This window comes from Lagenorhynchus albirostris, chromosome 5 (assembly GCF_949774975.1).
Source record: "Lagenorhynchus albirostris chromosome 5, mLagAlb1.1, whole genome shotgun sequence".
Classification (NCBI taxonomy): domain Eukaryota; kingdom Metazoa; phylum Chordata; class Mammalia; order Artiodactyla; family Delphinidae; genus Lagenorhynchus; species Lagenorhynchus albirostris.
The window spans coordinates 64,357,677-64,429,765 of NC_083099.1; the positions used below are offsets into that span (position 1 = coordinate 64,357,677).

The 72,089-nt window shown below is 40.2% G+C and overlaps 2 protein-coding genes across 9 annotated transcripts; one reads left to right on the plus strand and one right to left on the minus strand.

The window, feature by feature from the left end:
- Positions 1–9,148: 9,148 nt before the first annotated feature.
- TRA2B (transformer 2 beta homolog) lies at positions 9,149–33,035 on the minus strand. Of its 8 annotated transcripts, none has more exons than XR_009540710.1 (10): positions 32,848–33,035; positions 21,363–21,496; positions 20,163–20,325; positions 18,377–18,565; positions 15,630–15,745; positions 15,202–15,285; positions 13,976–14,035; positions 13,356–13,403; positions 13,194–13,264; positions 9,149–9,733 (listed from the first exon to the last, which is right to left on the minus strand). XR_009540710.1 is itself a non-coding variant. In XM_060150233.1 (9 exons), exons 1-9 carry the CDS (start codon positions 32,881–32,883, stop codon positions 9,711–9,713), a joined length of 876 nt encoding a protein of 291 aa, XP_060006216.1. In that variant the 5' UTR covers positions 32,884–33,035; the 3' UTR covers positions 9,149–9,710. The 8 variants fall into 8 exon arrangements, 5 of the variants coding, with proteins under 5 accessions (XP_060006216.1, XP_060006215.1, XP_060006219.1 ...); XR_009540709.1 differs by lacking the exon at positions 9,149–9,733 and adding an exon at positions 10,829–12,735; XR_009540708.1 differs by lacking the exon at positions 9,149–9,733 and adding an exon at positions 10,829–12,735 and having other exon boundaries at positions 13,194–13,267.
- Positions 33,036–62,670: 29,635 nt separating this feature from the next.
- On the plus strand, positions 62,671–71,913 carry LOC132520234 (nmrA-like family domain-containing protein 1). Its single transcript, XM_060149025.1, has 5 exons — positions 62,671–62,688; positions 62,797–63,009; positions 66,714–66,813; positions 67,330–67,520; positions 71,650–71,913. The coding sequence occupies exons 1-5, from the start codon at positions 62,671–62,673 to the stop codon at positions 71,911–71,913; spliced, it is 786 nt and encodes a 261-aa protein (XP_060005008.1).
- The last annotated feature ends 176 nt before the right edge of the window (positions 71,914–72,089 follow it).

Below are 72,089 nucleotides of genomic sequence, written 5' to 3' on the forward strand. Positions count from 1 at the left end.
CTACCTCCTAGGGGACTCCTTAAAAGTCATGTAGGGAAAATTTTCTTTAAAGAGAGTCTTTGTATGTCTGAAAACACCTTTATTCAATCCTCATAGTTAATCAAGTTTGAATGAGTGTAGGATTCTATGTTGAAAATAATTTTCCTCAGAATTTAAAGGCATTTACCCACTATTTTCTGGCATTCAGCATTGTTTTTGAAAAGTTCCATGTCGTTCTGACTCAGTTATATGTATCTTTGAATGGTACGTGTATTCTCTCTCATGTCCTCCTTTGTTTCTCTCCTTCCTTCTCCTTCTGCCCCACTCCACCCTTTTAGGATTTTTTTCTCTTTTTAGTATTTTTAAGCTTCTACGTGGATTTCTGTGCTTCGGTACTGAGTGGGCTTTTTCAATATGAAGACTTTTCCTTTAGCTCTGGGAAATTTCTTTATACTATATCTTAGATAATTTTCTTCCCTCCATATTCTCTGGTCTCTCCTTCTGCAACTTCTGTGATTCCCAATCTTCTGGAATACTGTTCAATTTTTTTCTTATCATCAATAATTTCCACCTCTTTGGTTTTTGTATTCTGTTATACTGTTCAGAGGTCTTCCTCAACATTACCCTTCAACCTTTTATTAACTTCTATTCCACTCACCATGTTTTTAATTTTGAAGAGCTCTATCTTGTCTGATTGTTCCTGGTTTTAGATGTAATATTCTTACTTCATAGATGCAGTAATTATTACTCTGATGCTATTAGTAATAATTTTAAAGTATTTTTCTTCTGTTCCCTGTATAGTTCGTCTTTTATATAGATCCCCCCCACTTTAGCTTTTCTTCCCCAGACATTCCTAATGGCAGGTCAAAACAAGGTGAAATTTTTTTTATCACAGCTGTGTCTTAAAGACAAATCATTATTTAACAATTTATAATCATAGAATGGAAACTTTCAGGAACACATTTTGACATGACAGAAGAACCTTTGCTTTACCAAGGATCCACCAAGGGTCCCTCAAACAGGCTGTCCCATTTCCCATACTCCCCATCATGATTTTAAACCTTTATTAAATTTTAAACACTTTTACACGAATTTTAAGGGTTACGTTCCATTTATAGTTATTACAAGATATTGGCTATATTCCCTGTGCCATACAGTACGTCCTTGAGCCTATCTCACACCCAGGAGATTGTACCTCCCACTTTCCTACCCCTTCATTGCCCCCCACTCCAGTTTAGCTTTTTAATTGAGGTATAACTCACTTACTGAAATCTATAGAGAATTCAGTTATACAGCTTGACAAATTTTACATATTACATTCATATAACTGCACCAAGATGAAGATACAGAACATTCCAGTAATACAAAAGGCTCCCTCATTTACCTTCCCAGGGAATACAACCCCCTAAGAAATAATCACTTTGTTTTTTTATTAATAAATTATGTATTTGGCTGTGTTGGGTCTTCATTGCTGTGTGCGGGCTTTACTCTAGTTGCTGCGAGTGGGGGCTACTCTTCGTTGTGATGCGTGGGCCTCATTGCGGTGGCCTCTCTTGTTACAGAGCACAGGCTCTAGGTGTGCGGGCTTCAGTAGTTGCAGCACGCGGGCTCTGGAGCTCAGGCTTAGTAGTTGTGGTGCACGGGCTTAGTTGTTCCGTGGCATGTGGGATCTTCCCAGACCAGGGCTCAAACCCGTGTCCCCTGCATTGGCAGGCAGATTCTTAACCATTGTGCCACCAGGGAAGTCCCCCCTTTTCACTCTCTTAATGCTGCCTTTTGATTACTAGAAGTTCTTAACAGCTATGTTATAATTAATCCACCTAAATTGTACCTAAAAGTACAATTCAATACTTTTAGTACATTCAGAAAGTTATACAATCATCACCACAGTCAGTGCTAGAATATTTTCATCATCCTTAAAGGAAATCCCACACCTATCACTAGTCACTCCCCATTCCTTCTGCAAACTCCCAGCCCTAGGAAGCCACTGATCTACTTTCTCTGGATATAAAATTGCCTGTTCTACACATTTCATATGAATTAAATCCTATAATAAGTTCTTTTTTGACTCACCTCTTTCATTTAGCAAAATGTATTGAAGAATTATCAATGTTATAGCATGTGCTGGTATTCCATTCCTTTTAATTGATTATAAAGATTTATTTATTCATTTACCAGATGGAGGGCCATTTGGGTTGTTTATACTTTTTGGACATTATAAATAATGCTACTATGAATATTCATATATTTTGTATGAACATATGTTTTCAGTTATCTTGGATAAATATCTAAGAGTGGAATTGCCGGGCTGTATAACTCTGTTTAACTTAAAAAAAAAAAAAAGACTTCATCCTTTCAGAACAGTTTTACATTCACAGCAAAATTGACAGGAATGTACAGAGATTTCTCATATACCTCCTGCCCCCACATGTGCATAGCCTCCCCCATTATGAACATCCTCCAACAGAGTGATGCATTTGTTACAATTAATGAACCTACATTGCCACATCATAATCACCCAAGGTCCACAATTTACATTAGTTTACTCTTGGTGGTGTACATTCTATGGGTTTAAAAAAATGTATAATGACGTGTATTTACCCTCATAGTGCATACAGAGTACTTTCATTGCCCTAAAACTCCTCTGTGCTTAGCCTATTCATCCCTCTCCTTTGCCCCCAACCCCTGGCAACTACTATATTTTTACTGTCTTCATAGTTTTGCCTTTTCCAGAATGTCATATTAGTAGTAGGAATCATACAGCATATAGCCTTTTCACATTGGCTTCTTTCATTTAGCAATATGTATGTTTCCTCCATGTCTTTTCATGGCTTGATAACTCATTAGTGATAAATAATATTAAATAAAATTACATTGTCTGGATGTACCAGTTTATCCATTCACCCACTGAAGGATACCTCTGTTGCTTCCCACTGTGGGGAATTATGAACAAAACTGCCAGAAACAGGGGTGAGTGGACCTAAATTTTCAACTTCTTTAGGTAAATACCAAGGAGTGTGATTGCTGGATTATACAATCCAAGATTATGTTCAGTTTTGTAAGACGCTGGCTGCCAAACTGTCTTCCAAAATGTCTACCATTTTGCATTCCTACCAGCAGTAAGACTTCCTGTTGTATTACATCCTCACCAGCATCTGATGCTGTTGGTGTTCTGGATTTTTTTGGTCATTCTAATAGATGCGTAGTGGTATCTTGTTTTAATTTGCATTCCCTGGTGACACAGGATGTGAGCATCTTTTCATGTTTATTCACCTTGTGTATATTTTCCCTTTGGTAAAGCTCTCTTTGGCCCGTTTGTTAATCGGTTGTTCATTTTTTTATTGCTGAGTTTTAAGAGTTCTTTGTATATTTTAGATAATACTCCTTTATCAGATGTGCCTTTTGCAAACATTTTCTCCCAGGGTGTGGCTTGCCTCATTCTCTTGACATTATCTTTCACAAAGTAGAAGTTTTAAATTTTAAATGAGTCCAGGTTATTATTTCTTTCATGGATTATTCCTTTACTGTTTTCTCAAGAGTCATTACCATATCCAAGGTCATCTAAATTTTCTCCTATGCTACCTTCTAGAAGTTTTCTATTTTACATTTAGGTCTGTGATGCATTTTGAATTAATTTTTGTAAAGGTTTAAGGTCTGTGTCTATGCGTTTTTTGGTTTTTTTTGCATGTGAATATCCAGTTGTTTCAGCACTATTTGTTGAAAAGACTATCTTTTCCATTGCATTACCTTTGCTCCTTTGCTAAAGATCAGTTGACTTTATTTATATGGGTCTATTTCTGCGTTCTCTATTGTTTTATTGATATATTCTTTCTCTAATACCACATTGTATTTATTACTATTAAGTCTTGAAGCCACGTGGTATCAGTCCTTCAGTTTTCTTCTTTTCCTTCAATATTGTGTTGATCATTCTGGGTCTTTCGCCTCTCCAAATAAACTTTAGAATCATTTTGTCAATATCAATGAAATAGCTTACTGGAATTTTTATTGGGATTGCATTGCATCTACAGATCAATTTGTAAAGAACTGACATCTTGACAATATTGAGTCTTCCTCTCCATGAACATGGAACACCTATTTATTCTTGGATTTTGTTCATCAGAGTTTCATAGTTTTCCTCATATAGTTCTTACTATATGTATTTTGTTAGATTTATACCTAATTATTTCAATTTGGGGGTGGTACTGTAAATGGTACTGTAGTTTTAATTTCAAATTCCACTTGTTAATTGCTGGTATATAGGAAAGTGTTGGCCTTTGTATTATTAACCTTGTATCCTGCAACCTTGCTATAATTGCTTATTAGTTCCAGGAGGGCTTTTGGGGTCAATTCTTTTAAGATTTTCTACACAATCATGCCATCTGTGAACAAAACCAGTTTTGTTTCTTCCTTCTCAATCTGTATATTTTTATTTCCTTTTTTTGTGTTATTGCCTTAGCCAGGACTTTGAGGATGATGGTGAAAAGGAATGGTGAGACATCCTTTTCTTGTTCTTGATCTTAGTGGGAAAGCTTCTAGTTTATCTAGTACAATGTTAGCTCTAAAGGTCTTTGTAGTTTTTTTTTTAATCAAGCTGAGGAAGTTCCCCTCTATTCTTAGCTTATTGAGAGTTTTTATCATGGATAGTGTTAGATTTTATCAAATGCGTTTTCTGCATATGATCATGTGATTTTTCTCAATTACCCTGTCAATGTAATGGATTACATTAATTTTGAATTCTGAACCAGTCTTTCGTAACTGGGATAAATCCCACTTGGTCATGGTGTATAATTCTTTTATACATTGTTAGATTTGATATGCTAATATTTTGTTGAAGATTTTTGCATGTGTGTTCATGAGAGAGCTGTAATTTTCTTGTAATGTATTTGGTTTTGGTATTAGGGTAATGCTATCCTCATAGGATAGGGAGGATAGTTAGAAAGTACTTCCTTTGAAGAGAATTGGTACAATTTCTTCCTTAAATGTTTGGTACAATTCATCAGTGAATCCACCTGGATACTGTTTCGGAAGGTTATTCGTTAGTGATTCAATTTCTTTGATATAGGCCTATGCAAATTATTTTTTACTATATAAACTATTAACAATGCCCACAAATTTCTTCTTGGACACACCCATGGTGTGGCCATGGTGACCTGTGGTCTTGGTGTGCTGGCTTCAGGCACAGAGTCCCCAGAAGTGGACCAGCCATCTGTGGGCCCAAATCTTCTATTTTTCTCTTAAGAAATTGCTCCATTTCATCTAGGTTATCAAATGTGTGGGCATAAAGTCATTCATACTATTCTTTGATTATCCTTTTTAATGCCCATGGGTCTGAGATTATGTTCCTTTTTCTATTTATAATATTAGTAATTTGTGTCCCGTCTCTTTTTAAGTTAGCCTTGCTAGAAGCTCATCAATTTTATTGAACTTTTCAAAGAGCCAGCTTTTGTTTTGCTGTTCTCTATTGATTTCCTGTTTTCAATTTCATTGGTTTCTGCTCTAATTTTTATTATTTCCTTTTCTCTTACTTTGGATATAACTTGCTCTCCTTTTCCTAATTTTCTAAGGTGGAAGCTTAGGAAATTTATTTTAGACCTTTCTTCTTTTCTAATATTCACATTCAATGCTATAAATTTCCCTCTAAGCACTGTTTCCATTGCATCTCACAATTTTCGTTTCAAAATATTTTAAAATTTCTCTTGAGATTTTCACAATGACCTGTTATTTAGAAGTGTGTTGTTTAATCTCCAATTACTTGGGGATTTTTCCAGTTGTTACTGATTTCTACTTTAATTCCATTGTGGTAATGAGAGCAGGCATTGTATTTTTGTTTAAATTTGTTTAGTTTAGTTTTACAGCCCAGAATGTTATCTAGGTGAACCTGAGAAAAATGTGTATTCTGCTGTTGGTGGTGAAGCAATCTATAGCTGTCCATTATATCCAGTTGATTGTTGGTGGTGCTGAGTTCAGCTATGTTCTTACTGATCTTCTGCCTGTTGGATCTGTTCACTTCTGAGAGGGGAGTTGAAGTTTCTATCCAAGCTAGTGGATTTATCTATTTCTTCTTGCAGTTCTATCAGTTTTTGCTACACATATTTTGACGCTCTGTTGTTAGGTGCATAAGGATTCTTATATCTTCTTGAAGATCCCTTTATCATTATGCCTCTGTTTATTAACCCTGGTAATTTTCCTTGCTCTGAAGTCTACTCTGAAATTAATAAGAGTACAGTGTCCTCTACTCTGAAATTAATAAGAGTACAGTGTCCTCTACAAACAAGTTCTGTTCCGAGAGCACATCTGTAAGTCGTTTTTCATAAGTCCAACAAAGTTAACCTAGGTACCCAACTAACACAATAGGCTGCAGTGTACCAGCTGTATCACTGCTGCTTTTACGCTTGCTTCCAGACACCATGGGCTTGATATAAAGATACTGTGCTCTATACAGTAAAGTATACAGAAGCACAACCACTTGTAGAGGATGCACACACATGACGATGTACACTAGACACATGAACTAACATGACTGGACATGCGAATGCACATTTGCATCTGCATCAAGTTCATAACTTGAAAGTTCGTATGTAGGGGACTTACTGTACTCCTGCTTTCTTTTCATTAGTATTATTAGCATGGTATATCTTTCTTCATCCATTTACTTTTAGTCTGTATGTGTCTTGTCTACAATAAACCCACTTTATTTTTTTGATTCACTTTGATAATCTCCTTTGTGTATTTATACCATTGACATTCAAAGTGATTATTGATATAGTTAGATTAATATCTACCATGTTTGTTCTATCTTTGTTCTACTTGTTGTTTGTTCCTTATTTTTGTTCTTTCTCCTTTTTGTGGTTTTCAGCATATTTCCATTTTCTTAGCGTATCAGTTATACTTTTTTACTTTAAGTGGTTATCCTAGAGTTTGCAATATACAGCTAATCCAAATCCACTTTAAAATGCTACTACACTGCTTCACCAGTAGTGTCCTTTTTAATAATAGTTCCTCCCTAGCATCCCTTGTATCATTGCTATCATTTACATATAAGAATATACAAATATACACATATATGACATACGTAAGCATATGTAATCAAACACAGTTAACATTTTGTTCAAAATAATTGTTAGGTCAATTAAGAATAAAAAAGTTTACCTTCACTAATCCTTCTTTGATGCTCTTCCTTTATGTAGGTATGTTTATAATCTGTATTATTTTCCTTTTCTCTCAAGAGCTTATCTTGCAGGACAGGTGTACTAGCAATGAATTCCTTCAATTCTGATTCTGAGTCTTCACTGTGTTTTTTTTTTTTTTTTTTTTTGCTGTACCCGGGCCTCTCACTGTTGTGGCCTCTCCCATTGCAGAGCACAGGCTCCGGACGCACAGCCTCAGCGGCCATGGCTCACGGGCCTAGCTGCTTTGCGGCCTGTGGGATCTTCCCGGACCGGGGCACAAACCTGCTTCCCCTGCATCAGCAGGCAGACTCTCAACCACTGCGCCACCAAGGAAGCCCCACTGTTCACTTTTGAAGGATAATTTCGCAAGGCACAGAAATTCTAAGTTGGTGGGTTTTTTCTCTCAACATTGTTCACACACCACTCTTCCTTCATGGTTTCTGAGAAGTCAAATATAATTCTTATCTTTGCTCCTCTATAGGTAAAATGCGTTTTTCCTCTGGCTTCTTCCAGGATTTTTCATCTTCAATTATTTGTAGTTTGAAAATGACATGCCTTGTTGTGGTTTTGGGGCATTTACCCTGTTTGGTGTTCTGAGTTTTTTGGATCTGTGCTTTGGCATCCAGTCTGTTCAGGCTGCTCTAACATAGTATCATAAACTGGATTGGCTTATAAAGAGAAATTTCTTATAGTTCTGGAGGCTGAAAAATCCAAGATCAAGACACTGGCAGATTCAGCATCTGGTGAAGATCCACCTCCTGATTCACTGTTGTGCTTGCATGGTGGAAGGAGCAAGGGAGCTCTCTGGTGTCTAATCCCATTTATGAGGGCCCCATCATCATGATCTAATTACCTCCCAAAGGCCAAAGCTCCAAATAACATGACATTAGAGATGAAGTTTCAACATATTATTCTGAGGGCAACACAGTCTACAATAGACATTAACTTGGGTAAATTCTCAATCATTATTGTTTAAAATATTTCTTCTGTTCGTCTTAGTATTACCATTATATGAGCTATACCTTTTGCAGTTGTCTTAGTTCTTGGGTTTTTGGTGTTTTTCTTTCAGTTTTGGCAGTTTCTATTGAGAATTCCTTAAGCTCAGCAATTCCTTTCTTAGCTATGTCCTGTTTTGTTATCTGGTAAAGGCATTTTATTTCTGCAGTGTTTTTGATGTCTAGCATTTCTTTTTGATTTCTTCTTAGTTTGCATCTCTTTGCTTGCACTGCCCATCTGTTCCTGCATGCTATTTTATCCATTACAGCCCTTTGCATATTAAACAGTGGTTTTAATTAAGTTCCCAGTCTGTTAATTCCAACATCCCTGCCATATCTAAGTCTGGTTCTAATGCCTACTGTCTCTTCAAACTGTGGCTTTTGCCTTTTAATATGCCTTGTATTATTTTCCCCCCGTTAGCTGGACATAATGTACTGGCTATAAGGAATTGCCGTAAGCCTTTAGAAATGTGGTGGTAAGGTATGGGTAGAGGGGAAACCATCTATACTCCTGTGATTAGTGTCAGTCTTCTAGTGTGTCTGTGCCTCTGCCCTGTAAACTTCACAAGTGCTTCTGAGCCCCCTGCCCCGACACACCACCACCATTCCTGGCCTCTTATGTGGGACAAGATAGCTAGAGCAAGCTGGAGTTGGGTATTTCCCTTTTCCACGTCAGCTAGGCTCTGATAAAATCCCAGCATATTGGGCTCTGGTTAAATAGTTTCTCCTGGGGCCAGATCTTTAAGAGGTACAGAATGCTCTGGTGAATGGTTTTTGCAGAGATTTCTGCTTGTGGGTTTCAACTCCACTAAGCTGAGATTCCAATGTATTTGCCCATCTCTCCAATTTGGGGGGCAGCAGTTTGCCCTATGACCTTACCTCTCTTACAGATGGAAAAAGAGCTGTTGACTTTTTGTTGTTGTTCAGCTTTTACTTGTTAGGATGGAGTGGTGACTTCCAGTTTCCTTACATGCAGAACTAGAAATCAGAAGTAATTTGACAACCTTTAAATTCAAATAGCACCTTTAGACTGGAGAGAATTATCACGATATACAATTATCAGATAATTTGCTTTATATTGCCTAATGGGACAATCTTTTTGCCTGGGGAAAGAAGAGAGATACAGTATGTGTCTTATCAATCAGATAATTTTTAGCTTTAAATAAACTATATAGCCATTACACTGAAAAAATAAAATCAATTTAACCTTAAGGAGACTCAGCTTTTAATAGCTTCAGGAAATTCATTTAAAAATATTTTAAAGGTCAAAAATTTTTAAGCTGCTTACATTTTAAACTATGTTTTGAAAAAACTGTAATTATAAAAGTCAAGCAGGCAATAAGCAAGAATCAGCATTAAGGAATTGGTCCCAAGCCTAAAAAGTACCATAATAGATACTCAGTTCCAAGTCTTATCTCCATCTTGCCTCCTCCTTGCTCCTCTCCTCTTCACAAGTGGCTTATTGTTGGAATTTCTACTCGTTTACTAAAGCTGAGGAAGCTCCTGCTTCTAGTATCCAAAAGGAAAGTTGCAAGATGAGGTTGGAGAGACCTGGTGGGTTGAGGGGTTAGTGAAGGTCCTTGCAGGTCACTAAAAAAGAAAATTTGGATTTATATCTAAATGCAAGAGGAAACCATTGAAGGATTTTAAAACAAAGGGATGATGTGATCTGATATACCTCTTAAGACACTGACCGCTCAATGAAGAATGGATTAGAGGGAATACAAATTGAGACTAGAGATGGCTACCAATTAAGCATCACAAAATGACAAGGAGTTACTTATCAGTCAAGATTCTTGATTATAAATAAAAAATGCCAGCTGACTTAAGCAGATACAGGAAATTTTTGGTGTCTTTTTAAGTTTGCAGACTGCAAGAGGAAAGGAGAGTCAGGCTTGGAAGGAAGTTTTAGCCACACCATGAAGTCAGTCCAGTGAGGTCATCACCACTGCCAAACTGTGGACACCAGCCTGTCCCACTGCTGCCACTGACACCAGATAAGGAATCTGCTGGCTAGAGATATAACCACCTCCCTATCCCCTAGTTCCACTCCCTCTCACATATTGCTGACATCTTTAAGGCACTTACTATCCACTCTACTCACTATCCCTACTTCTTGGGTTTAAGGTTTAAAGTTTGCATACACCTGACTGACCATGCCTAGTTCACAGGCATATGCTATAGATGCAAAGAATGGGTAAACAAGCATCGGGGATTTGGGGCATCTATGGTGTTAGGTGGGCTCTGCCTCTCAGCAGGACTCAGCTTGGGGAATATCCCAATGGCAGGTCTGCATGCTGGGAAGCTGAGAAAATGACACCTATCTAATACCAGCTTGGAAAACTTGCTTTTGCCTATGAGAAAAGATGTAATGTTATTACAAGCAGAGGCTTGAAAATGTACTTGGATGATTGAACGTCATGATCTTGTGTTTCCACATCACAGTGAGAAATGTGCTGGTTTGCTCACTCTTCCAAGGAGGCTGAGCCATGTGGAACAAATGCACACACCTGCAGTCTATCAGTCAACCCCAGCTGTCCTACAGATGAGAGCCTGGATGAGATCAGCACTGGAAGTACCTGTTGTGTGCCTGAGTTTTAATGACTGATTATGCAGCAACAGTTGATCAGATACACTCGGAAAGTATTCTGAGATCCCCCCAAAAGTGACAAAAAAGGTTGGCAATTAAATGTAAGAAAGCTTTAATTATGGGAACAAAATGTTCCATAGTGTGAACAGTAAGTCTTAAAGGGACCTGTTTGTACCAAATTCTACTGTGAGGAAGTGACCATTTACACCTTCCATACGCATGGTCTTCAATTCTTATGCTTATACACTGTTTTATGGCTTACAAAAACCCTTTTTGTAAACCAGGTAACTACCATCATAGCACACTAACAGATTACTACTTGCTTTCTTATCTCAGAACAGGAAAGGAGTCTCACCACTCTTCAGCCTATCTCTACCTGTCCAGTAAGTTTGGCAAATTTAGGCCTACAAATAATGCCTACACTCCATTACCAGTATTTTTAATCATCTGGTTACCCAGGTTAGAGGCAGAATGAAATCATGATTAAGAGTACAGAGTATGGATTGAGACTGGTCAAGTTCAGATCCCAGCATTGCTGTTTTAACAGCTGTTTGACCTAAGGTAAATTACTACACCATTTTGATTGACGTAGACTGAACATATTAATATATGGGAAGTGCTTTACAAAGTACCTGGGACACACTATACTGTATTTAAGTAATAATACAAAGGTCAGCAGGCTAACAAACTTTAATTACCTGCCTATAGCAATTTCGCTAGAAATGACCATGAAAAATAAACTAAGAAGAATGTGCATTTCAGGTACCTTCAGGGCAAGTGTGGAGACTAGAGTTATTTTAATATAACACCATCTGCAAGTGGAGATGATCACTCCAATACCTAGTTACTCACTTTGATTTATCTGCCAGGAATACACAATTTATCTATTTAGAACACCAATAACAACAAAAAGAATACAACTGAGTCCAAAAGAACTCTTAATTATATATGTAGCAAGGTTAAAACAAAATCTTTATAAACTGAGTTGTACCAGCCTTTTACTCTTTTCATTTGCGTTTATTTAAACACAGTTCTCAAAACATTTGAGTGAAATTGGGCCTCCTTTGGTAAGCAAAGGACCTGAAAATAATATTTAAAAAATGAACAGGCAAAGTCTTCAGTTCATCCACAACAGGTGTAGTGTTCCCTTCTCTCTTTCTCAAACCCTAAAGCACCCAGTTTTTCCATATAATCTAAAAGCTAGAAGAACAAGAGTACATTTGTGGTGGAATGTATTGTCACTTGCTGATAACTAGTTGAAATACCATTATCCCCTTGTAACAGCTTTAAGAAACAGCCTTTTAAAGGCGTTCATTGTGTAACTCTTATCTTATTCCCTGCTATATATATAACACAGATTATATAAACGCCGACAAATTCACATTTATATTAAGCATTAGCTGTATTGAAAGATCTTTAGGCCTAATACTAGCAGTATAGAGTTACAGAGCATAATTTTTATCACTTAATTGCAGGTATATTAAGTATGGTTATGTTTTATGGACTGGAGGAAAACGGGCATTTTTGTCTTGAATTTACTACTGACAGTCTATTCTGAACAGTTCTGCTAACCATTGATATGTTAGAAAGAAAAGTAAAAACCAAACTTTATTGTTGCTTTTTGCCATTTGGTAGCTCATTTTACACACAGGCTTCGATCTTCAGAATACCCTGGATTCAGTAGAAAAACCATTTTAAATGAAGTTTTGTACAATAGAAACTTCTCAGCAGTCAAAATTCAGACTGTAAAAAAATACATGCAAAACATACTTTTCTGAAAACACTTAACTTTGAACAAAGCACCGAACTACACAAATGCAGAATGAAAACAGCATTTCAACTCCACCAAAAGTAGTCATCATAAAAGGTGTAAAAGTCACCTAACTTCACTAGGCACTGTTCACTTTTTAAACAGGAGACAATAAAAAATATTGTCCACAAACAATATCCCAACTCTAGGGTAGGTTTCAGAAAGTCTTCAACTTCATGCTTTAATAGCGACCTAGGAAGAAAAGAAATAAATATTCTTCAATACTCAAGTGTGTACTTTTAATGTTGAGCATTTTAAACTACTCTGCCATCAGGAAATTCCTATGTACCAGATTCTCTCCTGTGAAAATAGAGGAAAACCTTCACATAAAGATTTCACTAAGACGACCAATGTTAAACAGAAATAGCTGGGAGTATATAGCTGAAAGCTAAGGTTTTAAGTCACTCAAATGTTTCCAAGCTGTACAAACATTAACAAGGACTCCTAAAAAGAAAAGCTACAAATGATGACAGAACATAAGCAACAAGAGTAAGATCCAAGGGTTGTTTTCCTATACTTCCTTAAACCAAAAGTTGGAGAGAAATACAGATAAAACTAATTGAATTAACCCATTATCTGCTGTTTGGTAAGTCACAGCAAGCCATGCTATTACAACATATAAACAATCATGTAAGTCAATAAAAACTTACGAGGTGAGTATGATCGAGATCTGGAACGTGATCTGTATCCTCCACGACTATAGTAGGGAGAAGGTGACCGTCTTCTGTAAACAAATGTCAACACCATCTAAGACTACCGAGATTATATATGATCCCTTTGTCGCTTTCCAAAACTAAAAGACCCTCACTGACCTTGAAAAATATTGCATTAGTCACAGGATTTCAAGGTCTGTTTTAGTCCTGAGAATGAAGCACACTATCAGGCCCAGTACCAAATAACCCCTCAAACTATCAGAGGTTGAATACTCCTTGCTATATTTGATCCACTGATCATCTGCTAATTAACATTATACTTAACAGAATTTAAAATGGCTTAGAGAAGGAGAAAAAAAAACTTTACCACTAATTATACCCTATGAGCACCCAAAACAAAATTTCATTCATAGTGCTTCAAAGTGATTTAGTTCTGTGTAAGAAAGATCAACTTGAATACTCACTTACTATTCTGAAATACTTATAAAAAGCTAATAAAACTATCAGGAATAATACTTAGTTTCTGCCATATCTCATGTTAAGGTACAAAATGGTACCACTGAGTAAATGACCTAGTGTAAGCGCAATTAATTTCTATGAACACACAAATTAAGCCATGTACACATTGTCATTTGGCTTCAGTTACAGTATATTCATAAACTTCATGCAATCCAATTCTGTGTAATGCCAACTATAATTTACCAAAATACTAATAACGAAGATGTCTTTATGTGAGCCATTCTACTCTTGTACAGATTTTAAATCTTCTCCTGGCATACCTGTATATCTGATCCCTGTCTTGAGCAGCTCTCCATCCTCCTCCTCCTCCACCTCCTCCTCTGTGAAGGCAGAAAAGCAACATATATTCATTTAAAAATTTTTTGAAAGTACACACAATTCATGCAATAAAATTAAAACTCGCAGAAGTGAAAGCTAGCTGCTTTTGCCACCTCTTTACAAACTGGCATAGAGCTCTCCCTGGTGGTTAAAATGAATATCATTCAAAGTAAATGCTCATGAATTAAAATATTAAGACCCTAATCTTTGCAGCTTCCACAAATCAATCCCTTAAGTGTCACTCAGTACAGAAATGCCACTTTTAAGAAAGTTTCTTTTTGTCAGTATTAAATGTCAGGACTGTCAACTTCTTAAAACATTACTGAATAGTGTGCAAAAGACGACATCCACACCTCAACACCACACTAAAATAAGGTGTCAAGGATTAACTGTTGTGGTCAATACTTTACACAATTTACATTTTGACAAGCAAGGAAGGGTCTGAATTACCTGCTGTTGCTAATAAAATAGAGAACTTTACTTCATTTTTGCCTTTAAAAGTATTCCCAGTGTCATGAACATTTCCCTGCCAAACCCCAAAATATATATCAATATTTTTGGTAATAAACGTCTTACCATTGTTACACTAATTATTGTCCTTAAATAATTACTTCTTTGATTCTTCCAAGAATCAATTTCCCCTGCCCTTCAGTGCACGATTCCTTAGATACGAAAAATTGCTTTATAAAGCAATGACATTCAAAACACAGCTTATGAAACTCACTTTAAAAACAAAAAAGGGGGAAAAACTGAAGTATGGTCTATAATTGTTTTCACTGTCATGTTCTGAAACCAAGGATTTCAGTTGTTTTACAACTTGGTGTTTAAAAAATATACATACAAAGATAAATTTAAAAGACACATAATCATAAAATCTAGTTTAGGGGCTTCCCTGGCAGTCGGTGGTTAAGACTCCGTGCTGCCAATGCAAGGGACTCGGGTTCGATCCCTGGTGAGGGAACTAAGATGCCGCATGGTGTGGCCAAAACAAACAACTAGTGTAAACTCTGGGCCTGGATCTTGGTATTAAAGGTAATGACTTGTATCAAAGACTAAAACTCAGGTATGTATAGTGCTGCCTTAAATTATGTTGCAACTGATTCAGGAGAAGACCTGGCGTGACCTTCAACTTTTTGGCAACTTAAACTTAGTATTATGCTTAACTTACCTGTATGACCTGCTGTAATAGTCCCGATCATCATAGCCTCGATCATATCCCCTGTCGTAGTAATCTCGACGGCGTGAGCTGCCACTATGAACAACAGTAAGTAAGATTTGTACGAACTTAAAAAATCTTACCTATAGTAACGGTTAAGTTTCCAGCGTGGGAAAAATGGTCTGGTGAAAATCAATTACCCAGCAAAGCCAAATCTATGGCATTTATTTATGATAAAAGTGGGATGTGATCTATTAAATGATACCAATCAAAGTGTGTGGTACCGACAGAATGTTTCCACTGAATATACTGTATTGACTTTGAGTTTTAGCCAGTTTGAAATGCCAGATCCCCCCCCCACCCCTAACTACGTGTAGTTCTTGGAGGAACTGAACAAACTGAACTGTCAGTATTTTTAACCACCTTGAAAATAAACTTACTAGGTAGGTCTCCCCATGTAAATTCCTGGTGTTGGGGTATGTGGTCTCTTTGTTATAGAGAAATCAACTCTGATCCTACGTCCATCAAGCTCCATTCCATTGGCACGCTCTTTCGCCTTCAAAAGATATGTAAGTTGTTATATACACCCTGGACAAAGCCCCAAATTATCCAACAGCTATAAACAGGGTCCAACTGGATGTTTCAGCTAGGCCAGAACATTATGCCTGACAGCTTATTAATAGGCTTTTCCGCCTATTAAATCTTTATTTATAAAAGCTAGCCCAGAAAAGCTTACCCAAAAAACCACAAAAGCCAATTTAACCCATGAAATATTTTATCTAACACAGTGCTTGTAGCTCTAAAGCAGTACATAGCTGTCAACCTATGACCCATGAGCTAAGAATTTAAATGGGTGAGGGGAAAGAAAATCAATAGTATTTCATCATAAATGGAATTCAAAATCAGTGACCATAAATGTTTTACCGAAAGATAGCTCCACTCATTAATTTGCATATTATATGGCTACTTTTACATTACTTTGACAGGGTTGAAAAGGTGTCATTAAGATCTTATGGTGGGCTTCCCTGGTGGCGCAGTGGTTGAGAGTCTGCCTGCCGATGCAGGGCACACGGGTTCGTGTCCCGGTCTGGGAAGATCCCACATGCCGCAGAGCGGCTGGACCCGTGAGCCACGGCCGCTGAGCCTGCGTGTCCGGAGCCTGTGCTCCGCAATGGGAGAGGCCACGACAGTGAGAGGCCCGCGTACCATCTTATGGTGCACAAAGCCCAAAATATTTACTGTCTAATCCCTTACAGAAGTTTATGGCTCCCTGCTATGGAAGCAAAAGGTTGGGATGAAGAAAGCTTGAATTACATATAGTTCTTTTATCTAGAACACAGACTAAATAAAACAGTATGTACTTAAGGAAAAAATATCCCAAAGACATAGCAGTTTGTTCACAATTTAAAGAAACACCCCTCCACCTAAATAGAATTTAAACGTCTAATTCCAAGTATGCTATTTTCTAGTTTGATCGTTTCTGCCTCAAGACAGTTTCTGGCACTACTGATTCAGATACAAAATATGCTATCTTTCAGAAAGTGAACTCTGGTCCTGTAGCAAAAAAAGAAAGAAAAAAAAAATTTAGGGAAACCAGGAAGCCTATACGGTTCAATTATTACCAAAATGAAGTGAATGAGATCTTAAAGAATCTATTAAATCTCTTAAATTATAATTACTTGCATTCAGCTTTCAATTCTTCCTTTAGTAGATCAGCTTTATTTTAAAATCTATGGTTTTTAAAAATTAGTATAATCTTGACAAAGTTATATATACATATAAAAGAAAATGTATAACCATATAATCTCATTTAGAACTCAGTTACTCATCTCAACATTGACCTCAGATGGCTTGTCATTTAAGTTTCTCAACTTTTCCTTATACTGTATGTATCTAAAGTCCAGATTTCTTAAATGTGGCCTAGATTCTCACGCTGAATTTTTACTTTAGTCTACATAATAAAAAAAATTTAATTTGGCAGTCCAGTGGTTAGGACTCAGTGCTTTCACTGCCATGGCCTGGGTTCAATCCCTGGTCGGGGAACTAAGATCCCGTAAGCCATGCAGCACAGCCCCCCCCCAAAATTACTTCCTATGTTTTGCCTCAAGTCAACTTAACTCTAAATATAATCACTTGCTAGTATACATTCAAAACCAGTTCCTTTCTCCTGAGTCAGAGTCATAGTTTTATCACTTTTTAATGTTCTTCTCCATTTTAGAAAGTAATTTGGGGGGGACTTTGCTGGTGGCGCAGTGGTTTAGAATCCCCCTGCCAATGCAGGGGACACGGGTTTGATCCCTGGTCCAGGAAGATCTCACATGCCACAGAGCAACTAGCCCATGCGCCACAACTACTGAAGCCCGTGCACCCAGAGCCCGTGCTCTGCCAACAAGAGAAGCCACTGCGATGAGAAGCCTGTACACCACAACAAAGAGTAGCCCCTGCTCGACGCAACTAGAGAAAGCCTGTGCCTAGCAACAAAGACCCAATGCAGCCAAAAATTTTTTTAAAAAAAGGAATTTGGGGGCTTCCCTTGGTGGTGCAGTGGTTAATAATCTGCCTGCCTATACAGGGGACACGGGTTTAAGCCCTGGTCCACGAAGATCCCACATGCTGCACAGTAACTAAGCCTGTGCGCCACAACTACTGAAGTCCACGTGCCTAGAGCCCATGTTCTGCAACAAGAGAAGCCACCGGGATGAGAAGCCTGCACACCACAACGAAGAGTAGCCCCCGCATGCCACAACTAGAGAAAGCCCGCACACAGCAACGAAGACCCAACGCAGCCAAAAATAAATAAAATTTAAAAAGTAATTTGATATAAACAGTGATTAAATATTCCAAATGAGTATTAATATTCTTATACTTTAGAAATATCTGTATTCTAGACACATACCACACCTGGAAACAGTTGATTATGTTGGGATTTACTTCAAATGTGGTGGAGAGAACTGAGTTGGAATATAGAACCAAACTGTCATACTTTTCTGTTACTGTACAAATATTTGAAAATGTCCACATTAGGTTTTTTAAAAAATTCAATATTGATCAGTGTATGTTCCCAGATGAATGCATTTCCTTTAGCTCAAGCTATATATAGTTACTAAAGCAAAAACTGTCCTTATCCCAGTAAAAATAGTTAAAAATAGGACTGGTATTTTTACAAAGATACAAGACTTTTACTTACTTCCTTGGCATCATCTACATTTTCAAAATATACAAAGGCAAATCCTCTTGAACGTCTAGACTGCTGGTCATATACAATAGACACATCAGCAATTGGGCCATATTTAGAGAACACTTCTCTTAGATCTCTTTCTGTAGTGTATAAGCTCAATCCAAATACTCCAAGACAACAGTTGGGATCAGGATTTGCCTAGAAATAGAAAAATGGATTTTCAACTTTAAAACGTGTCATAAATCAAAGTTAAAAAAAAAAGAAACTGTGCGTAAATTAGCCAAAAATGTCACACTAACCCTAAAAGATAATAAACAACGAAATAAAATGCTATTCTAAAATTAATATTACAGCAACACGATAAGCATGTTTAAGAACATGTAGAAAAGACCGCAAAAGGGGTAAGTTCAACTTAGTAAGTGGATGGGAAACAGCAGCTCATACTAGTGAAACGCACATGACATTTTTTTGGGGGGGAGATTGGAGGGCAATTTGCCCAAGGGATTCACCTTCTAGGGCTTTATTCTAAGAAATGGCCACATACTCAACAATATGCACACATATTGATAATCAGAATAGCACTGTCTCTATAAGCCAGAGGGGGGAAAAACAACATACTGTTAAAATGTTATGATATACCACTCACGCAATAGGAGGCTCTAAATTGCCAGAAAGATATAGAAGAGCATGTTCAGCCCGATTTTCTATAGAAACATTGTATACATTAAGTTTATATATATACACACATATACACACACACATAAATGTAACCAAAGATGAGTACCAAACTGTATTTAACAGTTATTAATAAGTAGCTTGCAATTATTACCGTAAGGAAAATAACCAAATGTCGCTGACACTCCAGTAGCCGTAATGAATTTGCCTAAAGGTTTCATTTACGTCATACATACATTTACTGCAGTCAAATTCCATCGCACTTTCAAAAACAAACACTCCCTTTACATCTACTTGCATTATATTATACAATGAAACCACAATATGAACACACTAAATGCCATCTCATTTGGAACTTCTTGTGGAAGATAAAAAAGCCTTAATATCTGAAAGAAACTTGCTTAAAAGTAAATGGGAGGGCTTCTCTGGTGGCGCAGTAGTTAAGAAGCCACCTGCCAATGCAGGGGACACGGGTTCGAGCCCTGGTCTGGGAAGATCCCACATGCCGCGGAGCAACTAGGCCCCTGAGCCACAACTACTGAGCCTGCGTGTCTGGAGCCTGTGCCCCGTAACGAGAGGCTGCAACAGTGAAAGGCCCGCGCACCGCCATGAAGAGTGGCCCCCACTTACCGCAACTAGAGAAAGCCCTCGCACAGAAACAAAGACCCAACACAGCCAAGAATTTAAAAAAAAAAAAAAAAAAGTAAATGAGAAAATCAGGACAGCATTCTGTAAACTGTATTAAAACAAACCCAGAAAACGTAAATTAACATTAGTATGAAACATACAGACCTATGATCTAGTGTACTAATAGTAATAATAATGTATAATGGAGATTTTTTTAATCTGATGTGCTGTTAATATGACAATACCTTGTTAATGTGACAATATCTTAAATGTGATCAATAGCACAAATATAGACAATTACATGCGTGGTATCTTTTAAAAAGAGACAATCTCAAAACACTAAAAAGGCACTACAGGTAACTCATGCTAAAGCTCCACTGTCAAATAATATCAGTTCTAACATCAAACAAAAGAAAAAAAGGGAACATATTATGTATTATTATAAAGCGGCTTTAAACAGTCCACTGCTTTAAAAACATTTTTTTCATCTTACCCGATTCCCAACATGACGCCTCCGAGTAGACATGGGAGAATGACTGTGGCTATGCCGTCTTCGATAATCTCTACTGTAAGATCTGCTACGGGATCTTCTATGGGAGCGGGACCGAGATCGTGACCTTGTATAATGCCTTCGAGAACTTCTTCTGGATCTAGACCTGAAAGACAAAGGCTTCAAGGTTATGACTAAATAGCTAACAGTAAGATATGGCTTTCAATACTCTATTCTAGAGTTAAACTACAAAAGTTGGAACACACAATTCAGGCATATAGCAGGATCGATACTTTTCTTCTGTATATAGTCACTTCTACTCTGCTAGGAAGAGTTCCAAAAAACCACTACCAGCTAAAGTTCCCTTCCATCATATCTTAAAATAATTTAGAGATTAAACTTAACACAATTATCTTTCGAAAACCATAAAACATGCATTTCATACTAGCTTGATTTGCACCCACCTTTACCCCTCAGAATACCACCCTCTTTTTCTGCTTCTTGCATTATGCCCACTATTCACTTAAGATAAAATCACCATCAGTTTTCTCCAGCAGTGTTTTAAAACCAGTTGCTCTTAACTACAGTGATTATATGAACTGTCATTTAAACCAAGGAGGATACATTGTAAGAGAGAAAGGGGGCGCTGTTAATTATGCCTGACAATCGGCATAAACTGGGGCTGACCTGGGCAAACCAAGATGTATAGCTTACTCTTGACGAACATTTAAAAAAAAAAAATAGCGCTGCATTAAGGTGTTTTTGTTTTATACGTACATTTGTCATACTAGACTATACCTATTTATCAAGAATTGCAGTTACTGAAAGCCAATGTTCTGCAGTCTATTTGCCATACTAATAAGCAGTTCACTTAAAACTCATAGTGAATCCTCACAATTCTGAAGAACTGGTACTATTACTAATTCGCCTTTTATAGATAAGGAAGCTAAGACTGAAAAAGGTTAAGTAATCTGCCCAAGCCAGAAAAAAATAGAGGTAAGATTTGAACCCTAACGCCAAAAACCCAGGCTCTTAACCACTTAGTCTTCTATCTCCCAGATCTTAACGACTAAGTTCATTTCTAGTACCAATATTAAATAAGCCAACAAATGAACTGACCCTCTCTATCTTCCTAGTTTACAAAAGCACACACCAATTTGAAAGCTAAGAGTAACAAGAAAATCCCAAGACAGTCTTTCTTACCTAGATTCAGATCTGGACCTGGACTTTGATCTGGAACGCCTGGAATCTTCCTTGGAGCGAGACCTTGCAGGGGTATGCCTTGCAGATTTCCCAGATCCATGAGCACTTCCACTTCTGGAAGCAGAACGGGATTCCTACACGTAGATGTCAAAAGTTTAATTTGTATACTTTCTGGGCAACTTTAAAAACAAATAAGCTGTGGTGAGATAAATGGTGAGGGAAAGCAATCCCCTTCCAAGATAAGAAAACATAGGTAAGGGCAGGAACTGAATATACCTGGTATAATAGTTACGTTGCTCCAATTGACATAAGCCAATTAACTTGAACTTCCACCTTTTTTTAGGGAGCAGGGGTAAGAGTTAACTGACCCCACTCTTCAGAAATGGGTGCCAAAGCCAAGCAGTTAAGGGAACTGCCCAAGGATTGTTTTGGGAATGTTACTCCATAAAGACTAGGGTGAGAAAGAACCTTATTAACTATGACACCTATACCTCACACCTATTTCAACCAAGTTGCCATCAACAAAAAAAAACCCTATGAAATTAATTAAAACTTACTGTATATTCAAGTTTTATTTACTGCTGAGTGGGAAAAAAGACAAGGACGGTAACTGTTTCAAGTTCCAGAGAAAGGTAGAAACCTAGTGGAAAGCAAGGACCAGCTTGAAGGACACTAGATCTGTAGAGCCTGTCCACCTAACCATGGTAGGAAGCCCTTAAAAAGCTCAAAGCAACCAGATGGAGCTATAGCAGAGAGGCAGTGAATTAACTGCAGAGGTAAGAATTAAGAGGGTACCAGAGATCTTACTCAGCTAAGTGTAGATGAGCCAGTGCCAACTGATGGGGAACTGAGAACAAGCAATTAGAAAAGTTACATAAAGGACATATTAAAACCAAAACAGTTTAGATCATGGGTTCCTTATCTAGGTTTAGGAAGGGAAGTTCAGGAAATCTAGGTATATACTGTATACCCAAGCTTTCCCCTATCATAACTGGAACTAGCTGGTAGGTAGGTAATACAAAAAAGATTTCTAAAAGAAACTAGCAAAGAAATGGGTAAACAGGATAACTAGTTCATCAGTGAACCAAAGGCATATAATTAGTGGAAAAAGCAAACATGTATAGAAAGAACTGGACCTAGGGAAAGGTTCTGCCAAGACACCAAAACAGAAATAGTGGAATGGACAAGAGAATCCACTCAGTCTGATAGCTAACCAAGGTATCATCAAACCAAGACAATCTTTATTCCAGGTTATCCACCTTCAGCAAATTAAAAGGCATTAGTCTAATGAACTTCCTGCCCAACACAGGATAAACAGCCAGACTCAAGAGGAATCAACATTACAGGTAAGTCACTGTAGGGGTAAGAATCAATGTTGAAGCTGCATAGAAGTTATCACAAGAGACCTCCCTGTGTGGTAGACCCTCAGAATAAATACACTGGCCATTCTTCAAAGGACAGAAGATACGAAATTCTTTTAAATCACAGCTCAAAACATTTTAGAATGTTCTGTGACTTAAGAACATAATGGAGAAAATCTGGAAGATCCTTCCTATGATGCAACACAGAAGAGACAAATTAAAGCTTAAAGTTTAGAACAGGGAACATAAGAGTTAACTCAGTGGGCAAAAGGAGTTCTGGTCTCTACACCCAAAACAACTCTAGAAACTTTACAGTAAGATTTCAGTCATTATGAAACATGGTGTAAAGTGACATGAAACATGACAGCCCCCTCTCCTTCCTGCCACGAGTTAGTAAAGAGATTCAAAGATGGTCCCTAATTATTAGTGAAAACAGCTGCTTTTACCATCAAGGAGTGGTTAGAAGTGGTTTGGGGACCCCAACCAACAATCCCTTGGCTTTCTCTGGCAAATATTCTGAAGAGACATTTTAAAGCACAATCCACATCCTCCTCCTCGAACAAAGTTGTTCTCAAATTGGGGATGCACTTTCTGCCATCATTTCAACAGGCAAAAGCTAATCTAGAAGAGAAGGAAGAAACAGGGACCTTTAAAAGCTATTTACTAAATACCTTTGTTTACTCCAATGCTAGAAAGATTACTTCATGGAATGATTATGACTTTTAATGGAAACCAACGAAAACAATTTGCTCTGGCAGGAAGAGAATATGGGTGCCTCACAATAAGAGTTAAAAGATTACCAATAAAGTAACTAGTTAACAGAAATCAGTTTACGGATCTGAAAAAGGAAGGAAGAGTAGAAAAAGTCAAGATCCTCTTTTAAGCCTCTCGCTTCAGTAAACAGAAAAGCCTTATTCCAACCTGAGATGCTTTACCAGTCTGTCCACCAAGAGGGAAAAGAAAGTACTTCTAGCCTCAGAATAAACCTTAATGAGGTTTTCCCATGAAATTCTAGCAGATCAAGGGTCAAAGATACAGTATTTGTGAAATTATCATAAGACTTTTCACTCAACCTCTACAACTAATTGGCTACATGCAGATGCATTTTGTGAGTAATCACTTCTCAGACCAGGAATAGGAGAAACCACCAGAATGCTAAGATTTTTTCCATTCTGTACTGACACTTGTTAGGCTAACACAGAAAACAATGCCTCTAATCTCCTACCTTTCTTGTCAGGGGTAGTCTTAAAATTAAACCTTTTTGCAGTTACATTGGCCATTAGCTGGTTTGTAACTATGTGCAAGGATATTTAGCCTGTCTAGAAGAAATGACACCTAAATTAGTCAAATCTAAAAGCATAAAGTTAGCTTTAAACCTTGGTCCATGGTCAAATCTGTAAAACCAGCTGGAAAAGCCCCTACACGCAAGGAAAATTCTAAGTCCACTTTCAGGGCTGTCAGAACAATAAATGTCAACACATTAAAATCCTACCAAAAGAAGCACTACTCTGAATATCAATATCTCAAGGAAAAGGGTCATATACTTAAAAGTTAGCATGAATAACAAAGCCAAAATTCCCTGAAAACTGCTCAGGGAATCAAGTTCTTATAGACTGGATCTTAATCATATACTAATATACAATCTATACGGAACACATCAGAGAAAAACAAACTCAGCCTTCCAACAAAATACCAACCAGTGTCTACCTATTCTGAGAATGGCAGTATCTTAGAAAAACTTTCTGAAAGAAATGAAAGAAGTGGGAAAAACCATCCAATCACTAGGTTTCTCATACATTTTAAAAACTAGATGCACTAAATTACATTTTGAACAGTGGCTCTTAGAGGTATGCAGTAAACGTACCTAGCACTTAAAAACACACCCCTAACTAGCGCTTATTTTAGTAGGTCTGGAGTTGGGCGTCTGTATTTCTTAAAAACACCATAGGTGTTTATGATGCGTAGTTAAGCCTCACTAATTTAATCAATTTCAAGCTTTATACTTCTTACCTATCTGATTTTTTTCCCCCAACAAAGTCGTTTTCCTGAAACCTTGTTTTTTGTCACCTTCTCTGCCCCCACCTGCCCCCTGGCATTAATCAGCCCTCCTGAGGACATGTACCTTACACCTACACCTGCCCCAGGATAAGAGGCCTGTCTCCCCTATAGTCTCCAGACAAGGGGTAGAGGGATGCACTCTTATACTCAAAGATGCTTTGGCCAGGGCAGGAGAGGAACCTGAATGGATGAGATGCTCCACTAGCATCAATATTTATTTTTGCTTTACATCTTTCCAGCTTGTGCCATATAATCGAATTCCAAACTGCTTCTTCCCCTTAGATGACTAACAGGTCTTTTCTCTTTTGGACCCCAAGGACCTTTCAGATCTCCTGATAAAAGAATCCATGAGCTTAAATAGAAAAACATCCATTCACATCACTTGCCTCAGCTCTCTGCCTAAACTGTAATTCAGAATGCAAAATCAACATTACCAATTTAATGTTATTAGTTTACATGTGCCAAGTTTTACAAAGCAATAATCGGGACAAATACTGGAAACTTGCCTATAAATGGAAGTTAAGTTTCTTCTGCTTGCAAGATACAGAAATATTACAAAAACCACAAATCTGACACTAACAGGCCCTAAAATCTCAGAAAATGGATTCCTCTAGAATGTCATTTAGACCACTTTTTCCAAAAGCCGTAAAGTCTGACAACTCTCAAAGTTTTTTAGACTATCTTCATTTCGGGGACAAGTGATAGCCTTGGCTTTCCCAATAGGGTAGAAGCCATCTGTTGGTTGGCTACTACTGGGCATTATTTTGACACATGCATTTGTCCCATCCAACTGAAAGTAACAAGACTGCACCATTTTTTTCTATTCAGCTAAAACACAACACACAGAAGGGAAAATGACAGAACTTTGGCGTCTATTTTCCCAGTAAGTGGAGGGAGTAGGGAACCAGAATAAAGCTACTTTATGATCTATATCTCTCACATTTTAACGGTTAAGTGTTAATAACAGAAAATGAGAAAAGGGAAAAAAGCATCTACTACTATTTTTGCCACTTTTCAGTTAGATATCCTGTTCACTTATGTGACCCACCTCATTCTAAGGGAAGTCCCCTATAACTTTTTAGCAGTAACCCTAGCAGTAACCCCAGTCATTGAGCTGGAATAAGAATTAAACAGAAAGAATTAAGAATCATCTTGTGAATTTAGCACACATGCATCTTAAAGTTAGGGCCTAAATGGTCATAGCTTTCCACTACTGCCATCTAGAAAGAAATTAATGTTTTCATAAACGCCAAAAGGAATTATCCTGTCCAATTCTTTGCTTGGATTTTCGGGGTTTGGTTCTATAACCAATCTGGTGACATTCTTTAGGAAAACTTTGACAAACTTAAGAAAACATTCTACTATATATTGCTCTGTACTGAATAGGGGTCTGTGCATTAAGAGTCCAGGGGGGTGGCAAAGACAGACCACCAACTCCAACTCTGGAGGTACTCACTCATGCCCCAGGACCAGCAAAGTCAGAGATGAAAAATCCAGGAGACAACATGAAGCTGGCTGTTACCCAAACTGAAGAGCTCATTCCTGCCTCCTATTTGACTACAAAAGGTTATTATTATTTTCTAAAGTTGCATTTCAATCATTTGACTAAGAAGTTAAAATTAGAATTACCTAATTTAAACGTTTCCCCTGGAAGGCACTTCTTTTCCCTGTATATATTTCTTCTATTAAACAAATAATGCATGCATGTTTAGCAAAATATACAGGGACACATAAACAGACTAGTAATTACTTAGCGTAGTGCTTTCTGATTCCAGATTACTTCTTATCTTAACTTCATTTTTATTTCTTTTCTTCATTCTTCCGTTTCAAATTCTGACTTCTTTCATCTTCCCCACTTCACACAAATTGCTCAATATTCTACAAGTGGGACTTCTGGTCTGATAATTAGCATGCATTCTTTCTTTTATTTTTTCAAATTTCAGCTTCACTTATTCCTGAGCTTCAAATACTCATTTATAAAACTTGTCAAATGACGACTTCCGCATTTTCCTTCTTCAACATTAACCTTAATAGAAAAAGAACAGGATGAAGAATATTTTAAAACTCCAGGATAAAATCCAGTGCCAAAACTGAAACTAGAAAAAAAAAATCCCTCTTGTTTTGGATTTTTAGAAAAGCTAGAATACGCAGCTCAAAAAACTGAAACTAGTTTCCTGCTGGCTCTAAAATATATAATCAATCTCTTTTGTCTACTCCAAGTAGATTTATCATGCTTAAGCTGAATGTGAAGTGCACGACTGAACATTTACTGTTCAACTGACATTTTAAGAACTGTAATTACATTTCACACTTCTTATCGTATTCATCAATAGAAAGTATGTTCAGTGTCAAAAGCACATCTCTAGTCAAAAAGTGACACGTAAATACAAAGTGCAAGAAAGGAAAGCACGGACAATTCATTTGCACAATGATGACAAGGCTGAGGGTTGAAGAGGTTTACAAATTGTGACTAAGGGCAAGATATGTATTTAACGTCACACATTTTTTTAACTGCAAAAGTAGCTCTGTAAAAAAACAATTAGGGAATTTGAAAATTTGGACTATAGTGTTCAACCCACCGCTAGAAAGCTGCTCTAGTGAGATTTTATAATATGAATGGCCCAACTTACTAAATTTAGAACTAAAATCATTAAAAAGATCAAGTCAACCAACTACTACATGCGAGTAGCTATGAAGAAAGCAGAACAAACTTGAATCCAACAGTGGTGTTTTCAAAGAATTTTTGGTGAAATCTCCCCCCTCAATGAACAAAGTATTAAAATCTTCTGCAGTCCAAAGGAGCAATTCTACTTTGAAAGGTAGCAATATTGGGAGAAAATTACAGCTCACCTCCTGAAATTATTAAAAAGACTCGATATCACCTAACAGATCAATAAAGTATAATAGTGTCTACTGAACACCTTAATCAAAATAACTGCCCTCATAAAACATCCTAGTTTCCCTGAACTTCACCTTATGATCTTTCACTGTTAACAATTTCCTCTCCTAGTTTTTCTGAAAATAAAACTTTCTGGGGGGGGGGAACCAGAGAGAGAGAGAGATGAGTCTTTATACCTATCTGATCAAAAAGACAACCATAACCTTCAGTCTAGTTTTTCAATGTTAATTATTGCTTATTTAATCCAGGAAAAAATTTAAATAACTTTTTATTTAAGGGAGTCACAGTAATTCGTTTTAATATCCATCACTAAAATGTAATGGGAAATGTTTACTGCCAGCACAAATGTAATCGTGGAATCAGAATGCCCAAGCAGGTTTCCTCTTAAGGCCTCCTAAAGTTTAAATACAGGGCTTAGGTGCAGAAGATGCTGGAAGAGGCCAAAGCTCTAGATACCACAAGTTTTCAATATGGACACCTTCCTGCTATTTCATTACTCCTTCCCAACATTCTCCCTTCTTTCATATTTGAAGAACAAAGCACACTGCTAGATAATACAAATACTAGGTTCATTCAAACCTCAGCTAAGTTCAAGTGGCCACTTCATAAAACCAGAAGAACTACTGGGCTAATGTTATATACATATGGTTAAGAGATCCTACTTACAAATAAGCAGAAATTTGTCCCATAACCAACACAATTTTTGTTAAAATAATTCTAGGGACTACAGCTGGAATTTATGTAACATTAAAAACGTGCAAACTCATTAGGTTGATCGACAAGGTAGTATTTTAAAAACTAGGAGGAGATAAAGAAAAACTCATCGAATCTGCTATAAAGATCAATGCTCATATCAACGTACGGACTATACTATTTCTTTCTGCAGCTAAACTCTACCGGAAGGTTGGTTGGATAGAAAAATCCTCAAAGACTGAAAATTTCTGAAAAAACTGTCATCTGACATGCCTAAATGAGCTCTAAGCCCAAGCTTTTAAAAGGATCTCTTGCAAATACATACAGACTCTGAATTTACATTCATAAAACATTCAAGCGCAAGTATGTTTTACTGTTTCAGAAGACTACTTTTTAATCTAATATCTAAGCAAAAAAAACAAACAAAAAACAACCCCAAAAGGGTCCTCATCCATGCTGTCATATTCAGCAATCTTGTTGATAAAAATCAGAATGTAACCTCCAAAACCCAATTCAAAGCAAAGATTTTGGGGGAATTTGAAGACTAATTTGCTATAATGAAGAACTCCCCAACCCCAGCTTAAAAACAAGCCTGACCCCCTCCCCCCAAAAAACTAAATTGGGTGAACACTTAAAATTCCCAATCACATCACTGTAGGTCATAGGAAAATAATACAATTATGAGTAAAACACTGATCAACATAACACGCAATGCTAAGGCTCAAAAGATATACACACTGTAGCATTGTCCTCTTGGGCAAAATGTCAACAACTATGCAAGTATTAATATTTACCAGGCTTTGGATTTTACTGGAGATAAGGAATGGGAAAAAGCTGTACAAGGCAAATTCCATTTAACACACCTCTGATCTTCTGAATTCCTGTTCAATCTTTTCACAAAACCAGTAGTACTTACCTTATAAATACTTGTAATTTCAGTATGAACATGCCACCTTCTAGTTCCAGGCCATATCCGTAACATTAAATCATTCTTAGTTAAGACCAAGAAAAATATTCTTCAACCTGGTTTCAAGAGACTTGTGCCTAACCAGACTCACACTGAAACAAAACTATTTCCTCCCACCAACATTAATTTAATCCTCTAGGAAGAAAGAGATTGATATTTTAGTTTTGAAAATTTGGATTTAGAGTTAGAAGCTAAAAACAATTCAAAAAGACAACCCAAGATTAAGCAGAAGAGGAAATAAACTGCAGAATCTGAAAGGCAGTTTGATGGGATAGTACCCAGATGCTATTCATCTCTACAAAGAATAAGACTAAAGATAATATACCTATATTGTATACACATTACTTCTACAAAAATAGGCAACACTATCAAGAGTAGTTATTGCAATCTTGATAGCAGACAAATTAAAATGATTTGGTCCATACAAATAGCGTTTCCTTAGTTTCTGGTTTCTCTAGTTAAAGACCCATTTGTACAAGCTAAAGAAACTAGTTAGGAGGGTTGAACATTAAACCAGTGCCAAGAACAAACAAACGTCACCACACCCTAAAGAGTGTGACCATAATTGGGCCTTACAAGATTTATTTACCACCCCCCTCTCACCATTACCATGCACCTCTAAACTTGGCTACATGACTCTATCATGTTCTTATTCTCCCAAATTGTGACATGACATATCTGCTAAAAGCACCTCTTTTTTCCAAAGGTGCTTTGCAAAAAACGTGACCAATTTTGGGAAATGACTGGAAGAAACTAGAACTTTGAAATGAATATCTTACTTTAACATGGATTTGGCCAGATCAGGGAAGTCAGCTCTAATTAGAAACAGGTTTCAATTTAAATCTATCAACTCTGACATGAAAAATCCCAGATACAGGTAAAAGGTAGATTCTGCCATAACTGAGTGTGAAACGAACCACAAAAATTCAGGAACGCACCCTAGCTGCACATTTAAAACAAGACAAAGGAACATAAGGAACCACAACTCTGTCAATATTCATGCAATAAAGTAAACACTATCAACAAGCAAGTCGAGGATAATTTATTGCTCGCACCCCACCCCAGTCTGTATAGGAATCGAACTTATAATAGTCTAGAGCGGCGGGGCCGGTGGCTATGGTGGGGCAGGAGGTGGTTCCAGCTGATAAGATTTTAGTGATTACATTAACATTAGCTGATTAGACTAGTATTAGTGATTTACATAAACAATTTGTAATGTCTGAAAACTCAGAGTGGAATGAAAGTTAATTTTTCAGGCTCCAGATAAGCTATTCATAGCAGGCCATGTCCAAGATGGAATGCAACGGTTTTCCCACTGTTTTCAGGCACTTCCAAAAGAAAGTTTCTAGCCAATCAGACCTGAGTGCTCTACCTCGTGTTTTTAATGGCATTATATTTAAATCATCCCACTGAGCTTTATGGTTTTGCCACGCATTCTTTGGGAGTCCCAAACGTATTTGTGTTAGGTATAGTCTAACCACTTCAGGTTCCAATAAACCGACTGGAAAGCAATCTACATACAAAACAAACGCCAAAGAAAACAATGTGTAAGTACTCCACAACGTCAGAGTTCAGAAAAACTCTTCCAAGAAGTCAAGACTCTATGTAAGACAAAATATCAATTTTTAACATGTACCTTTAAATTTTTTTATTACTTTGTCTCCTTCCATTAAGAATTTATTGAATCACCATTCTATGTAACGGGATTGTGATATACTAGGATGTATATTCTACTAACAGAAAGTACCAATTCAAAAACTTGATTAATGGGATGACAATGTCTCTTGAGATGTCTCAAACCAGGACCTAATTCTTGAAATTGTTTCCTCCCTTACGTAAAAAAATACCCTAACTTTCCTTTGGGGAATTTTTCATCTTCTCAAGCACACCATCACAAGTAACTTACTCAGGTTTATTCAACTGAGAGCTCTAGTCAGAGACCAGTCATTTTGTAGTCTCAAAACAATGCAAAAGTATCCTATAATTGTTTTGTTTAATAGCTTAAGACTAAAATTATCATTTGCTTTCCAGTCCGAACACTGACGCCTAGTTTCGACAGTATATTCAACCGGCAGAAACCATAACCCACAGCTTTAACAACTTGTGAACTTGATCCAAGCTTTCTCACCCTAAGAGCGAGCTTAAAAAATAATCACACACACACTGGTGACAGTGGCAATCAATCGTCTTACGGAAAAACATATAAAGCCAATACTCATCTGCACAGGTAAAGGCGGGGCCTGATTAGTTCAAGCCAAATTAATCAGACTTGGCTCCAAAGTTACACAGTAAATTCACTAAGACTCCAAGAGCTAAGGAGTTTCTCTATAAAAACGCCCTTCTAATGAACCAACTAAAATTTGTTTCATGAGTTTGAGAAGATATTTAAGTAGATTTACCTGACAATTACAGATAAACTGTAAAAACACCCAACTTAATCCCATCAAGTAAAAAAAAAAAAGGCAAGTTCCATGGTGCTTTTTATTACCCTTCTAACAAACCTCCAAATATGCAAGATTCTAGCAAGACTGACATTTCTGCATCTTAGTACTCACGAACCCGCAACCAAGCTTTACATCATGCTTTCTTAGCCCGGGAACTTCCTTATTTCTGCAGTTTATCCAACCCTCACCAAACTCCACATTTTGGAGTGGAAACTTTAAAAAGTGCACCAACACAACTTGTGCTTCACAGAGTAGGAATGCCTCAAAACAAAGAAAACGGCGCCGTAAATTGCTGCCCGCCAATTTCTCCTCCACCATCTCGCAGAAAAAAATCTACTCCCTCAAACAAGAAAATCTCAGCGACCCCGTGGTCTACTCTGGATACCGAAAACGATTTTGGGTTTGAAAGCCCTTTCGGTATCAAAGAAAAGCACTCCATTTAGGCCGAACACAAAGCTGGCGCGCAACCCCCTCAAACTAACGGGTCCAGAACTTAAGTCTACCTCAGACTAGTTTCCCCATTTTAAAAGAGGCCCCAAGAACACCCTAGATTCCCATTCTTTCGGGGCCCAGAATACGATCCTGTCTTAACCTAAATTCTGAGGAAAAAAATCCCAAAGAACGCTGCCTTTCTGCCCGCCCCGTCCCCCGCGGCCTGGAGGTTGTCGCGCGGCTCCTCCGCCATTTTGTGCCTCTGGCAGCGCGCCCAGTCCGCCAGCCCAAGATGGCTGCGGCGAGGCTTCACAGGAGAGCAACGGCGAAACGAGATACCGCTCCCCTCCCCCACCACGGAGGGGACGCAGCGGCCATTTTTAATTCCCCCCCACCCCCATAACCGAAAAAACCGCCGTTTCGAGTAAAGAGCCACCTAAACCCGCCGGCGGCCTGCTTCACGGATAAAGACACTATCCACTAGGGCTTTTAAACCTCTGACTCCCATCCCTCCCGGTCTCAGACTTCGGAGTCGAAATCGCCCCAGTCTCCCGGTCCGAGGCCGACGGGCCTGGAAAGAGATGCAAGAAGCTGGGACCACACAGCCGCCCCCTGCACCACCGCTACGTACCCGCTCGCCGTAGTTCTGCTCGCCGCTGTCGCTCATGACTTCTAGCTGCTCTCGCCGCCCGACGTGCTTCAATCGAAGCTGCCAACCTCTTGCGCCTTCTACCTAGAGGCTCAGCCGCAGCTCCGCAGCACGCACTGGTTCCCGAGCCGCTGAGACGAGAAACGCTCCGCACCGCCTCCGCTCGGGCTCTAAGTCTCCCGGATGTGACGCGGCGCTCTTTAACCAGGCCCCACCCCCTCCCAGAAGGCGCGCTTTCTTGGCTCCGCCCCTCCGCGCTCGGCTTTCCCTTTACAGCAGTGGCGCGTCCCTAGCTGTACGTGACGTAAACCCCGCCCCTCGCGCCGCGCTAACCCCGTCTCCGGGTCTTTTTGAGGCGGGAAAGAAAGCGCGCCAGTGGCCTCAGTGGTGGTCGCCATGGGGCGTCGTGATGTCACCGGCCACGCCTGACTCTCTTCTGGAACTTTCTGGGAAGCTGTCGCGGAGCGTGGGGGAAGGGAGGGAGGAGAGGCCCGCCGTTTCTCCCATCCTTCTCTCCGTTCTTCCGCTTTATTCGTTTCTCTTTTTGTGTGTCTTGATTTGGTTGGAGAGGGAGGATGTCCGTATATTGGGTTCCGTGCTTTCCTTTGGTTTTCTGTAGTTTCAGTTGTGGATCTTTCCAACCTGAAAACCCTTCATTGGAGCATCTGTTAAATACCAAAGCACTTTACCAGATCTTGATGTACTGAAATCAGCCACAATCTCTCATCTGAAGTTAGTGGTCTAATAAGGGAGAACTGTTAAACATACACTTGCAAACTAAGATTTTGCGTTAGAGAGATGTACAGCTATAGCCGTGTCACAAGGAGTGAAGATTAATTATGCCATCACTCAACAACATGACATAATGGAAAGAGTCCAAACTTGGAAGTTCAGACATCCCTCTGGGCCTGTTGTTTCCCTTTAGAGAAAACAAAGTATGGTACCCAGCTGATGAGGTACTTTGATACCTGTAAAGGGCCATTTGATTTTTTAAAACAGCTTTCTTGAGATATAATTCACATACCACGCAATACTCCTGTTTATAGTGTACAATTCAAGTGGTTTTTGTATTTACGGAGTTGTGCAACCATCACAATTTCAGAACCGTTTCATCACCCCCAAAAAGAAACCTGTCATTAATAGTCCTGGTACATCTTCCCCCTCACATTCCCCCCCCACACACACATACACACACACAACCCTCCCAGCTCTAAGGACTCTAAAATCTGCTTTGTCTATAGTTTTGCCTATTCTGGACATTTCCTATAAGAATGGAATCGTATATGTAATATGAAATCCTTTGTGACTGGCTTCTTTAACAGTATAAAGTTTTCAATGTTCATCTGTGCTGTAGCATGTATTACTATTTCAGTCCTTTTTATTGCTGAATAATATTTCATTGTATAAGTGTATCACATTTTATTTATCCACTCATCAGTTTGGTAGACTTTTGGGTGGTTTCCACTTTTTAGCTATTATGAATGATGCTGCTGTGAACATTCATGTACAAGTTTTTGGATGAACATATATTTTCAGTTCTTTGGGGAATATACCTAGTAATGGAACTGCTAGGTTGTATGGTAACTCTATGTTTAACTTTTAGAGGAACTGCCATTTAATTATAGGTGTGAAGTGGTATGCCATTGCGATTTTGATTTGCCTATCCCTAATAATGATGTTGAGCATATTTCACGTGTTTATTGCCCATTTGTAGATCTTGTTTAGGGAAATGTGTATTCAGATACCTTGCCCATTATTACTTTTATTATTGGGTTGTAAAAAGTGGCAGTTTGATTCTTGCTTGTTTAAAATAGTCATCTGGGGACTTCTTGGTGGCGCAGTGGTTAAGAATCTGCCTGCCAGTGCAGGGGATACTGGTTCGAGCCCTGTTCTGGGAAGATTCCACATGCCGTGGAGCAACTAAGACCATGTGCCACAACTACTGAGCCTGCGCTCTAGACCCTGCGAGCCACAACTACTGAGCCCGTGTGCCACAACTACTGAAACCTGCATGCCTAGAGCCTGTGCTCTGCAACAAGAGAAGCCACCACAATGAGAAGCTCACCCACTGCAACAGAGTGGCCCCTGTGTGCTGCAACTAGAGAAAAGCCCATGCACAGCAACGAAGACCCAATGCAGCCAAAAATAAATAAATAAATAAATAAATAAATAAATAGTCATCTGGAACAGTATCAAGTTTTTAAGGTACCTGAGACCCAGAGATTTCGTGATGACTCAAGGTGACAATTGTCCTCTCTTTTTGCATACTCTCCAAAGCCAACCTCATCTGCTTTCATGGTTTCAATCAGGGACCTATATGATTATGGTTTCCAAGTCTGTATTTTTAGACTTGAACATCCCCCACCCCTCCAGTTCCATGTTTAAGTTCTAGTTGCTTATTGTAATATTTACCCGGATATTTCAGGGGCTTAGAAAAATTAGCATATCCAAAATTAAGCGTTTTAATAGTCTATTCCTCCTTTGCCCTTGAAACATCTCTGCTAAAACTTTCTTCTCTCTCTCCCTAATTTAATTAGTTAACACTTCTCATCAATTCCACTTCCCATACATTTTTAAAATTTATCTTTTTTTTCTCTATTCCTCTTGTCACCATTTGTCAGAGCTTCATCAACTCACTTATCTGAAGTGCAAATTATCTTAGAAACTAAAGTGTTTGTGGAGTTTTTACCTCTTTAAACACTGTATTTCAAGTTCTAATAAGAGGAAATCAGGTTATAAAAAAATAAAAATATAACCTTGGACCTGGAATCATAGTCCACAAAGATGAAATGATAAAGGGTGTATCTGAAAACAGCTCTGGTACACTTTTCCCCAATAACTGTGTTTGGAATTTTGCAATGATCCCTTGTACTTTTGTGCATTTAATAATTTCTAATCATTTTATCAGCTAGGCTGTACCATTTCTAAACATTTTTGTATCCTCCCTGGGATGAAGAGATTAAATTTATTTCCTCCTTTTTAACACCTACATACTTGTCAGGTGATGTAATTTAAAAATTAAGTCAGGAGCAAAATGTTAATTGTAAAATCTATGTGAGTCAGCAATATGGGTGTTCATTGTACAATTCTCTTCACTGTTTGAACATTTTCATAATAAAATGTTGAGAGAAAAAAATGTAAGTCAGGTCATGGTATAACATGCTTTGAAACCATCAATGGCTTCTCATAACTTTTAGGAAGGACAAAGTCCAAAAAGCTTAATACAATCTGCAATTCACTGCATGATTCATTCCTTATCTGCCACTCTCTCCCTTGTTTGCTATGCTGTAGGCATACAGTTTCTCATGCCCCATGTATGCTCAAAGCTGGACCTCTGAATGAGCTGTTCCCTCTTCCTGGGACACTTAACAACTACCTTCCGCCCAACACACACCTAAACCTGGGCTCCTACTCAGATCTCAGGCCTTGTCTTGCTTCCTGGTTTAGAATAGATCAGATCTCTTGTTTATATACTCTTATAGGCACCCCTCATATTGTTCATAATAATTTTTTTTTTTTTTTTTTTTTTTTTTTTTTTTTTTTGGTACGCGGGCCTCTAGCTGCCGTGGCCTCTCCCATTGCGGAGCACAGGCTCCGGATGCGCAGGCTCAGCGGCCATGGCTCACGGGCCCAGCCGCTCCGCGGCATGTGGGATCTTCCCGGACCGGGGCACGAACCCGTGTCCCCTGCATCGGCAGGCGAACTCTCAACCTCTGCGCCACCAGGGAAGCCCCATAATAATTTTAATTAAACAATAGTAATTATATAATTATTTTTGTGATTTTGGCTTTTATGTCTGTCTTCCCCACTAGACTAAATTCCTTGAGGACAGCGCCCATGCCTCGTTTGTCCACCTTTATACCTAGTACCAGTGCCTGGCACGTAGTAACCCTTCAGTAACACTTGAGTGAATGAAAGAAAGCAAAGTATGAATTTAAAATGTATTGGGTAGGCAACAGCATGCCTTTATACGTCCTTGAGGAGGGGACTGAGTTGCTGAAAGGAGGGAAGATTGTCCTGGCAAAGATATGGTCGTCAGGCTGGAGGGTTTATGTGACAATTCATGTCTATATCTTCAGCACCTTGCACAGGGCCAGGCTGTTGAATGAGTGACCTTGTGGAACATGGTTCCTGTACAGTAACTATGAGGTGAGGAGGACTGGACTCCCATGGCAGCAAGAATGGAGATTAAGCAGTGGGTGGGGAGACTCTGAAAGGGTGGGCTTGACTGGTCTTGATGATGGGAATATGAGGAGAAAAGGAAAAGAGATAGTAAAAAAAATGACTACAAAATGTTTATGTCTTGGTTGGGGAGATATATACAGGAGTAAATAATGTGCCCACTTGGGAGTACTCTCTGAGGCTTACTCCTACAACTTAGGGGAAAGCCAGAGGCTGGCCCCAAATTTAATTATCATGTCCCTTTATAGAATCTAGGCCCTCTCCCCCAATGTCCCTTTATATTAAACTTTCTCTATTCATATTACTATGTGGCTTATCTCTCCTGATTGGACCCTGACTGATTCAGAATTGCTCCCAGGAGGGGTCCCCCAAGATACTACTGGGATGTGGAAGTGAAGGAGAGAGAAAATCTAGACCAAATTCTGGGTGCTGGCTTGGGTGACCAGGTAGAAGGACAATGGTACCATTAACTAAGGGAAAATAAGGGAAGGTGGGGCAGAATGATGAGTTCAATTTGAGACATCCAAATGAAGATATCTAGTGAGTACTGGTTATAACAGTCTGGGGCTCAGGGTAGATTTGGGTGGAATATACAAACAGAACTAGAACTACCAATATAGAGATGGTCAAGAAAACCTTACACTGAATAAGCAAGATCCTCAAAGGAGACATGTGAGGGTGTCCTCATGTAACAGAGAAGAACAAACCTGACTCCATATTGGATCTATTCTTTTAGCTCTAATCTTTGTGCTCTGGTGCCTGTGCTTAGTCATGCTGGCTCTGTACCTGCGTTTAAAAGAATGTTGCCTATAGCCTGAAATATACATAATAGCCCTGTCTCAAGGCTCTGTCTCCCAGGCTTGACCTTTAAAGCCATAACACTTTTCATTCATATAAAGAGTTGTAGATCGTTCATATAGAGATAAAAAGTTGTAGAACAGAAAATAACATTTGTCTTATTGGAGGTTTTCAGGATCATAGTGACTGGAGCTACATGGACAGCTACAAGATCAAAGGATTATCACATCCCCTCTGGGGTCTGGCTGGCACCAAGAAGTCTGCAACAACTAGTCACACCCCCTTCCCTTTTAGCATAAAGAAGCCTGAATTCTAACTTGGGTAAGATGATTCTTTGGAACACTAGTCTGCCGTCTTCTTGGTCTGCTGGATTTCTGAATAAAGTTGCTATTCCTTACCCCAACACTTCATCTCTCTATTTATTGACCTATCATGCAGCTAGCAGTATGAGCTTGGATTCAGTAACAGAGAACTAATAGCAGAGAAAGTGACTGAACGCTCATTCATTGCTTGGAAACATGAATATGGAAATCACAAGTTGGAGCCTTAGTTAAGGCTGGTTTTCACGAACCAGCTTATTATTTATTTATTTATTTGTATTTATTTATTTTTTTGGCTGCTTTGGGTTTTCGTTGCTGCGCCCAGGCTTTCTTTAGTTGTGGCGAGGGCTACTCTTCGTTGTGGTGAGTGGGCTTCTCATTGTGGTGGCTTCTCTTGTTGTGAAGCACATGGGCTCTAGGCGTGCAGGCTTCAGTAGTTGTGGCTCGTGGGCTCTAGAGCACAGGCTCAGTAGCTGTGGCACATGGCCTTAGTTGCTCCGCAGCATGTGGGATCTTCCTGGACCAGTGCTCGAACCCGTGTCCCCTGCATTGGCAGGCAGATTCCTAACCACTGCACGACCAGGGAAGTCCATGAACCAGCTTAGAACTGCGAGGAAATTAGGAAAACATTTATTATTATTATTTTTGGCCACACCACGTGGCATGCGGGGTCTCAGTTCCCCCACCAGGGATCAAACCGGTGCCCCCTGCAGTGGAAGCACAGAGTCTTAACCACTGGCCTGCCAGGGAAGCCCCTAGGAAAACATTTAGTTAGTAATGATGGCTATGGCTGTATAATGTAAATAACTGTGGTGAAACAACCAATCATTTTGGAGAGTCCTGAGCACTAAAGGAAAACTCAGCCTATGAAAAAATAAAAGAATTAAATTAGACACCTTCTCCAGCTACCTAAGAGAAACCTGGGAAAGTAGCAAAAATTAGAATACCAAAATAACAAAATGTAGCAATCAGACATTTAGCATATAAAGAAAACATTTGCCTTAGAATTATTATTACATTACTAATGTAGGATGAGGATAAAAAATTCAAACAATGTGCAATGTAAAAAGTGAAAATCCTGCACTTCCCTGGTGGCGCAGTGGTTGAGAGTCCGCCTGCTGATTCAGGGGACACGGGTTTGTGCCCCGGTCCGAGAAGATCCCACATGCCGCGGAGCAGCTGGGCCCGTGAGCCATGGCCGCTGAGCTTGCGCGTCCGGAGCCTGTGCTCCGCATCGGGAGAGGCCACAACAGTGAGAGGTCCGCGTACCGCAAAAAAAAGTGAAAATCCTTTTTCCTATTCTTTTTTCTTTCCAGCTCACTCCTCAGAGGTTACCTCAGTTAAAAATTTAGTGTATAAACCTTTAGACCTTTGATAGGTAAAAAAAATTTTTTTTAATTTTGATAAAACACATATCTGGACTTCCCTGGTGGCGCAGTGGTTAAGAATCTGCCTGCCAATGCAGGGGACACGGGTTCGATCCCTGCCCGGTCCGGGAAGATCCCACATGGCGCGGAACAACTAAGCCTGTGTGCCACGACTACTGAACCTGCACTCTAGAGCCCGTGTGCCACAACTACTGAAGCCCACACACCTAGAGCCTGTGCTCCGCATCCAGAGAAGCCACTGCAATGAGAAGCCCGCGCACCAAAATAAACAGTAGACCCCGCTCACCACAACTAGAGAAAGCCACGCACAGCAACGAAGACCCAACGGAGCCAAAAATAAATAAATAAATAGATTTATTTAAAAAAAAAAAACGCATGATATCATGGTATACATATTCCTTTAACATACTATTCTGAAACTTGGCTTTTTTTCATTTAACGATCTAAAGTACGCTAAATATCTTTCCATATTAGTACATACAGATTTAGTTCAAATTTTAAAAATAGTTACATGTTATTCCATTGTAAACATGTACCATGATCTATTTTACTATTCCCTTTTTATGAAGATGAGAAGCCGCTATTTAAAGAGCAGTGAAAACAGTGTTCCTGGGAGGAAATCAGCCAGGGCACAAATGCACTAAAGTGAGAACGTTTGTCAGTTTCCAGGAGCCTAGAGACAGATCACGGGATCCCTGTGAGCACAGCTGAGTACCGGAGGGGGCTGGTGGTGCTGAGAGCAGGGTCTAGACTGTCTGGGGTTAAACACTGCCTCCACCATTACTGAGAGACGCTGGGTGAATTTAAACCCTGTGCCTTGTTTGCCTTGTCTGTAAATTAGAAATTATAAGAATACCTACTTCACAGGCTTCTTGTTAGGATTCCTTGAGTTAGTAAATATAAAACATTTATAGTAATTGTCTAGCTGATAATAAGTTAGCGATTATTATGTAGGTCATAGAAAGGGTGTTGGATGTTGTTTTATTTATTTTTTAACATATGCAATTTAAATTAATTAATTAATTATTTTATTTTTTGGCTGCACTGGGTCTTTGTTACTGCACACAGGCTTTCTCTAGTTGCGGTCAGCGGGGGCTACTCTTTGCTGTGGTAGGAAGGCTTCTTTCTCATTGAGGTGGCTTCTCTTGTTGCGGAGCACGGGCTCCAGGCACGCAGGCTTCAGTAGTTGTGGCACGCAGGCTCAGTAGTTATGGTGCATGGGTTAGTTGCTCTGTGGCATGTGGAATCCTCCCGGACCAGGGATCGAACCCATGTCCCCTGCACTGGCAGACAGATTCTTAGCCACTGAGCCACCAGGGAAGTCCCTGGATATTATTTAAATGTAATGGAAAGCATTGAAATGTTTTCAGCAGGGGAATGGCTTAATTCAGTTTTTATTTTTACAGGACCACACTCTCCATTGGATGGAAAATGGGTTGGAGGGAGGTGAAAACTAGACCAGTTATGAAGCTATTGCATTGGTCCAGGAAAGAGACCATTGCAATAGTGTGGTGGCAAAGGAGACAGAGAGAAATGGACAGATTTTAGATCTATTTTGGAGACAGAATTGAGCTGACTTGTAGGAGGGTGAGGGGATGGAGACATGAAGAAGCACTCAAGAAAGGCTGTGGGTGCTCCAGACTGAGATGCGGGAGCCTGAAAGGGAAAGAGTTAAAGACGGGAAAGGGGGAGGGGCGAAGGGGAGGGGGGATTAGTGTTTGATTTTGAACTCAGTAAGTTTGAGATGTTATGAACTATCAAAGTGGAAGTTGTCAAGTAGGCAGTTTGATATACAAATACAAAATTGGATATACATTAAAGTCTTATAATACGTCTGGACTTCATAAATCATATTTGTTGTCAATCATGAATTTTTATTCTGCAGGTAGTTAAGCAACAAATTATGCATTGAACACTAAAATGTTTTGTTGACAATGGATCATTTTAATTGGATTCTTTTCTCTAATTAGAAAAGTGATGTATCTTGCATGTATACTATTGACTATAATATTCTACCATATGGCTGCACATAATTTAATCCTTTCCTTGTTTTTTCTAATTTTTCAACATTTGAAATAATGCTTCAATGAATATTTTTTGTACATAAACCTATATCTGAGATCTTAATTTTTTTTTTCGCTTAGGATAGGTTTGTAGGAAAATAATTTGTCAAGTGTGATATTTTTTAGTATTCTTTTGTTTTAGTAGTACAATATTAATGTCTATATTCACTATACTGTGCATTAGATCTCTCTTTTTTAGGACTTTTGAAGCATATTGTCAACTTACTTTCCAGAAAAATTGTACTAATTTACACTCCTAGTCACAATATATGAAAGTTCACCATATCATTCATCAAAATTAAAATATTCGTTAAACTAGGAGGTGAAACATGACATCTGGTAGTTGTTTAATTTGCATTTCTTTAACAACCAGTGACAGGATTATCTCTGCTAATCTCCTATTGCTTTTACCACTGACAGATGGCTGTGATTCTCCTGGCATGCAGTCTTCTCTCTGCCCTCATTATCCCTTTCACCTGGTTTATTCCTACCCAATTCTTCACCTTTCATCTCCAGTGACACTCCTTCAGTTCTGACTGCCCTCCTTCCTGCCTCTTGTGTATGTCTATTTTCTTTGATTTATGTTCTCATAGACCCATGTTCCTCTCCTTCAGAGAACTTATTTCAGCTTGTAATTATATATTTATTAGCAGAAGTGTTTGATTAATGCTTATTTTCCCCCAAATCCTAAGTTTCAAGAAAGTGCAGGAATATTTTGTTCATCATTGAATCCCCACTCCATAAACAGTTGTGGAATGAATTGATAGACAAAACAAATGAATAGGAAGTGGGAAGAGAGAGGCACTATAATTGGGTAACCTGGGTCACGTGCCTACCCCTGTGCTGGGAGGCAGGTCTATTACTGAGAAAAGAAGCAGTGGCACAAATAAGGTTAATGGGAAATTACTGTGAGCTGGGCAGCTGTCCCAATTTGTATTGACCACAAGACATTCTAAATTTTCTTGTAGTCAGAACTACAGATTTTCTTTATTAGGAAAATCTTTATTACATATAGGCTGAAAAGGTTCTATCTCATCCTGAGTAAAATTAATGTACCCTTACGTTTTCCTCTAGGTATTTCCTTTTTATGGTTTCCTTTAAACATTTGATAGCAGTTGGACAGTTCTCATGATGAAAATGTAGAAAAAAAACACAAACAAGGTTTGGCATACAGGAATAAATTTTCTGAACTGTATAGAAGTGAAAGAGAGAGTAAAACTCTCTTTGTCTTCTGATACATGACATATCAGACAAATCTGATATATTTTGTGGGGGGCCGGCCACACTGTGTGGCTTGAGGGGATCTTAGCTCCTCCACCAGGGATCAAACCCATGCCTTCTGCAGTGTAAGGGTGAAGTTGTAACACCCTGGACCACCAGGGAAGTCCCACCTCTCAGTTTTCTTATGGAGACTCTGGTGCTATAGCTTTTTTGATACCCTCCCTATTAAGGTCCTAAACTGGCCACAAGTGTACTGAGAGATTTTGTTTATGAAGTCTTTCCTTACTCATAATTTACAAAGATAATCTATACTTTCTTCTACTTACTGTTTTCGTCTGTCACATTTAGGTTGAATTCCATCTGGAGTCTACTTTTGTGTGTGCTGTGAGATATAGGTCATTTTGTTTTTCCCATATAGATATAACCAGTTTCCCCAACATTGGATATTTAAATAACTTGTCTTTTCCTATGTGGTGCTGCTGTCATTGTATATTACATTCCCATACATGTTTATCTTGAAGCTATCTATTCTGTTCCATGGGTCTATCTGACTGGGCTTACAACAATATTGCTTTTTTAAAAAATATTGGGCTTCATAATACATCTTTTTGTTGTTGTTGTTTTGCATAGTACATCTTTAAAACTGGTAGGACAATTCCCCTTTTGTGATGGTCTTTTTGATGTGTCACCTTGGCTGTTTTTTTTATTATTATTATTTTTAACCACTATGCACTTTCCTTGGCTGATTATTTACTCAGTCAAAACTAATCTAGGTGTTGTTGTGAAGGTATTCTGTAGATGTGATTAAAGCCCATTAATCTGTTAACTTTAAGTAAGGAAAATAATCTTAGATAAACTGGGTAGGCCTGATCCAATCAGTTTAAAGGCCTTGAGAGCAGAGCTGGGGCTTCTCTGTGGAAGAAGATATTTGTCCTCTGGACTGCAGCTTCAGGCTGTACCTGAGAGTCCCAGCCTGTCCTCTGTGACAGCCTGCCCTATGAATTTCAGACTTGTATAGGCAAACCCAAAATTATGTGAGCCAATTTCTTGCAATAAATTTCTTAATATATATCTCCGACTGGTTCTGTTTCTCTGGTTTAAGCCTGACTGATACATCCTCTTTATGCTTTTAAATTTCTTTTTTTTCTTTTGTTTTTTTCTCTCTTCATTTCTTATGCTTTTTTTTTTAAAACAAAGATTGACTTAATTATTTGTAAAACTTTATTCTATAAAGTTATTTATTTATTTATGGCTGCATTGGGTCTTTGCTGCTGCGTGGGGCTTTCTCTAGTTGTGGCAAGTGGAGGCTACTCTGTTGCGGTGTGTGGGCTTCTCACTGCAGTGGCTTCTTTTATTGCAGAACATGGGCTCTAAGCGTGAGGGCTTCAGTAGTTGTGGCACATGGGCTCTAGATCACAGGCTCAGTTGTTGTGGCGCATGGGCTTAGTTGCTTCACGGCATGTGGAATCTTCCTGGACCAGGGCTCGAACCCGTGTCCCCTGCATTGGCAGGCAGATTCTGAACCACTGTGTCACCAGGGAAGTCCCAAACTTTATTCTTCTAAACAAATTGTAGAGATGTTTACTGAGTTCCTAAAAAAATCCATGTGAAATTTTGATTGCATCAGATTTACTGGTTAACTTGGGAGGAACTGACATCTTTATAATATTGTTATCCATTCCAAGAGGATGGCTGCCGTTGCATTTATTGAACTTCTATATATCCTTCATAAAAGTGTTTTTTTTTTTCACATCTTATGCAGTCTTCATTAATGTCCACATACTTTACATTTTGGGGGCTTATTGTGAATAGTATTTTATTTTAAATTATATTTTCTAGTTGGTTATTGATGCTGTGAGAAATGCTATTGGGTTTTTGAAAGGTTGATTTTAATATGCAGAGAACTTATTGACCTTTCTTATTTGTTCTAAAAGGTTGTATCTAGATTCTATTGCTCTTTCTATATAGGTGATACATTCATTTACAAATAGCAGTAGTCTTATCTCTTCCTTTCCTGTTTTTATGCCTCTTATATCTTGTCATTACTTGATAAAAGGTAGAAGGAGAGATCTAAAGATTTAAAGAAATGGGAACCTTGTAGTGGATTTCTCTTTTTCAATCTGTTCACCTACCTTCTAGCTATGTCCTGAAAGAACCCAGAAAATTGTTCTCTCACTAAAGGAGAAATACTTTCATGAAATGAATACTGACTTCAAAAAATAGAGGTATAGTGACTGTTCTTTGTCAGTAAAAGCTTTTGTGGATAATATAAGGTAGAGGATGCCCCAATATTCCTAATATGGGCAATAAAATGCCAACTAGTCAAGATATTCCTGGAATTACTACAGTTGTTCTGGAGGTACTGGCCATTCACAGGATTCAGAATCACACCATCAACATTTAAACCAGAATAGATCATTTCTACCATGTGGTGCCAAACCTTAACCAGAACAGATACGCTTGGAAAGCACGAGATCCAGATGCCTAGATTTACATCAGCTCATTTTACCCCAAACATTTTATTAGCTTCTCAGTAACGTGTTTCTGCATTTCTGGCAATGGATAATTTGCCAAACACTCCACTTACAGTGTTTTGTTGGAGTTTTACCATCGCAATTTTACCATATTTAGCAAGTGACATGAACCCTGTACTGGATTTCTCACTTATAGACTAAGAGTTATGATGGGAAGAAGAGCCAGTGGAAGCCCCGGGAACTCTTGCTTCCTATCAAAATGTGGAATTTTGTAGAATCACAGGCATTAGTGCCCATACCAAAGGAATTGCTATTCCACATGGGAGCTTCTTTGGGGAGGAAATCACACAAGTCCTGGTGACTGGTACATAGCTATTTATCTAGCAAGTTATATTTATTTTTGATTCCAATAAACTGAGGATACCTTTAACCTAGAAGGGACAGCAATACACCTTCATTGTCTCCCATTGAGGTTAGGTCAACCGGCCGTGTGCTACAGGAAACTATTGTTTCATCAATCCACAGGTTGGTACACACTAGTCTATTACATTGATGATTTTTGGCTGCAATGACCTATAGAACTGTAAGCAGTTACCCTAGACGCCTTTGGAAAAGAAAAAAGAAAAAAAATATGCCAGATGGTGGGAGAAAAATCCCATGAAATTACAATGGTTTGTCTCAGTGAAGTTTCTGGGGACCAGATGGTTTCTTTCTAAATGGAAGGACTAATTGTTGTGCCACTAAGAAAGAGGAAAAATTCTTGGTTGGTTGTTGACCAGCGCTGCCATGTTTAGTGGTAAAAGTTCGTGGAAAACTTCAGTAATCTTACCTAGGCAGATGTAATTCTAAGATGTAATTTAATTCCACTAAGATTTCAAGTCTCTGAGGAATAAAAGTTTGATCAGCTAAGATTCTGCTGGCTATAGACAAAGATAAGGATGGGTAGTTGAGAAGTCAAGTTATAAATACCAACTGTGGCCTTGGATTCACTTGCAAAATTGAGAACTTTAAAATCTACTGGTATTTTCAGGTATATATTTATATATTTTAGAATAGTTTTTGTCTTTGTTCTCCCTTTCCCCCAATATTTTATATAGAAAAAGATGCCTGTTAATTTTATAATTTAAAGAATAGTGGACAAATTTTCAAAAGAATTAGTCAAATTCTTTAATTAAACAATTGAAGAGAATTAAGAGACTTAAAAGACAGATAAGCATTACTCCAAGATCCTGGATCCTGGGTGCAATAATTGAGATTTTGGCTTAAGCACTTTTAGGAGCGGCTAAAGACATAAGAGGTTGTTGCATTATGTTAGATGTTATTTTCTTTAAAGAAGTGTAAGTGTGGGAAGAAACATACATGTTGATTTGGGGAAGCCAAAGGGGTAGACCGTCGTGGAAATTTGTCTCTCACTTAGTATCTGAATTCCTTCCCTATGTTTGGGGGAATCGTCACACACAGCAGCATCTGCCTCCCATTATAGAAGCCATGGATCCCAGATCTCTGCTTTCCTTGCAGCCAGCAACCACCCCAGTCTTGGAATCAGAAGTTAGTGATACATCAGTACCGCTTTTTTAGAGTCCATATATATATGTTAGCATACAGTATTTGTTTTTCTCTTTCTGACTTACTTCACTCTGTATGACAGATTCTAGGTCCATCCACCTCACTACAAATAACTCAATTTCGTTCCTTTTTATGGCTGAGTAATATTTCAGTGTATACGCCAATAAAGATGTGAAGAAAAAAAAGAAGTTAGTGATACAAAGAAACTAAGGTTGTACAGAGTACATTCTGGAAGTGGTAGCAACACAGCAGCAGCTTTCTAGTTGAGGTTTTACTGGGTCAAGTTAATTACACCTGGAAGTATGAGGCAAACTTAGGCAAGGATGTGCACAGCTGAATGTTGGGAGCAGAGAGTCCTGCCCATTCTCTTTGCTGGGTGGACAGAAAAAGCAGACTCCTTCCATCAAGGGGACCCTAAATGAAACTTCAAACTACAAAGAAAAAGGCATCACTGACTCTTCGAGCACATAATCTATTTTTTAAATAAATTTTATTTATTTATTTATTTTTGGTTGTGTTGGTTCTTCATTGCTGTGTGCGGGCTTTCTCTAGTTGCAGCGAGCGGGGGCTACTCTTTCGTTGCGGTGCACAGGCTTCTCACTGTGGTAGCTTCTCTTGTTGCAGAGCGTGGGCTCTAGGCGTGCAGGCTTCAGTAGTTGTGGCATGTGGACTCAGTAGTTGTGGTGCACGGGCTTAGTTGCTGCCAGGCATGTGGGATCTTCCTGGACCAGGGCTTGAACCCGTGTCCCCTGCATTGGCAGGCGGATTCTTAACCACTGCACCACCAGGGAACCCCCGAGCACAGAGTCTCTTAACGGGCTGCTACTTGCCCTGGTAGGGATTAGCCTAGTTAAAAAGCCACAGGGTGTTGTTTTGTTTTGTTTTGTTTTTCCCACCCATCATAAATGTTTACAGGCTGGTACATGCCCATTTTAGCTTTTCCTGTTCTGTCACTTTAAACTTCTTATTTTTCTTTAAAGATGATTTTTTTTTTTTTTTGGCTGTGTTGGGTCTTCATTGTGGTGTGTGTGCTTCTCATTCGGTGGCTTCTCTTGTTGCAGGGCACAGGCTCTAGGTGAGCGGGCTTCAGTAGTTGCGGCACGTGGGCTCAGTAGTTGTGGCTTGTGGGCTCTAGAGCGCAGGCTCAGTAGTTGTGGTGCACGGGCTTAGTTACTCTGCGGCATGTGGGATCTTCCTGGACCAGGGATCTAACCCGTGTCCCCTGCATTAACCACTTCACCACCAGGGAAGTCCCCAAACACTGTTCATTCACCTTTTTTTTAAACCGTGTTGTACATTATATCCCCAGAAATTATCTTATAAATGAAAGTTTGTACCTGTTGACGGATCTGTTCTTTGTTTCTATGAATTCAGTTTTTTTAGATGCCACATATAAACAAGGTCACACAGTATTTGTCTTTCTCTCTCTGACATTTCACTTAGCATAATGCCCTTATGGTCCATCCCTGCTGTCATGGTGTCGCAAATGGTAAGATTTCCTTTTTGTGCTTGAATAACATTCCATTGTGTATAGATACTACATTCTCTTTATCCTTTCGTCCATCGATTTACACTTAGGTTGTTTCCATGTGTTGGCTATTGTAAATAATGCTGAATGAATGTCTCCTCAAAATAGTGATTTTGTTTTCTTCGGATATACACCCAGAAGTTTTAAATTTTTTGAGGAACCTCCATGCTGTTTTCTGTGATGTCTGCATCAATTTACATTCCCACCAACAGTACACAAGTGTTCCCTTTTCTCCACATCCTTGTCGCCAGTGTTTGTTATCTTTTGTCTTTTTTTTCCCCCTTGTGCTATATAGTAGGTCCTTGCTGGTTATCTATTTAAAATATAGCAGTGTGTACATGTCAATCCCAAACTCCCAGTCTATCCCTCCCCGCAGACTTCCCCCCCAGTAACCATAAGTTCTTTCTCTAAGTCTGAGTCTGACAATATTTTATTTGTGAGATGCTTCCAGGTTGTTGCCTGTTGCAATAGTTCATTCTTCCTTGTTCCTGTAAGGTATGCCAGTGTATGAATATGTCACACTTTATCCAACTCACTCTTGATAGACATTTGGGGTGTTTCCAAATTTTGGGTACCATGAACTGTGTTCTATGTCCTCATAGATTTTTTTTTTAATTTATTGTTTAATTTATTTTTTAATAAATTTATTTATTTTATTTTTGGCTGCTTTGGGTCTTTGTTGCTGTGTGCAGGCTTTCTCTAGTTGCAGGGAGCGAGGGCTACTCTTCATTGCAGTGTGTGGGCTTCTCATTGCGGTGGCTTCTCTTGTTACGGAGCACGGGCTCTAGGTGCGCGGGCTCAGTAGTTGTGGCACACGGGCTTAGTTGTCCTGCAGCATGTGGGATCTTCCCAGAAGAGGGATCAAACCCGTGTCCCCTGCATTGGCAGGTGGACTCTTAACCACTGGACCACCAGGGAAGTCCTCCTCATAGATTTTTAATTTTCTTTGCAGTCACCTCTTAGGATGTGCATGTCATAGTACTATGCTGTAATCAAAGTGTGAGAGCAATCATTGTCATGCCAAGTCCTCTGGCTCTACCACCAACATATTGCGTAAAATCACTCAGCTACTCTTAGGCTGTATATGCATGAGTGTGTGTGTGTGTATACATATTTTTCTTTACAACATGGAATCACAACATAGATGTGGTTCTCTATTCTGCTGATTTCGTATAACTTTATATTGTGAGCATTTTCCCCTATTGTGAAAATTCTTAGAAAATGTAATTTTTAATGGAGATATACCATTGCGTCTTATGGCTTTGCCATCATGTATTTAATTAATTCCCTAGTGGCGGACATTTAGATCATCTCCAGTTGTTTTCAATACGAATAATGCTATGGGTAAACTCCCTTGAATATGAATCTTTATCCATTTTGCACGTCTGTTTGGAATGGCACTGAGAACTCTCCATATGGCTAGGGTATGGCTGTATGTAGCTTAGGGTAGCAGAGGTACCATATATCTTTCCTGTGACATGAAATGGACAGATGTGCATGATCAACTCTTCCAATCTCTAACAACTCCAGAATTTATCCTCAGTTTCCTTATGGGTTATGCAGTAGAGTGGGGCAGTTGGGAGAATCGCTTCCTCTTGCAAGGATAATCAGGCAGGAGCAGGTGATATGAGTAGGAGGGTGGAGGGACAGGCAAGGGGCAGACAGGCTGCAGACCCACGATCTGCCCCCTGTTTCGGATCCATCTTCATATCCTTTTGGCAGAGGGCCCCGGGTATTCCTGTGGTAGCTGCTATTTTCAGCTCCTCTTCATCTGTGCTGCAGAGTCCATGCCCTACAACTTTCCCATTAACCTCACTCCACCAATTATTCATTCATTCATTCAACAAATATTTAATGTGCACCTGCCATGTGCCAGATATAGCTGTAGGCATTGGATATATACACAAGTGAATAAAACAAAGTCAGTGCCCTTGTTGAGTACACAGTCTAGTTGTGGGCAGGCGGGGAGTAGAAATAAACACATGAGCAAATAAACACACCTGTAACATGTCAGGTCATAAACGTTATGAAGAAAAATAAAGCAGAGTATCAGGTAAGGAGAGACCCATCTTTAATCCACAAATGCGTTCAAGTGTTTCCTGATGAAAGAAAACTTTATTGCATCTTGTAACCATAGCTCACTCTCACTTCCCTTATAGGGAGTCTCCTTAAAGGAGACATTGACACTTGCTTTCGTCACTTCCTCACCTCCCAATCTCTCAACCAGCTGCAGCCTCAGACCCAATAGTTCCAGTTCTGAGCTCATTCCCCCCGCCCCCGAGTCCCATTCCTGCTCCTCCATTGCCAATCCCTCCAGTTGGCAGAATTATATTTAGTCCTTTCTCACTTTCCCTTTCTCCACATCCAATCAATCATGAAGGCCTCCTTAATTTACCTCCTAAATATCTTTCACTTCACCCGCATTGTCACTGCCTCCATTGGTTTGCTAGGGCTGCTATACCAAAGTACCACAAAGTGGGTTGATTAAACTACAGAAATGTATTGTCTCATAGTTCCGGAGGTTGGAAATCCAGATTTTGGTAGGGTTGATTCCTTCTGAGGGCTGTGAGGGAAGGATCTGCTCCAGGCCTCTCTCCTTAGCTTGTAGATGGCCACCTTCATGTTCACATGGTGTTCTCCTTGTATCTCCACATCATCTTCCCTCTGTACTTATCTCTGTTCAAATTTCCCCTTTTTATAAGGACACCAGTCATATTGGATTAGGCACACTCTAATGATCTCGCTTCACCTTGATTACCTCTGTATATACTCTCTCTCCAAATAAGGTCACATCCTGAGGTACTGGGAGTTAAGAATTTTGGAGGGACACAATTCAACCCAAAACATTGCCTTTGTTCAAGCCTTTGCCATTTCTCACCTGTATCATTTCTTTAGTCTCCTTAGGAGAGTCACTGCTTCCAGCATCATCTTCTTTCAACCCACCCTTCACTCTGCTGCCAGAGGACCATATAAAACCTGCTGTGGCTGCCAGGAAAATTCAAGCTTCTTGCCAATGCCTACCGGCCCTTTGTGTTCTGGCTTCTGCCATCCTTCCTAGTCTTACTTCCTACCATTCGTATAGCATTATTGCAGCCATCGTTGAGCCCTTTGTCATGATTGCCTTGCCTCTGAACTTGACTACGTGTGGTTCCTCTTGCCTGGGATGGTCTCTCTTCCTCCTCTCCCTGACTGAACAACTCATGGGGTCTTCAGGCCAGCTCCAGCATCATCTCCTCTAAAAAGCCTTCCTTAACACCCCCAGTCTGGGTTTTGTGTCTTTACTCCAGGACCTATGCTCCCTCTGCATTTCTCTCTGCTGTACTTTTACTTATTTACTTACTAATTCAATGCCTAGTATACCAAAGGCACTCAATACACATTTGCTGAACACATGAGTAAGTGAATAAATGAATCCTCCTGTAGAAAATTGCAGTGTTAGAGTGAGTAAGCTAGCTGGTGAAAACAAAAGTTTTTTAAGGGAGAGGCAAAATTAGGGGTGGGTGTGGTAATCAGACGTGGTTTATAATTCTCACACTCGAACAGAAATTGCATTTCAGCTGCTGTCGCTGCTGGGAGAAAAGTCCTGCTACTGCACTGACTCTTCCTTTGTTCAGTAACATAACCAGTAAGAAAATAATTGCAATGTTTGGAGCAACAGGTAAAAAACTCCTTACTTTTAAAGTGTGTACTGACTTTACTTACTTTCTTGTCTTCCTGTTTTTAACTTCAGAGCCTGCAAGCATGGACTGAACAAAGAGCCCTTTGGAGGAAACTGAGAAAAGTATCATTTGCTTGAATTTCTGATGTGGTAAAGGAGCAGGGTGATTTGACTTGATTTGTCAGAAATGATCTCAGCGGGACAAGGACAACTGACACATTCTCGTGTTCTTGATCATGTGCTGATTTGTTGGTGTAAGTTTCATTTCATCATAAGTTATATGCTAGAGACTTTTCTCCACTCACTTCCTGACAAGCACGGGAGCAAGTGTGAGAGGCCCGTGGGTATGTAGGAGATATCCACATGCCTGACCAGTACTCCAGCGACTCTGAAAGGGTGGAGTGGGTGGGGATTAGGAGAACGTGTGGCGGGACTTCTCTCTCCAGAGAGCTGCCCTGGCCTTTCAACTGGCATCTCTACTTCCCCTCTGCCTCCCTCACAATCTGTTCTCCAACAGCCAGACCAATCCTTGCAAAATGTTGTTCCAATCAGGTACTCTCCTTCAATCTATTCTCATTTCTGCCTCTCAATGATCTGTTTGAAACTGTCAGATCATGGCATGCCTCTGCTCAAAATCCTCCCCCACATCTCACTCCAACTGAAATGCAAAGCCCAGCTAATGACCTGCAAGACCCTTCTTGGACCTTGTCTTCTACCATTCTCCCTCGCTCACTCTGCGCGTTCCTCGAACACACTCCCACTTTAAGCCCTTTGCGTTGGTTACTCCCTCAACCTAGAGTAATCTTCCTCCAGTTACCCACGCTGCTTTCTCCCTCGTGTCTTCCAAGCCAGATGTCACCCTCTCCATGAGTGCTTTCCAGACACACTTATTTAAAATTGCAACTCCGGGGACTTCCCTGGTGGCGCAGTGGTTAAGAATCCGCCTGCCAATGCAGAGGACACGAGTTTGAGCCCTGATCTGGGAAGATTCCACATGCCGCAGATCAACTAAGCCCATGAGCCACAGCTACTGAGCCTGCGTGCCACAGGTATTGAAACCTACGCACCTAGAGCTTGTGCTCCACTACAAGAGAAGCCACCGCAATGAGAAGCCCACACACCACAACAAAGAGTAGCCCCTGCTCGCTGCAACTAGAGAAAGCCTGCACACAGCAACAAAGACCCAACACAGCCAAAAATAAATAAATAAATAAATTTAAAAAATTGCAACTCTGCTCCACCCTGCCACTGTCTGACTCTCCTCCCTGCTTGATTTCTTCTGTTACCATCTGTCTCTCCACACTAGGATACAAGCTCTGTGAGGACAGGGATTTTGTCTGAAGGGAGGCTAGAGCAGAGAAAAGAGAGAAGTAAAATCTCAAAAACCAACAGCCAGGTATGACATTAACTTTAAAAGGAAAAAAAAAAAAGGTAATGCGAGGAGGGTTGATTGTATACAGCATTAGGGTGATCGTGAAGTTGTTGGTTTTTCCTGAAAGAGATGAGAAGCCATTGAAAAGTTTCGAGCAGAGTTGTGACATGATAAGACCTGGTGTTAAAAGGTTCATTTTAGCTTCTGTTTTGTGAAGTGACTGTAGGGGGCAAGGGCTAAAGCAGGGAGACCTCTTATGAGGCCGAGGCCGTTGCCCTGAACCAGGCAAGATGATAGTGACTTAGACCAGGGAGTGGTCAGATTCCTAATATGTGGTCTCTTTTGGTTTTTTTTTTTGCGGTACGCGGGCCTCTCAGTGTTGTGGCCTCTCCCGTTGCGGAGCACAGGCTCCAATGCACAGGCCCAGTGGCCATGGCTCACGGGCCCAGCCGCTCCGCGGCAGGTGGGATCCACCCGGACCGGGGCACGAACCCACGTCCCCTGCATCAGCAGGCGGACTCTCAACCACTGCGCTACCAGGGAAGTTCCCTAATATGTTTTAAAGAGAGTTGACAGGGTTCTCTGATAGGCCAGATATCAGAGGTTACCAGGCGGGGGAAGAGAATGACTCCTAAGCATTTTGTCTTGAGCAACTAGAAGAATAAAGTTTTGATTCACGGAAATGGGGAAGATCATGGGGGAAGCAGGTCAAGGCAGGTCAGGAACTCTGTTTTAGTCTCCCTAATCCTGACTTGCTGCTAAGCATCCAGAGTGGGAGGCTGGATAAGAGCAGGGGGGTGGCTGCTAAAGGAATCAGGTCAGATGTGTCAGAGTTGAAGAAGGCTGAGTCACAGTTAGCTAAGGAAGTGCCCTGATTGCTTTGCTTCCCAGTTCTCGTCCTTAGTTCAGTAACCTTGGAGCTCAGGGTGTGTTTGGGCATTTGAGGAAGGGTTGCCAGATTTATCAGATAAAAATACAAGATGCCTAATTGAGGGACCAAGACGGCGGAGTAGAAGGATGTGCTCTCACTCGCTCTTGTGAGAACACCAGAATCACAACTAACTGCTGAACAATTATCGAAAGGAAAACACTGGAATTCACCAAAAAAGATACCCCACATCCAAAGACAAAGGAGAAGCTGCAAAGAGACAGTAGGAGGGGCACAATCGCAATAAAATCAAATCCCATAACTGCTGGGTGGGTAACTCAGAGACTGGAGAACACTTATACCACAGAAGTCCACCCACTGGAGTGAAGGTTCTGAGTCCCACGTCAGGCTTCCCAACCTGGGGGTCTGGCAACGGGAGGAGGAATTCCTAGAGAATCAGACTTTGAAGGCTAGTGGGATTTGATTGCAGGACTCTGACAGTACTGGGGGAAACAGAGACTCCACTCTTGGAGGACACACACAAAGTAGTGTGTGCATCGGGACCCAGGGGGAAGGAGCAGTGACCCCATGGGAGACTGAACCAGACCTAACTGCTAGTGTTGGAGGGTCTGCTGTAGAGGTGGAGGGTGGCTGTGTCTCACCAGGAGGACAAGGACACTGGTGGCAGAGATTCTGGGAAGTACTCCTTGGTGTGAGCCGTCCCAGAGTCCACAATTAGCCCCACCAAAGAGCCCGAGTAGTCTCCAGTGTTGGGTTGCCACAGGCCAAACAACCAACAGGGAGGGAACCCAGCCTCACCCATCAGAAGACAAGTGGATTAAAGTTTTACTGAGCTCTGCCCACCACCAGTCCCTCCCATCAGGAAACTTGCTCAAGCCTCTTAGATAGCCTCATCCACCAGAGGGCAGACAGCAGAAGCAAGAAGAACTACAATCCTGCAGCCTGTGGAACAAAAACCACATTCACAGAGAGACAAGATGAAAAGGCAGGGGGCTATGTACCAGATGAAGGAACAAGATAAAACCCCAGAAAAACAACTAAATGAAGTGGAGATAGGCAACCTTCCAGAGAAATAATTCAGAATAATGGTATTGAAGACGATCCAGGACCTCAGAAAAAGAATGGAGGCAAAGATCAAGAAGATGCAAGAAATGTTTAACAACCTAGAAGAATTAAAGAACAAACAAACAGAGATGAACAATACAATAACTGAAATGAAAAATACACTAGAAGGAATCAATAGCAGAATAACTGAGGCAGAAGAACAGATAAGTGACCTGGAAGACAGAATGGTGGAATTCACTGCCACAGAACAGAATAAAGAAAAAAGAATGAAAAGAAATGAAGACAGCCTAAGAGACCTCTGGGACAACATTAAATGCAACAACATTCACATTATAGGGGTCCCAGAAGGAGACCAGAGAGAGAAAAGACCCAAGAAAATATTTGAAGAGGTTATAGTCGAAAACTTCCCTAACATGGGAAAGGAAATAGCCACCCAAGTCCAGGAAGCGCAGATAATCCCAGGCAGGATAAATCCAAGGAGAAACACGCCAAGCCACATAGTAATCAAATTGACAGAAATTAAAGACAAAGAAAAATTATTGAAAGCAGCAAGGGAAAAACGACAAATAACATACAAAGGAACTCCCATGAGGTTAAGAGCTGATTTCTCAGCAGAAACTCTACAAGCCAGAAGGGAGTGCCATGATATACTTAAAGTGATGAAAGGGAAGAACCTACAACAAAGATGACTATCTGGCAAGGATCTCATTCAGATTCGATGGAGAAATCAAAAGCTTTACAGACAAGCAAAAGCTAAGAGAATTTAGCACCACCAAACCAGCTCTACAACAAATGCTAAAGGAACTTCTCTAAGTGGGAAACACATGAGAAGAAAAGGACCTACAAAAACAAACCCAAAACAATTAAGAAAATGGTCATAGGAACATACATATCGATAATTACCTTAAACGTGAATGGATTAAATGCTCCAACCAAAAGACACAGGCTTGCTGAATGGATACAAAAACAAGACCCATATATATGCTGTCTACAAGAGACTCACTTCAGACCTAGGGACACATACAGACTGAAAGTGAGGGGATGGAAAAATATATTCCATGCAAATGGAAATCAAAAGAAAGCTGGAGTAGCAATAGTCATATGAGTTAAAATAGACTTTAAAATAAAGAATGTTACAAAGACAAGGAGGGACACTACATAATGATCAAGGGATCAATCCAAGAATAAGATATAACAATTATAAATACATATGCACCCAACATAGGAACACCTCAATACATAAGGCAACTGCTAACAGCTATAAAAGAGGAAATCAACAGTAACACAATAATAGTGGGGGACTTTAACACCTCACTTACACCAATGGACAGATCATCGAAAATGAAAATAAATAAGGAAACAGAAACTTCAAATGACACAATAGAACAGATAGATTTTGATATTTATAGGACATTCCATCCAAAAACAGCAGATTACTTTTTTCTCAAGTGCACATGGAACATTCCCCAGGATAGATCACACCCTGAGTCACAATTCGAGCCTCAGTAAATTTAAGAAAATTGAAATCATATCAAGCATCTTTTCTGACCACAACGCTATGAGATGAGAAATGAATTACAGGGAAAAAAAACACAGACACATGGAGGCTAAACAATACGTTACTAAATAACCAAGAGATCACCGAGTAAATCAAAGAGGAAATCAAAAAATACCTAGAGAAAAATAACTATGAAAACACGACGACCCAAAACGTATGGGAGGCAGCAAAATCAGTTCAAAGAGGGAATTTTATAGCAATACAAGCCTACCGCAAGAAACAAGAGAAATTTCAAATAAACAATCTAACCTTACACCTAAAGGAACTAGAGAAAGAAGAACAAACAAAACCCAAAGTTAGCAGAAGAAAAGAAATCATAAAAATCAGAACAGAAATAAATGAAATAGAAACAAAGAAAACAATAGCAAAGGTCAATAAAACTGAAAGCTGGTTCTTTGAGAAGATTAACAAAATTGATAAACCATTAGCCAGACTCATCAAGAAAAAGAGGGAGAGGACTCAAATCAATAAGATTAGAAATGAAAAAGGAGAAGTTACAACAGACACTGCAGAAATACAAAGCATCCTAAGAGACTACTACAAGCAACTCTATGCCAATAAAATGGACAACCTGGAAGAAATGGACAAATTCCTAGAAAGGTATAACCTTCCAAGACTGAACCAGGAAGAAATAGAAAATATGAACAGACCAATCACAAGTAATGAAATTGAAACTGTGGTTAAAAATCTTCCAACAAGGGCTTCCCTGGTGGCGCAGTGGTTGAGAGTCCGCCTGCCGATGCAGGGGACACGGGTTCGTGCCCCGGTCTGGGAAGATCCCACATGCCGCGGAGCGGCTAGGCCCGTGAGCCATGGCCACTGAGCCTGCGCATCTGGAGCCTGTGCTCCACAACGGGAGAGGCCACAACAGTGAGAGGCCCGCGTACTGCAAAAAAAAAAAAAAAAAAAAAAAAATCTTCCAACAAACAAAAGTCCAGGACCAGATGGCTTCACAGGTTAATTCTATCAAACATTTAGAGAAGAGCTAACACCCATCCTTCTCAAACTCTTTCAAAAAATTGCAGAGGAAGGAACACTCCCAAACTCATTCTATGAGGCCATCATCACCCTGATACCAAAACCAGACAAGGATACTACAGAAAAAGAAAATTACAGACCAATATCACTGATGAATATAGATGCAAAAATCCTCAACAAAATACTAGCAAACAGAATCCAACAACACATTAAAAGGATCATACACCATGATCAAATGGGATTTATCCCAGTGATGCAATGATTCTTCAATATACGCAAATCAATCAATGTGATACACCATATTAAAAAATTGAAGAATAAAAACCATATGATCATCTCAATAGATGTAGAAAAAGCTTTTGACAAAATTCAACACCGATTTATAATAAAAACTCTCCAGAAAGTGGGCATAGAGGGAACCTACCTCAACATAATAAAGGCCATATATGACAAACCCACAGCAAACATCATTCTCAAAGGTGAAAAACTGAAAGCATTTCCTCTAAGAGCAGGAACAAGACAAGGTTTTCCATTCTCACCACTATTATTCAACATAGTTTTGGAAGTCCTAACTATGGCAATCAGAGAAGAAAAAGAAATAAAAGGAATACAAATTGGAAAAGCAGAAGTAAAGCTGTCACTGTTTGCAGATGACATGATACTCTACACAGAGAATCCTAAAGATACCACCAGAAAACTACTAGAGCTAATCAATGAATTTGGAAAAGTTGCAGGATACAACATTAATGCACAGAAATCTCTTGCATTCCTATACAATAATGATGAAAAATCTGAAAGAGAAATTAAGGAAACACTCCCATTTACCACTGCAACAAAAAGAATAAAATACCTAGGAATAAACCTACCTAGGGAGACAAAAGACCTGTATGCAGAAAACTATAAGACACTGATGAAAGAAATTAAAGATGATACAAACAGATGGAGAGATATACCATGTTCTTGGATTGAAGACTCAATATTGTGAAAATGATTATATTACCCAAAGCAATGTACAGATTCAATGCAATTCCTATCAAATTACCAGTGGCTTTTTTTACAGAACTAGAACAAAAAATCATGAAATTTGTATGGGGACACAAAAGACCACGAATAGCCAAAACAGTCTTGAGGGAAAAAAACAGAGCTGGAGGAATCAGCCTCCCTGACTTCAGACTATACTACAAAGCTACAGTAATCAAGACAATATGGTACTGGCACAAAAACAGAGATATAGATCAATGGAACAGGATAGAAAGCCCAGAGATAAACCCACACACCTATGGTCAACTAATCTATGACAAAGGAGGCAAGGATATACAATGGAGAAAAGGCAGTCTCTTCAATAAGTGGTGCTGGGAAAACTGGACAGCTACATGGAAAAGAATGAAATTAGAACACTCCCTAACACCATACACAAAAATAAAGTTAAAATGGATTAGAGACCTAAATGTAATACTGGACACTATAAAACTCTTAGAGGAAAACATAGGAAGAGCACACTTTGACATAAATCACAGCAAGATCTTTTTTGATCCACCTCCTAGAGTAATGGAAATAAAAACAAAAATAAACAAATGGGACCTAATGAAACTTAAAACTTTTGCAAAGCAAAGGAAACTACAAACAAGACGAAAAGACAACCCTCAGAATGGGAGAAAATATTTGCAAGCGAATCAATGGACAAAGGATTAACCTCCAAAATATATAAACAGCTCATGCAGCTCAATATTAAAAAAAAAAAACACCCCAATCCAAAAATGGGCAAAAGACCTAAATAGACATTTCTTCAAAGAAGACATACAGATGGTCAAGAAGCACATGAAAAGCTGCTCAACATCACTAATTATTAGAGAAATGCAAATCAAAACTACAATGAGGGGCTTCCCTGGTGGCACAGTGGTTGAGAGTCCACCTGCTGATGCAGGGGACGCGGGTTCATGCCCCGGTCCGGGAAGATCCCACATGCTGCGGAGCAGCTGGGCCTGTGAGCCATGGCTGCTGGGCCTGCGCGTCTGGAGCCTGTGCTCTGCAACGGGAGATGCCACAACGGTGAGAGGCCCACGTACTGCAAAAAAAAAAAAACTACAATGAAGTATCACCTCACACCAGTTAGAATGGGCATCGTCAGAAAATCTACAAACAGCAAATGCTTGAGAGGATGTGGAGAAAAGGGAACCCTCTTGCCCTGTTTGTGGGAATGTAAATTGAGACAGCCACTATGGAGAACAGTATGTAGGTTCTGTAAAAAACTAAAAATAGAATTACCATATGATCCAGCCATTCCACTACTGGGCATATACCCAGAGAAAACCATAATTCAAAAAGACACATGCACCCCAATGTTCATTGCAGCGCTATTTACAATAGCCAGGTTATGGAAGCAACATAAATGCCCATCGACAGATGAATGGATAAAGAAGAAGTGGTACATATATACAATGGAATATTACTCAGCCATAAAAAGGAATAAAATTGGGTCATTTGTTGAGATGTGGATGGGTCTAGAGACTGTCATATAGAGTGAATAATTCAGAAAGAGAAAAACAAATATCGTATATTAACGCATATATGTGGAACCTAGAAAAATGGTACAGATGAACTGGTTTGCAGGGCATAAATTGAGACACAGTTGTAGAGAACAAACGTATGGACATCAAGCGGGACAAGCGGCGGGGACAGGGGTGGTGGTGGTGTGATGAATTGGGCGATTGGGATTGACATGTATACACTGATGTGTATAAAATTGATGACTAATAAGAACCTGCTGTATAAAAAAATAAATTAAGTAAAATTCAAAAAAAAGAAAAGAAGATGAGATATAAAAGGAAGTGCTACTACTTTCTAAATATGGTATTACACTAATATGTATAAAATCGATAACTAATAAGAACCTGCTATATAAAAAAATAAATAAAATAAAATTTAAAACAAAAAATACTAGATGCCTAATTAAATTTGACAGGGGACGTGTTAACCTTTACCTGTATGTGTGTTTGCATGTCAAACTCTTGAGCAGTATCTCCAGTGCCTGCCATTCAAATGCTACTCTCAACATGGACTCACCTGTAGGGGAACTGGGTCCAAAAGGGCACAATCCAGAAAAAGCAAGGAGGGTCTAGTACAGTTAAGTACAACAAAAATGGATGCTTTGGGGGCTGCTTTCTCAAGCTGATAGGTTTATTGGTGTGTCCTTGCTAGTTTAAAGGAACAGGGCCAAGATGGATGAATTCCTCTCCTGGTTTGGGTCTTAATGAAATATTAACGTGGGAGTAGTTAGGAGAGCCAGTCCTGGTTTTGGTCCAACTCCTCTTATTTTTTCATACTGGTCTATATCATTTGGTCCTCCATCTCCATCTCCTGGCGGGTCCAGGCAGGACTATCCACCCCCAAAGCTGAGAATGGAGAGCACAGAGATTTCGTTTTTTCTACTTCATTCATTTATTCAATAAATAGATATTGGAAACTTGCAATGTGCCAGGCACTAGTCTCAGAACACGGTTGGTAAACAGGGATAAAGAGTTTCTCTCTTCAAGGAGAATGTTATTTAGGTTATAGTACAGTTATGAGGAAATAATTACAACAGTCAATGTTGTGGGTTGAATTGTGTCCCCTCCCAAATTCATATGTTGAAGCCCTAAGCCCCAGTACCTCTGAATTGACAGTATTTACAGACAGGACCTTTAAAGAGTCAATTAGGGACTTCCCTGGTGGCGCAGTGGTTAAGAATACGCCTGCCAATTCAGGGCACAAGGGTTTGAGTCCTGGTCCGGGAAGATCCCGCATGCTGTGGAGCAGCTAAGCCCATGTGCCACAACTACTGAGCCTGTGAGCCACAACTACGGAGTCTGCGTGCCACAACTACTGAAGCCCACGTGCCTACAGCCCGTGCTCTGCAACAAGAGAAGCCACCGCAATGAGAAGCCCGCACACCACAACAAAGAGTAGCTCCAGCTCACTGCAGCTAGAGAAAGCCTGTGCGCAGCAATGAAGACCCAATGCAGCCAAAAATAAATAAATAAATTTATTTAAAACAAAAGAGTTGATTAAGTTAAAGCAAGGCCATGAGAGTGGGCCATAATCTAATTTGAATGGTGTCCTCATAAGAAGAAGGAATTCTGACACAGAGAGAGGCACATGGAGGGGTCACCACTCCTTCAACCCTTGGGTCCCCTTCTGATGCCTTCCTCTGGCCAGACCCCAACTGAGGGCAAGGGGGCCCACTGATAGAGTCCATACAGGTTGGCCTCCCAGGGCACTAGGTAGGATAGAGATGGTGAAGGTGGATTTTGTGGCACACACACACAAAAAATTCAGGACGGGTATCCAACCAATTTGATGGAGGATCCCAAATGTCAGTAACCCTGCACAGTACCTGGCATACATCACAGGGCATTCAGTAAATACTTGTAGAGTGGATACATTGGGCAAGTAATGATCATATCATGAATGGCCTTGAACTCTATAAAAAGAAACTTCTGCAAGTTTTCAACCTTTAAAAAAATATATAGAATAGGAACCTGTCTTGAAAGTAAAATTGTATGAAGAACCTAAAAATGAAGTCTACAACCAGATAAAAGTAGAATTGCTTAGTCTGGGTTGGGGAGTCTGGTGCCCTGCTCACCTGGCCTCCCTGTTGCCTCCAACTTCCCCCATTCTCTGCCCCCGCCCCCCCCCCCATGGCTTCTGCTAAGCTACCACTGAGGAGGCTGTGAGAAACCTAGCTTGAAAACCACTCTTGCAAGGCCATGCGGATGCCTCCCAAAGTAGTTACAACAGCAGCTTTACTCTGAGTAACGGGACTCCCTGACCAACTTCTTTTAGTGAACATTCTTCCTGACCCTTCCCGTATTTCTTCTTCCCCAATCCTGCAGGGTGGCTCTGTGGCCAGGGCCATTTTGGAGAGCAAAAAGTATGAGGTGAGAGCACTGGCCAGGGATGCGACTCAACCAAATGGGCAGGTGCTCCGGGACCTTGGGGCCGAGGTGGTAAAAGGCGATCTGAATGACAAGGCATCAGTGGAGGCCTCCTTGAAAGGAGCCTTCATGGTGACCAACTTCTGGGACCATTTCAGCAAAGAGAAAGAAGTGGGAACCACCTTTGAGCCCTTTCTTTTTCTCCTCCCTGGCTACTCTGCCCTCCCTGGAAGGCGGTAGGCCTTCAGCCTGGGCAAAAATGTAAGCCTCATCCCAGAACATCTCTCTGGCATTTATGAAATATATGTACTTCAGGTACTTGTTAGAGGTGGATTGTTAGGTGATTGTAAAGTCAGTGTTATGTGACACCTGTCCAAATGTGACCTTGGGGATCTGACAGTGACCGTGTGGTGGAGCCAGCCATTAGAGCCTCTGATTCTCACCATTTGTTTGTAGATGGCACGTGAGGGGTGGCAGCAAGAACACTCCACAGATTAAGGTTACTCTGAGAGTGAGATGGGAAGAACAAAAGTGTAATGAATATGTTCACTTCTGGCAGAGAATTGGGGATGAATTAGTAATGGGTACATAGGAAAAGAAGTAAGCAAACAAGCAAATAAGCCCACGGTGATTAACTCCAGGGAAAATGAACATTTGTAGAAAAAGTAAATGTAACCATAGAATATCACATGGCTCAGCTTCAGCTGTGTAAGCACTGATGAATGATGTAGTCCCAAATTGTGATATGCTGAGGATGAAAAAAAGGGAATCATGTTTGTGTATGTGTGTGATGGTCATGGTGGGCTGTGTGTGTGTGTGTGTGTGTGTGTGTGTGTGTGTGAGAGAGAGAGAGAGAGAGAGAGAGAGAGAGAAACTGAGAGAGAGAGAGCTGAAGATGAGGACTCATCTGTCATAGTAGAAATTTGGTAGACGATATCTTAAACTGAGAAAAATCAAGAATTAGCAGTATAAACATATTATTTAGAAAAAAAGAAGCAGCTGAAAGAGATGAAAGTGGTATTTCTGGAGAGCAGCTATCAGCATGAAGGTGCAGGGAACTTCTTTGTCGTTATGAGATCTACTTTCTCCCCCAAGACAGTACTATTTGAAAATTATACATACGTATAAACTAGAAAAATATGAAGATTAGATTTTAAAAATGTAATGGATGGGTTCAGACTCTTTCAGAAATGGTACCATTCAAAAAGTTAAGAGCAGGATGGAACCATTTTTGGTTCCTTTGGCGTTCCCATGGCCAGTGTCCCTGCGGCAGCTTACCTTGAAAACTTTCTTGGCCCCTGGAAGCCAGTGAAAGCCTCTGATGGAGAGTACTACACCCTAGTACGTGGAAGGTAGCCGTGAAAGCTAACCAGACACCTGCTGTCCTCCCCTCATTCCTCTCTTCAGCGGATGCATGCCGTCTGAGTGCCTACCATGTGCTCAGCCCTGTGTGAAGTGCTGAGAGGGACCCCACATTGCCCTAGACTTCCCAGAGAGCTGGATCTTGGGCTGGAAACACTAAGGATTACACTTGCAGTCTTATCGTGCTGACACCCCTCGTATAAGCAGTGAGCCATGTGGCCTCAAGTCTCCGTTTCCTCATGTCTAATGGGGAAGCTGGACGAGATGATTTCTCCTACTAGCTCATCTCTCTGCCCTTCTGTGGCAACAGGGAAAACATTCTCCTCTTGACTTGGGTCCCAGGGTCAGAAATCCCTAGAGGGACCCTGACTCCCGGGGATGGGTTTCCAGCCCTGCCTGCAGAGTCTGATTCCATAAGTCTGGGCTGGGGCCTGGAAGACTGTAGTTTTGACAAGGACTCCTGGTAATTCCAATGCTGGCACTCCCCTGCCCTTTGGGGACATGTTCTTTGCCCATAGTCCAAGGGCGGCTCTGTGGAGTGGAAGGAATATGGGAGAATCAGTGTCAGCAAGTCAGTCTTTCTTCCTTGGCACATAATTAAGACTCATCAGGGGCATAACTAGTGGCAAAGTAGACCTGAGCTAGAACAAGGAGCACATGCCACACGTCACAGACGACTTGGGTAACAGTTCAACAAGTGACAAGATAAATGTATAAAGGTGACATATCTCTTCACCCGCCCTTCTTCCTATGCCCTTACCAGGTTTCAGAAGCCAGCTCACCTGACGTTTCCCAGGTCGTGAACTAGGACATTGTAATCTACGGATTAGATTGGCCCTAGGTGAAGAGGTGATGCCTCAAACTTCTGGGGGTACCCAGACCCATTCGGGGTCTTCACATCTGTAAAACCCAGCCTCAGGTATCCCGGAGCCTCATCCCCTCCACCCCCACCCCCAGAGGAATAACTAACATTTACTCAGCACTTACTGGGTGTTTGGTGTCTGTTTTACAGATGGGGAAACTGAGGCACAGATAGGTTAACTTTGCCAAGGTCACTAATAAGGCAGAAACAGAACTTGAACTCAGGCAGTGTGGCTCCAGAACCATATTCTTTCTCGTTTTTATTTTAATTTTCTTGGCTGCGCTGCAAGGCATGCAGGATCTTAGTTCCCCGACCAGGGATGGAATCTGTGCCCCCCTGCAATGGAAGCACAGAGTCCTAACTACTGAACTGCCAAGGAATTCCAGAACCACATTCTTTACTGCTGTCCCTTAGCTGCTTTTAAACTCAGCCCAAGAATCTCAACCTTCAAATAAAAACAAACCTCAAAGTCAGAAGAGACTTGACTCTGAGTGCCTCAAAAAACTCAGACTGCTTTTTTATAAATATAAATTACAATTATAATTTAAGCAGAGGAACGAGCAGACATTTTGCCTACCAAGAAATTCAGGCAGGAAGTTAATTTTGCTGCAAAAGACAAGCTACGATATTTAGTCCCTGGTTGCTAAGCCTGAAGTCACTTTTATACTGGACTGAAATTCAGAGACCTTGATTCTTGTCCTAGGTTGTTGTTTTCTAACTGGGAGGCACTGGGTGAGTCAATAGACTTAGATTCTTCAGTTCAAAAAATGAGAGTGCTGGAGCTAGATCATGTCCACATTGGGTTCCAGCCTCAGGAGTCTGGGAATCTATGAGAGGCTATATGACACTGCAGGAAGGGCACAGGCTTTGGAGTGACGGATGAGGGTTTGAACCCCCCTTCTGCTGCTTACTGGCTGAGCAGCCTCAGGCAAGTACCTGATATTCCTATATTTCAAGGTTGTTTTGAGGATTAAACAAGCCAATATGTTTGCTCATTCATTCATTCAATATATATTTGAGGGCCTACTATGTGCCAGTCACTTACTGGGGAATCAGTAATAAACAGCTCAAAACGGACAAAGCTGAGCCCTCATTAAGCTCATATTCTGGTGGAGGAGTTAGATAATAAACATAATAGATGATAAGTAAAATATATGTTAGAATGAGATAAATAAACATAATAGATAAGTAAAATATATGTTAGAAGGAGATAAATAAACATAATAGATAAGTAAAGTATATTATATGTTAGAAGGTGATAAGTGCAGTAAAAAAATAAGGCAGAGTAAGGTATTTGTGGAGTGCTAGCAGTAAGGGAGTTGTGTGTGAAATTTAAATAAGGTGATTGGTGGGCTTCTTTGAGAAGGTGACATCTGAGCAACGTCTGATGGAGGTAAGTAATGGGCTTTGTGAATATTCAGGGGAAGAGCTTTTCAGGCAGAGAGAACAGCCAGTGTGGCTGGAACAGAGCAAGTTGCGGGGGTGGGGAGAGGGTAGTAGGAGGTGAGGCCAGAGGTAATAGAAGGTCTGGTCCTGTAAGCCATTGGTTTTTCTTCTGAGAGACACAGAGAGCCATTGGAGGGCTCTGGGCAGACATGACATGAGCCAACTTTAGTTTTTACAGAAACACTCCGACTTTTGTGTTGAAAAGAGACTGTGGAAGGGCAAGAGTGGAAACAAGGAGCCCAAATTTGGAATAATCCAAGTCAGAGATGATGGTGGCTTAGACCAGGGTGATAGCAGTGAGGATGGTGAGAAGTGGTCAGATTCTGGACATACTATAAATAGGACTTCAAAAAAAAGGAAAGAATATGGGGTGGGAGAGACACCTCAAGGTTGACTTCAAGATTTTTGACTTGAGAAACTGGAATGATAGAGTTGCCATTAACTGAGATGGGGAAGTCCGTAGGGGGAGTGGGTTGTGCAGGAACTCATTTTGGAGCACCTTGAGTTTCAAATGTCTATTAAACAGTCAAGTAAGGATGTTGAGTAGGAAGTTGGACATATGAGTCAGGAGTTGAGCAGAGATGTCTGGGTTAGAGATAGCAGTCATACTTTTCACACAGGATATGCTTAGTAAATGGTCACTCTCTTTTTTTCTTTAAATCAACACCCAGGCATTACAGTATTTTTCTCCAGCAAACCTTATAACTGTGCATAGACGGCGGCTACTCAGTGTTCCCATCCCTCTTGTTTAAGTGCTGGGACCTACAAAGAATGTGAAGTAATTAGCTATTTTTATCTTTTTTTTTCTTTTTTAAAACTAGCACTGCCCATGGGGGATGTACCAGTGGATGGTATCTCTGTTGCTGATGTTGGAGAGGTCATCTGCAGCACTTTTAATTTGCCAGAGAAGTTTGTAGGCAAGACCGTGGGTCTCAGTGCAGAAGCACTAACAGTACAGCAATATGCTGATGCTTTGTCCCAGGGTTTGGGGAGAGAAGTCCGAGATGCAGAGGTGAGTTCTTAAGAGATATAAACGTGATCGCAAATGGTCACAGCCCACTAACTTACAAATTCTGGGAGACTTTCGACAGATTTGGGCAGGGTTGAGCTTAGGCTGTGGGAAACAATTGAAGAGGATTCCTGTTCCACGAATCTGTCTTCATCTGTTGGTGTATCTGAATTCCACCCTTATGACCTTATCGCTTTGGCTTCAGGTTAATCAGTTTATTAAAGTAAAATTCCTTTTGGGTGGAAAGAACTTAGACTCTGAAGACCGAGGTACAAAGTTTCCATATATGCTGTACCAACCCTCTCCTCCCAGGAGCTCATCACTGATCAGGCCAGTCTGCCAGAGCTGGTCTGCATGGGGCATGGCACTTAGCCTCTCTGAGCTGTCGCTTCCTCATTCATAAAGTGGGATGAAAGCATCTACCTTGGGATGTTTTCCGAAAATTAGAGAGGATATATTTAAGGGGGTTAGCTTAGTGTTTGGCACGTAGTACGTATACCTCAAGGACCTATTATGTACCTGGTGCTATCTTTTAAAGCGTTTACAACAGAGTTGGGGTGAAAATGGTAATTTTCACATGAAGTCACAGTGATCAGTCCAAAGCAGAACACTGTGGGTGCTTAATTGTGTTACCCACACTCTCTGTGCTATAGGTGGTCAGAGAGGGTAGGAGAAGGCTTCATGGAAGAAGTAGCCTTGAGGTGGTCCTTGAGGGTGGGCAAGACTGTGTATGGGTGGAGGGAGCCATAGAGCTGGCCTGGCTAAATTCTAGAAACAACAGGAATGAACCAGAGGCAGTCTGGGGAAGTAAGCAAATCCTGGCTCTGCCCTTATCTATGTGGGGAAACTTGGCATTTACTTAACCTCTCCAGCCTCCCTTTATTCAGATGTTAAAAAGGTGATTATGGGACTTCCCTGGCAGTCCAGTGGTTAGGGGTCCTTGCTTCCACTGCAGGGGGCACAGGTTCGATCCCTGGTTGGGGAACTAAGGGCCCACAAGCCACGTGGTGTGGCCAAAAATTAAAAAAAAAAAAGGCTATTACACCTGCCATAGGCTTGTTGTGAGGATGCAACGAGACCCACATGGGAGGGACCTGGCCCCGGGTCTGGCACTTAGTAAGCCTGCAATAACCGATCAGGCTGGAATGGCCACAAGAGACCTTTTATAGAGAAGCGAGGGGAACGGATGATCCTGAGCACTGCCGGCCATTTCTCCAAGCAGGTGTTGATAAGAGGAAGGAGAGAGAACAGCGTTTCTGAGAAGGAAGTATGTGTTTGTGCCTGCCAGGCAGAGACACCTTCGCAGCTGAAAGGAAGACCCATATCTTCCCTCAAGCTAGCAGGCATTAACTAACACGGCTCTTTGCCTCTCTCTGCTGCTGTTGTCCCATCTGTGGAGGGGGAGGGTGGTTTGGATGACTACTAAGGCTCTACCCAGCACTAACATCTCTCCAGAGTGGAGACAGTCCCTTTTTCCTTACAGGGGTCCAGCCTGCTTTGGTAAATTAAGATTTATTGGAACACAGCCATACCTTTGTTTATGTATGTCTCTGGCTGGTTTCAGGAGACAGTGGTAGAGATGAGTAGTTGTGACAGAGACCATATGGCCGGAAGGCCTAAAATATTTATATCTAGCTCTTCAAGAAAAAGGTTGTTGACCCTTGCTCTAGAATGTTTCCTAGGGTTAGGGATAGAGGGTTGGTTTTTGTTTTCTTCTGCAACTCTTGGGCCCTGAGTCTTGAGGGGGTATCTATATTCTCAGTTCACCTCAGGGACGGGAGCTGTGAGGAGGCTGAGAGATCTTTTGGGGGGAAAACTATTGTAGTTGTTAATCCAGCCATAAAACCACATCTGGGGAACTCCTAAGAAGGCACCACCCACTCAAAAGATGGACTTGATGAAAAGGTCTGCAAAGTCTCTTATACCCGGGTGCAAATTTACTTTTCAGTGATTGACCCTTCTCCCAGTGCCTTTGAATTCGGGTCTTCTATTCATTTTTGTCTGTGGAGTCTGAACTCTGTAAAGTAGAAGGGGAGGAAGGTGAAGAGTGTGGGCATATGGTGTGTATGTGTTCATTCTCAGAGGACCGGGTAGACATTGTTTGGGAAGGCTCAGGTCTGTCCAAGCATCTCTCAGTCACATACCTGGTTTCTGACTGATTTTGGTACATCAAGCTATTTCACAATGCAGCAGAAACTTCTCTGGCACCCAAAGTTTTAGGGGATTGGAGGCTGGAAGTTCTACAGAATGGTTAATGCTGTTCTTAGTAACTAGTTTGACTTGAAGCCGCTGCCCACTGGTCTGGAGTGGGAAAATGCTTACAGGCTACGCTACTCTGGCGGAGGATGCATGTGGCCACAAGGTGGCGCCCCAGCCTTGGCAGTCTGACTTTTCCCCAGTCTGATCAGAAGAAGGCTGTTTGCCTAATTATTTCAGGGACTACTCCCCTCTCCCCCAGAACAAACTCCCACCAGGAACTCTGATCTGGCTGAAACTGCCTGTCTAGCCCCAAAAGGAACACGGTTCTCAGAAAGTGAGACACAACAGAACACATCTGTTTCCTTCAAAGATCTGCAGAAAAGGATCCCTTATTTTACTGAGGGATATTAGTTACCAAAGTTACGGGATAAGAGAGTAACTCAAGGAGACAGACATTTTAGAAGTCACCTTCCATGCTTTTCTTATAGCCTTCTATTTCCAGACTCACTAAAACTTAAATTTTTTTCTGATTTCAAAAATTACAAATGCTTATTGAAGAAAATACACAAAATTATAAAAAAAGAATATAAAAATCATATTGTTTAATCTATCAGAGATAGTAACTGTTAAGATTTACACATTTTCTTCTAGTCTTTTTCCAGTATATATGTAATAAAATTAAAACAACACGACATGTACAATTTTGTAACCAGCTTTTTCACTTGACATTATATTACGAGCATTTTTCTATTTTGTTAAACTTCTTCAAAAATATTAATTTTAGTAACTGCATAATATTTTTAGAGTAGATGTACCATAACTTATTTTACCATTCCTCTGTTTTTGGAGCTGCAGGTTGGTCTTGGTTTTTCATTATTATAAATAGCATATGACGATCATTGTTTTATATGAGTTTGCGTCTGTCACATTTCTCTAAGGCCAGGTGGAATAGCGAGATTAGAGTTTATCTCTGGGGGCTAAAGACAGATTATACTGGATCCAATAGTTAGAAATGGTCTTAGCAGGAATTCCCTGGCTGTCCAGTGGTTAGGGCTCTGCGCTTCTACTGCAGGGGGCATGGGTTCAATCCCTTTGGGGAACTAAGATCCTGCATGTCACGTGGTGCAGCCAAAAAAAAAAAAAAAAGAAATGGTCTTAGCTGATTGATTCAGGCAGCAGAACTATTGCTCTATTTAGTGTCAGAAGGGACTCAAGGGGTGGGTTTTGTGGAGGGTGATAGAAGGTGGGTGTGTGATGGGCAGCGTTTGTTGTGTCCGGCCCTGGCCGAGGCTGGGATGGCTGAAGTCGAGATGCTCATTTCCAACCAAGGCAGGGAGTGGTGATGGAAGGGACATGGGTCAGGAGGGAAGGATGGAGAGCCCGGTGCTTTGATGCTGCATGCAGGGCCGAATGGGTAGAAGATCTCAGAGGGCTGCTGAGGGAATCCCAGGAGAAAATGTATATGAAAGCTGGTCAGATGAAGGGGCTACAGATCCATAATACCTTATCCCAAGTGCTTGGGGTCAGAAACAATTCCACTTTCAGAATCTTTCAGCTTTTAGATAGGTTATATCTATGTATATTATGCAACATCAACATCAGGGGCTGGGGCAGGACCCTATAATCAAACACATCAATATCTCTGCAGACAAAGACATGACTATTTCCACTAAATGGGATAATTAAAGACCAAAAATAACTTCCCATAAGTTCAGATCAGGTTTTGCCACCAAATCAGTTCAGAAAAGTCAGTATGTTGCCAAACTGCTTATGAAAAAACTTCCGTGTTTCTTGGGACTTGGAGTTAGGCTAAAGAACTGTGGACCTGTATCATCATGAAAGTGAATAATTTCTTCTCAAACTGTTTTAAATGAGGGCAATGACATTTCCTGTTTTTTCGTTTCTTCTTTTTTATTTTACTTGTTCTTAAAAGATCACCCTGGAAGCTTACGAGAAGCTAGAATTTCCTGCAGCGAAGGAAATGGCCAACATGTGTCATTTCTATCAAATGAAGCCAGACTGTGATAGCAAGCTCACCCACCGACTGAACCCCAAAGTCAAAAGCTTCAGCCAGTTCATCTCAAAGAACCTCGAAGGGCATTTAAGCTGTTCACACAGGCCCCCGAGCAAACAATGTCCTTCCTCCCAGATCCTGGTCCTCTTTATAGCACAACATCTATGTTTACAGAACAGATAGGTTAGAATACAATGGTTTACACCCCCAAAGGCTTCCCTGGCGGGGAACACTGCAGAGCTGATCTGACATAGTAATTTGACCCACATATAACTTTCCAGCTACTTATAAGCATGGTACACCTGTTAGGTTAAATGAGAAGCCCGCAGCCTGTCACCTTTTGTAGCTCTCTCCCCAAC

Excerpts from the sequence above, each read along its gene's own strand:
- TRA2B (XM_060150232.1), bottom strand. The coding sequence starts at position 32,883 with ATGAGCGACAGCGGCGAGCAGAACTACGGCGAGCGG. Across the intron at positions 21,497-32,847 it reads AGCAGAACTACGGCGAGCGG|GAATCCCGTTCTGCTTCCAG; the intron begins GTACGTAGCGGT and ends ATCTACGTGTAG. Across the intron at positions 15,746-18,376 it reads ATGTAGATGATGCCAAGGAA|GCGAAAGAGCGTGCCAATGG; the intron begins GTAAGTAAAAGT and ends TATCTTTTGAAG.
- LOC132520234 (XM_060149025.1), top strand. Across the intron at positions 63,010-66,713 it reads ATTTCAGCAAAGAGAAAGAA|AGACTGTGGAAGGGCAAGAG; the intron begins GTGGGAACCACC and ends TGTGTTGAAAAG. Across the intron at positions 66,814-67,329 it reads GGGTGATAGCAGTGAGGATG|CACTGCCCATGGGGGATGTA; the intron begins GTGAGAAGTGGT and ends TTTTAAAACTAG.